Genomic DNA, 71,780 nt, shown 5'->3' with positions numbered 1-71,780 from the left:
AAAATTAATTAAAAGACAAAGAGAGGCTTTCAAGGATGCCAACCAGCCCCAGGGCTGCATGCCTCTCCACATGATCCACGGAAGGCCGCAGAGCCATGTTTTTACACCTTCTCCGAAGGCCAGGAATTATTACACCTTTAGACAGGCAATTGTCCTGACCGAGGCTTCCCCAAACTACGAAGCAGACTCCTTGTCCTGACAAAAAACCCTTTTTATTAAGTTACTGTGAATTCTGGTCATTCACATCCAGCAAAGTCTTTGAAGGGTGACTATACAGTCACAGACTTTATCTGGCTTGGAGAGCTGCCAGGCCAATATCTGCAAAATGTGGCAAAAAGCCTCGGAGAGTCACAGGCCAATTACTTGAACTAATTGCCTCCTGCAAACTCCACTCCCCTTTTGCTCCTCTTTTATTTCCTCTGGGAGGGGCCATTCATCGTCTACCTGTGGCCTTACTCCCAAGTCGACCCCTGTTCTTTAGCTGTTCCCTCCATCTGGCAACTCTGCGCATGTGCACGCTGGGAAGAGGCTCCAGTTGTTCGTCTGCCTCACTGATGTCTGATTCTGAAGGCAGCTGATAACTGGCATACGGCTTTGGCCCCCTCTCTGCCTCCAACACAGAGCCCTCATCAAAGCCCTCTCCAGACTCCAGGACTGGCCCATTTTCCTCCCCAACCTCCTCACTGTCCGAATCTGCTGCCAAACTAAGTGTGAAAAAAATGATAAAAAACCATCAGTTTTTTCAGTGCCTTTGTAACTTTGAATGGTCGCTAAATAAAATGTTGTAAGTTGAGGACTACTTGTATAATAAGATATAAGCATTCCTTATTCCATTATTTTCATATTTGATTGCTGCATTAGGCATTTGCGAGGTCACTTGATTGCCTGCTGATTGAGCAAATAATAGATACATTGCAAACAAAAACAGAACAGAACAGAACAGAACAGAATAGAATAGAATAGAATAGAATAGAATAGAATAGAATAGAATAGAATATAGAAGAGGAGAAAACAAAACAGAATAGAATAGTTGGAAGTCTTCTAGTCTTGGAGGTCTTCTAATCCAAACCCTTGCTTAGGCAGGAAACCCTATACTATTTCAGACAAATGGATATCCAACATCTTCTTTAAAACGTCCAGTGTTGGAGCATTCACAACTTCTGGAAGCAGGTTGTTTCACTGATTAATTGTTGTCAAGAAATTGCTTCTTGTCCTACCCTCAGGTGCTTTGGAGGATAGATTGACTCCCTCTTCTTGGTGGCAACCACTGAGATATTGGAACAGTGCTGTCATGTCACTCCTAGTCCTTCTTTTCATTAAACAAAACATACCCAATTCCTGCAACTGTTCTTTATATGTTTTAGCCTCCAGTCCCCTAATCATCTTTGTTGCTCTTCTCTGCACTCTTTCTAGAGTCTCAACATCTTTTTTACATTGTGGCAACATAAACTGGATGCAGTATTCCAAGTGTGGCCTTACCAAGGCCTTGTTTTTTTTATACTTGATAACCTTACATCCAAATGTTCACAGGTATTTGGATCTTTAAGGCATTTTCTCCTTTCAGTGGCAAATTAAGTCTTGATTCTTCCTCATCGCCCGCAAATTAAGCGACGGAAGCAGTTCCCTTTACGCTAATATTTCCCTTCAGATTACAGGAGAACGGCAGACAAAGAGTGCTTAGCAAATTCTGCCCATGGTGTGTTTGTCTCAATTTAAAGTCAGACAGAGTAATAACTATACCAGGCAATGATCCAGAACAAGCAGTGCTGGTAGTGACTATTGATCACTCTGTTGGAAAACAAGGAAGCCAGGAGCTTTCTGGAGAGACAGGACATGTTCAGATGCCAAAGGAAGCATGAGGTAAAAGGGCAAAGGACGTCTCTCTTTCCATTTCCACTGTTCAAGGCATGACGGTTTCCGTGTAGGTCACCTGAGTCAGGTGAGCTGAAACAAGAGCGAGGAAATGTCCAAAAATGTCTTCGCAGAAAAACAAGGAAGGGGTAAATTAGACAGGCTGTCAGGGTCCCAAGGAACTCACCAGAGGTGGGTTCCTACCAGTTCGCACCAGTTCGGTAGAACCGGTTCGTCAAATCTAACGAACCGGTTAGAAGGGGTTCCACCAGTGGACCCGGAAAGCAGGCCACACCTACAGAAGAGGTTCCAAAAAATTTTGAAACCCACCACTGACACACACACACACACACACACACAGACTCACACAGAGAGAGAAAGAGAAAGAAAGGAAGAAAGAAAAAAAGAAAAAAGAAAGAAAAAGTGAGAGAGAGATGAAAGAAAAAAAGGAAAAAGGGACAGAGAGACTAAAGGAAGGAGAGAGAGAGAGAGGAGAGAGAGGAGAGAGAGAGAGAACACGCACATTGCCGGTAAGCCACTCCCACCAGGTGACATGGCTGGCAAGCCACTCCCACAAAGGAGGCCACACTCACAGAGTAGGTTCGAAAAAATTTTGAAACCCACCACTGGAACTCACGCAACAAAAGAAGACTCTGAGGCTTGAATTTCCTCAAAGTTCCATTTTATTGGAGATGTCATAATGGCACATCTGGGAAAACCCAAATCTAAAAGTTTGCAGGTTTTCTCCATCCAAATGAATGAATGAAGTCCCTGCCCAGCACCCACCTGTCCATCACATGGTCCAATCAGGCACCATCCAAAACTGGAGATGCCTCCCAGTCAAACCATCGCAGCTTCAGGGCAAAGTGTCCTTGACTCTCTGAGAAAGGAATGTTATTTAGACTGTTGTGGCCCACCAGATTCGGACAGTGAGGAGGTTGGGGAGGAACCTGGGCCAATCCTGGAGTCTGGGGAAGGCTCTGATGAGGCTCTGTGTTGGAGGCAGAGAGGGGGACAGAGCCCTATGCCAGTTAACAGCTGCCTTCAGAGTCAGACATCAGTGAGGCAGACGAACAGCTGGGGCCTGTTCTCAGTCTGTGCATGCGCAGAGATGCTAGATAAAAGGAACAGTTAAAGAACCAAGGTCGAGTTGGGAGTAAGGCGACAGGTGGACAATGAATGGCCCCTCCCTGAGGAAATAAAAGAGGAGCGAAAGGGGAGTGGAGTTTGTGCTCTTGTGGAACTGTAGTCTTCATAGCCATTCCCTGGCGATTCTAGATTCCACTCCTCCCCTAAAACATCAGACATTGCAAATCCAAAGATTTCAGTGCCTTTCTTCACCCACTTAAAGAAAATATATTAAAAGGTCCAACGTTGGGCTCCAAACCCCATAAAACTCCAAACTTTCATCGAAGAAAATCATATTCCATTCGTCTCCTCTTCTGCAGAAAGTGGGTTTGTCAACACGATCGTAAATGCGCATGGCTGATTCGAGCAGGTTTTGGGATCATTACCCAGGGTTAATTTAAAACTTCATCACTGCAGTGCGGCACGGCGGAGACCCCGAGCAGAAGCGCACTGCCGTGAAAAGGCCAAGTGTTCCACAGTCCGCGCCTCGCTCGATTTGGCACCCGTGCGCGCGGCAGCCGCTGGTGGCTTTTGCAGAAAGGCTGGGAGAAGAGAAAAGATTTGTTGCAAGCAACTCCAATGCCATTTAAGTCACGACACTGAAAGCTCAGGAGCTGCTCACTGGGACATACCTTTCCAGGAGACAGCTGTGGGTGGGAAGGGAAGAAGGCAATAAAACTTGATATTTGAAATCATTTTGGTCCCTGAAATGGGTCTGGCTGAGATTATAGTCTTCTGGTTGACCACAAAACTCTAGCTCTTTTACTCCTCAGTTATTTTTACTAGGTATAAATACTGACTTTACAGTGGTAGAGACTAACTTGATTCTGCACCTAATAACGGCAGCAAGACTGTTGGTGGCGCAATACTGGAAGAAGGAAGACTTGCCTACAACTCAAGAATGGACATTGAAAGTTACAAATTTAGCCGAGATGGCTAAAATATCGGCGTATCTTAAAGATCATTCAAATGAGAGATATAAACGAGACTGGGAAAAATGGATTGACTATATACAAAACAAATATGGGACTAAGAAATTCCAGATAGCCTATGCTTAAGATCAGGAATGATTTAAATTGTTCAAAGTTAGCGTAGCAAGAAGAAGCTAAGATCAATGTAGAGATGTTATTAACCCTTTTTTTAATTTCTTTTTTCTCAATATATTTTAGACTGTGTTTGTTAAAAATCTATACCGTGTACGGGCTCTGGGAAGTCGGGGAGGTGGGAGGGAGGGATATATACTATACGATGTGTTAGATTTCAATGCAATGCAACTTCACATGTATACTGTTTTTCTTTAATTTCTCTGTAAAAATTGGATAAGTTAAGTACAAAAAAAAAAACCTCTAGCTTTAAATGCTGGAGATGTGATTGTCTCGATGCTACATACTATCATATATGGTGGACTTGTAAAAAGGTAAAAGCATTTTGGATAAAAAATATGGTGGATTATGCAAAATGTTCTTTTAAAAAGGATAAAGTTTACCCCTCAATTATTCTTGTTAGGTATAATTACTGATTGTACAGTTATAGAGACTAACTTGATTTTGCATTTAATAACCGCAGCATGACTCTTGGTGGCGCCATACTGGAAGAAGGAAGATTTGCCTATTATTCAAGAATGGACATTAAAAGTAACAAACCTAGCAGAGATGGCTAAAATATCAGCATATCTCAAAGATCACTCAAATGAGATATAAACTGGAGTGGAGAAGATGGATTGACTGTACTCAAAATAAATATGGGACTAAGAAATTCCAGATAGTTTATGATTGAAGAAACAAGGAATGATATAATCTGTTTAGAGTTAGCCTAACAAAAGAGGAGTTAAAGCTCAAATGAAAGATGATACTAACTTTTTTTTAAGTTTACTTTAGAATATCTTTGTTAAAGATTTATACCCTGTATTGGTTCTGGGAAGTCGGGGGGGGGGAGGTTGGGGGGGGGTTCGGGTTTGGGTGGGGAGGGGAGGGGGAGGGAGGTAAACATTTGTAAAAGTTTTTTTTTTTCAAAAATTTTCAATAAAAAAAAAAAACTCTAGCTGGGTGACCTTCAGATAGGATGGAGTTCAACTTCCACCTACAGTAGGGGCAGGGCAGTGGTAGGATTCAATTTTTTTACTACCGGTTCTGTGAGTGTGGCTTTGTGGGTGTGGAGTGCCTTTGTGGGCGTGGCTTTGTGGGCACGGCAGGGGAAGCAGGGGTGAAATCCAGCAGGTTGTGGAGAACCAGTAGCGGAAATTTTGAGTAATTCGGAGAACTGGCAAATGCCACCTCTGGCTGGCCCCAGAGTGAGGTGGGAATGGAGATTTTGCAGTATCCTTTCCCCTGCCATGCCCACCAAGCTACGCTCACCAAGTCACACCATGCCACCAAGCCACGCCCACAGAGTCGATAGTAAAAAACAATTGAATTTCACCACTGAGGGGAAGGATACTGCAAAACCCCTGTTCCCTCCCCGCTCCACTAATCTGCTTTCTAGCTCCGTTCTCCTGTTCAGGGCAACAAAAGAAGATCAGATGGGAGGCATCGGGGGCGGGGCCAGCCTATTTGCCGGTTCTCCGAACTACTCAAAATTTCTGCTAACAGAACCTGTCAGAACTGGCTGAATCCCACCTCTGGTGTGGGGATGATGGGGGGCTGAAAACCCAATACAGCTATATGGACGATGGTTAGCCTATGAGAAACGTTGAACAGAATGGCTGTGGGCCTTCTTAGACCATCCACACTGCACAGACAAGATAATAATCCGTGATAATAGGATTTCTTCAGTAGGCCAGGCAAGGGAAGAAGATAAATCTGGATTTTCTGGTTAAATAATCTGCGGTAGACTGGAAATTATTTCAGACTCCTAATTCTATAGAAATTGCAATAACAACATGATGCTTTTCTGCCGACCTTACTCCAGCCCATCCTCCACACACACAGACACAACTATAAATTATATGGTGTGGAAGTAACTACAGAAAAACTGCAAATAGCCTTGAAAACTAATTCCTAGGCTCAACATATTTCCATTCAAACCGTAGAGGTTTTTTTTGCAGCAGGCTGTAGTCTCAGAAGCACAAGTAGGGTGGGTGGGGGAGAGGTGGATTTCATAAGCTTGCCATCTGCTCACCTCCGCAGCAGAGTTATGAAAAGAACTAATCCTTATACAAGGTGTGCATAAACAGGGAAGGAGGAATGTGGGGGGGGGAGGAAGAGGAGCAGGAAGAAGAGGAGGGGAAGAAAGAAGAGGAGGAGGAAGAGGAAGAAGAGGAGGAAGGAGGAAGAGGAGGAGGAAGAATAGCAGGAGGAAGAGGAGGAGCAGGAGGAGGAAGAGTAGAAGAAGAAGAGGAGGAGGAGGAGGAGGAGGAGGAAGAAGAGTTAAGAGGAGGAAGAAGAGGAGCAGGAGGAGGAGCAGGAGGAAGTGGAGGAGGACGAAGAGGAAAGAGGAGGAAGAAGAGGAGGAAGAGAAGGAGGAGGAAGAGGAGGAAGAAGAGGGGGAGGAAGAAGAGGAAGAAGAGGAGGAAGAAGAGGAAGAGGAGGAGAAGGAGCAGGAGGAAGAGGAAGAGGAGGAGGAAGAGGAGCAGGAGCAGGAGGAAGAGGAGGAGGTGGATGAAGAGGAGGAAGAAGAGGAGGAGGAAGAAGAAGAGGAAGAAGAGGAGAAAGAAGAAGAGGAAGAGGAGAAGGAGGAGGAGACCCAAACAACAACAAAAAACAGGGCTTCAATTTTTCCACGGGATATTTTTAGGTCAATGGTGCGTCTGAACCTTAAACCCCTCCGTCCCTCAAGAGCAATCCACCAGCAGTGTTTAGCTTTCCTTGCAATTCATTTGACTTAATCATTAACTGAGATGCAGCCATAAGTGATTCCCACCGGTAAATCACTTAACACCTTTCATTCCCCCATAATTGGAGTCCAACGAAGTGGGTAATGCAAAGGGATCTAAAAGCAGATTTAAACTGTCCTTGCAACATGCATTATGCTTGCTATCCAGTGACTGGCCACGGGCAACCTCAACTTTCAATACGTGGCCCAAGAAACAGGATGCCAGGGATGCTATCCGTTTCGGGGGGGGGGGACACAGCTGAGGCATACTATGGACTTTCGCTTCTTTTTTCCTACACCAAAGCAATTTTGTTTAGGGATTAAGGTGGTGAGATATTCCTTCATTGAAGAGAGACTTAAACTGCTTGCCAGTCAAAAAGTCCTTGGCAGCTAGGTTGACATTTTGAACGTATTTGCCAGGTTCCAGTAGACCAGGAAGAGAAACATGCCAAAATTGATTAGGAGTGAGAATACCATCACTAAAAATCAGATGAAGGCCATTTCTGGACTTCTGGAACTTCCGGGAGACCCATTTTTCTCCCACCCCAGGCTCCGAGCAGGCCCTGCAGGTACCTGGCATGATGAGTGGGCCACGTGGAGACTCCTAGGAGGAGAGGGAAGGGGTGGGCAAGGCCAGCCAGTCTTTGCAAACTACTGGTTCAGCGAACCAGATATAAAATTAACATTTGGTTCACCCGAAACAGTCTGAACCGGCTGAATCCCACCCCTGCATGATAGCAATAGCACTTAGACTCATATACCACTCCGTAGTGCTTTACAGCCCTTAAGCGGTTTACAGAGTCAGCATGTTGCCCCCAACAATCTAGGTCATCGTTTTACCAACTTCAGAAGGATAGAAGGCTGAGTCAACCTTGAGCCAGTTAGGATCAAACTCCTGGCACTGAGCAGAGTCAGCCTGCAGTACTGCATTCTAACCACTGTGCCACCACAGATCTTAAGATGCGTATGTTTGGGTGACTACCAAGTTTTGGATGAATGTCCATGGAGATTCTCAATCATCCAGGTCATGGTTGTCCCAAAAAGTGCTTTTTCAAAAGGCAACTGGACTTTCTTGGTTCGAGGTGGCGCAGTGGTTCGAGGTGGCGCAGTGGTTAAATGCAGCACTGCAGGCTACTGCTAGATCAGCAGTTCAGCGGTTCAAATCTCACCGGCTCAGGGTTGACTCAGCCTTCCATCCTTCCGAGGTGGGTAAAATGAGGACCCAGATTGTTGGGAGCAATATGCTGACTCTCTGTAAACCGCTTAGAGAGGGCTGAAAGCCCTATGAAGCGGTATATAAGTCTACTGCTATTTTTCCCCCTTGAAAATGTTTTGCTTCTCATCCAAGAAGCTTCCTTGGTTCTGATTGAATGATGAGGGATACTTATATTCTTTTGAAAGAAAGAAAGTAAGTCCAGTTGCCTTTGGAAAAGCACCTTTGAGACAACTTTTGCATGACTTTGTTTACAAAGACTTCTTCCTAGACTCTGTCAAGTCCTGGAGCTGTCTTTGATTCTGATCCTTTTCTTTATGAAATTAAGTGATGTCAGAACAAAAATACATTGAACCAAATATTGTATGGAACTGGAACTAACCCCACCCTTTCAGAACTAGCCTCTAATTTATTAGTGGTTTTCTAATTTATTAAAGGTAAAGGTAAAAGTTCCCCTGGCACAGATGTGCTAGTCATTCCCAACTCTACGGGGTGGTGCTCATCTCCGTTTCAAAGCCAAAGAGCCAGCACTGTCTAAAGACATCTCTATGGTCATGTGGCCGGCATGACTAAATGTCAAAGGTACACAGAACGCTGTTACCTTCCCACCAAAGTTGGTCCCTATTTTTCTACTTGCATTTTTACGTGCTTTCGAACTGCTAGGTTGGCAGAAGCTGGGACAAGTAACGGGAGCTCACTCTGTTATGCGGCATTGGGGATTCGAACTGCCAAATGGCCAACCTTTCTGATCGACAAGCTCAGCATCTTAGCCACTGAGCCAACGCGTCTCTTTATTTATCTAATTTATTAGCCTATTTCTAATATATTCTCAGGAAAGAATAGAGCACCTGTGAAAATGTTAAGTTGAAGTTGCAAACACAGCTTTCAGATGTGTTAATTTAAACTTTTCAGAATTGAAATTGTGATTATTACCAAAATTTACAAGTGCTAATTACTGAATATGTGCATATTTATGAAACCTAGGGCGTTTTGAAAGAAATAGCCATTCAATGGACAATAGTTAGTTTGCTATACCAAGTTTCTTTTTGGCTAAGTTGAGGTGGCATTCTTGGAGTTATTAGGACTGAATTTTCCAGACTGGGGTAGGTATAAGTCACTCTCCAGATGTTATTGGGCAATAACTCCCATTGTTCTTTAGAGTCATGTTATGTGTAGCCATAGAGGAGTTAACTTCAACAACATCTGGAGTCATCTACAAGAGCCAACATACGCAGAAGAACTCTTGTATTTTCTTTGGTTTTATATATTCCAAAGCATTTATTGTTTGCACAATAGAAGCCCTTGTCTGGATTTGTAAAAAAAAATACCAAAATATAACTCTTATTAAAATCATTCTGTTAAATTGCTCTCTTCTTCCTCTGCACTGAACCTCAGAGTTGGCTAATATAATTCCCTTCTTTAATGAACGTACAGCATTGCAATATTAAATGCCATAATTTCAACTGATCTCTTTCTGCAGCCTATTTAGCTTCAATAATTAGAATGATTTATAAGGTCAACCCAAAGACTTTAGGGATTAAGTGAATCGCTTTGCTGCTCTTGAACTTGCAATAATATCAAGGGAGGGAGAAAAAGGAGAAATTGACATCCAATAATTGGTGAATAACTTAGCCCAGCCCAGAATCAAATGTTGCAATTATTGTTAGGAAAATTGCTTGATGTGCAATTCTTATTGTCATTGTTAGTAATAGTATTCCTCTTTGGCCTGGAGAAATTAATAATATCTTCTATTGGGGAAGCTCAGGTCCAATCTCTACACCAAGCACATGAGATGACTTTAGAATAGGAAAACTCTCTCAACCAGAATTGAATCTACTCCTCAGAATTACTATTTTGAGGTTAAAATCAAGTGATGTCTATCACTTGAACTTCCAAAAAGAAAGATACACTCGAAATGCTCTATATCTCCTATATTTATTTTATAAAATGTATGTGCCCCCCCCAAGTTCCACTAGTTGGATGGCCATATAAAACTGATAAGAGAGGCAGGCAGGCAGGCAGAGAAAGAGAGAGAGAGAGAAAAGAAAGAGAAAAACAGACATGTGGGAAGGAAGGAAGGAAATAAAAAGAAAGAGAAAAAGAAAGAAGGGAAAAGGAAAGAAAGAAAGAAAGAAGAAAGAAAGAGAAGGGAGGGAGGGAGGAAGAGAAAGAAGGGAGGGAGGAAGAAGGGAAAAGAAAGATAAAAGAATGAAAAAAGAAAGAGAAGGAAGGAAGGAAGAAAAAGAAGAAAGGAAAGAAAAAGAGAAAAGGAAGGAAGAAGGGAAAAAAAGAGAAGGAAGGAAGGAAGAAAGAAAGAAAGAAAGAAAGAAGAAAGAAAGAAAGAAAGAAAGAAAGAAAGAAAGAAAGAAAGAAAGAAAGAAAGAAAGAAAGAAAGGAGGGACATAATACATCACTTGGTTTGTTTGCTGCAGATAGTCGGACTTTTCAGAAAAAGTGTCAGGAAAAGCAAATGAACATGTTTCCTGAAATATATGTTGTAGAACAAGGAGACAAAGAAAAACAAGAAGAACGAGACACACGGACTGCCTTTTTGTCTCCCAATACTTCTATAAATACAAAAACATCTAGCAAAGCCCTTCCTTGTGAAAATACAGCTCCATTATAACAAGGGTTGTTCTTACTCAACCATTAAAAAAACCAAACTCATTGGAATCTCAAGAAAACAACACCACTAAAATTCTGAAATCTCATCCAGTACAGGAAAGTTTTTGAAGTTTGATATGTAGTAGGGACCATCCAAATTCTGTCTAACACTGGGGAAAAAACCTTGTCCGTGAAGAAATCTGAAATCCATTGGATTGTAAGTGGATATATAAAGATAAGAATATAAAGATTATAGCCTGCAGTCTTTGTCCAGACTGCTTTGAGTTTGTATCCATGACAGATGAGTCTGTAGTAGCTTACGCAGTTTCTAGGATCGTTACCAGATTAGAGGATTACCGTTGTAAAGGATTTATTAAAAGAAGGTGGAAATCTGTCTCACTCTGTGTTCAAGATACAGTAAGGTAGCTTAACCAACTCTGGGACGATTTGACGGAATGAATATCTAAATAGGAGGGTTGTCTTGGACATATTTTAACACTATTTTTATGCTTCTTTTAGGTCTGGTTTGTGGTTGTGGCTCTTTCAGCATAGATTATGGTGAAGTCCTAAGGAGCTTCTTAGTAACTACAATCAGACATGATTTGCACAGTTGAGGTTCTTTATTGAAACTCAGTAAATTTGAAATTTGTACAGTTGAGTTCCTATTATCATGTTTGATATTTTTTCTCTTCCCTTCTTCACCCATTTATCTCCTTCCCTTCTCTTTGCTCCCCTTCCCTAACTCTTCATCATCTTTTGAAGAGACATATAATAAAAGAATAAGCCAGCCTCAAACCATCTGAAAATTCTAAACAATTTAAGACATTGTTTCTCGCCTGTGGTTCGAAAATCATGAATTATGAAATACACGATACTAAAGTTCTGATTTTTTTTTTAATGGAAATTGTTATCAATCAGACTGCTTAGAAATGCATCAGCTTCAATCTTCAATGTGCTTTAAATCATATTTTCCTCTCCCACCTCCACCCCTTGGTGCCTGGATTTTTGCAGAAGTTTAAGTAACCTATAACCAATGCATTTCTGTTTGGGCGGTGTCCAATTATTTGTTCAACTTGCAAAACTTATCACACTCTGCCCTCTAGTGCAAAATCACAATGGCAGCACTGCAAATTAAAACCCAGGAACACTTTGCTTAAAGACAAATGAAAAATGAGAAACAGAAATACGCAGTGTTTTCAGAAAAAGAGGCAAAATGCCTATATAACACCTTTTTAGTCCAAATTACAATTCTAAAGGCAAGATTGTGGAAAAGTGACATCCTTAAAATGGCGAAACCATGCGTCCTTTTGTGGACTTTTATGTTGCATAGAATGTCTTTTGTAGACACATTTTTACCTGCATTGCTGTGACAAATTCAAAGTACGTAGCCCTAAACACTGATATTCAGCCTTGAATTAAAAATCAATAATTTAGAACCACTCCACCAAATCTATTTTCTTTTTCCATGAAGGCTTTGTATATAGTATTTGTAACAGATGCTAGATAAGGTCTGTGGTCATAACTTCACCTTTCAAAGACTATTTACCAGGCCTTGGCTGAATGTGAATGAGAGGAATGAACATTAGTTTAATAAAAGGGGTTTTGTCAGGACCAAGAATCTGCTTTGTGCTTTTTGGGGAAGCCTAGGTCAGAACAGGCATCCTCCATTCTTTTGAAGTGAAGACACTATGATGCTTTGCCACCCACCACTTCATCACTGCTTTCTGGCTACAGAGAGAACCATGCAACCACACCCTATGCTTGATCCTTTGTTTTAGTTTCCTTCTTTCCCAACATATAAAAGATGTTGATACTCTAGAAAGAGTGGACAGAGCAACAAAGATGAAGGGTAAAACATAGGAAGAATGGTTGCAGGACTTGGGTATCTTCTTAATGAAAAGAAGTACCAGGGGAGACATGATAGCAGTGTTCCAATATCTTAGGAGCTGCCACAAAGAACAGGGGGCCAACCTATTCTCCAAAACACCTGAAGGCAGGACAGGAAACTATGGATGGAAGCTAATCATAGACAGATCCAACCTAGAACTAAGGAGAAATTTCCTAACAGTGAGAACAATTGATCAGTAGAACAACTTGTCTCCAGAAGTTGTGAATGCTCAAACACTGGAAGTCTTTAAGAAGATGTTGGATAACCATTTGTCTGGAATGGTATAGGGTTTCCTGCTTGAGCAGGGGGGGGGGGGGTGGACTAGAAAACCTCCAAAGTCCCTTCCAACTCTTATTCTGTTATTCTCTCTCCTCAAAAAAAAAAAAAAAGCAAAACCCTTAAGAAAAACTCAACCGGAGCATCAGCTAACCTGTTTTTAGCACTCCCTCTTTTGACAATTCAAGGGATGGTGGCCACTTCTGAAGAAGTTAGGAATGAAGCCGGTAACTATGAGGATGTGGCCTACAGTATTTTTATACTCTTGTGTCCATCAAGAAATCAAGAATTTTCAAATGAGATTTTCTTGGCAGATACAAGCTATGGATTCCCCTACCGCTATCCAATATGTGATTGCTTGTGTGAGTGACAATAAAGACCTTGCATTTATTTCTGACTGTGCTTCATCTCTCGCGTGGAATAATCCTTCAGGGAGAAGAGAAGAGGACATTTAAGCATCCTTCATCCCATGATAAATTCTAGCTCATCTGGAAAAGAATGAAGATGTGAAATTGCTGGAAGAGATTGGCTTCCCCCAGGCACCAATTTAGTCTGGATCATTGGATTTACAGCCTGGTATTGCCAATACTGATTTGACTGCTAATGCCTTAAATGCTTCACAAATTATGACATAAATCCAATGAAGGAGCACTCATATGACTCCAAAGACCAATCTCACTTATCTTGATTTTCCATTCATGAAAAATGCTGCTGTTCTTCACGGAGGCAGCCATTCAAGGGGTTAGATCGAATTAAAAGGAAAGGGAATAGATAGATTGCGGCAGATTTTTGGGGTGGTGGCGAGTAGCAAAACGTGGCACAGAATCCAGAAAGAGATTTAAAAGGGAAGAGGGATGGATTGACCTCTCATCTTCTTTCTATCTATCTATCTATCTATCTATCTATCGATCGATCGATCGATCGATCGATCGATCGATCTAATATATATATATAGTTTGTAGGTCTCTAGTTGTTCGGGTTTTCTCCCGCGTAGAATTGGAGATGTCTTGGCGACATTTCGACGAAGTCACATTCGTCATCTTCAGGCTGCTGCTGACTACTTCAGGTTTGGTGTTTCCAGGAGTAGATTATATTATATTATATTATATTATATTATATTATATTATATTATATTATATTATATTATATTATATTATATTATATTATATTATATTATATTATATTATATTATATTATATTATATTTGTTATATATATAACATATATATATGTTAGATAGATAGATAGATAGATAGATAGATAGATAGATAGATAGATAGATAGATAGATAATTATATATATAATGGCTCTGTGTGTGTGTGTGTGTGTGTGTGTGTGTGTGTGTGTGTGTGTGTGTGTGTGTGTGTGTGTTCGACCATAACTCTAAAATGCCTCGAGCAATTTCAATCAAACTTAGTACACAGATGACTTACCCTCTGGAAACAAATAATGTGGGGTGGGCGTAAGACACCCCTAACACCCCTCAGGGTGTGTTTTTTGTTAAGATAGAGTCTGTTGTGCCTTAAAATGACTTCTCCCATACTGCCTTAAAATGGTTTCTACTGTACAGCATTGTGGAGTTGCCACAGCAACAGCTTCAAAATATTCTACAAGGGGACTCCCTCTGGTAAGGGGAAAAAATGTAACATTAGAAACTGTGGCGACGTTCATGGAAGAGAGTTGGGATAAATAAATAACCAGGCCGTGCTGGATTATCAGTTAGTATCACAATAAAACCTGGTCTTTTCCATGGGTTAGTTTGGAGAACATTAACCAATACTTCATTCTGGATTTAGAAGCAATCAGACAAAATGTACCCTTTTCTAGGAAGGTTGGAGAAGACAGATGGAATCAGTTCAGGTGCAGAATCTGACTATGATAAACTGGTTTGCTTGATTAAATATAAATCAATAGGTACTTTAATTGGAAACCTTTTATGGATTCTTTGCTGAAAATGATAAAAAGGAACTACAGGTACTCCTCAACTTATTATCACAATTGAGCCCAAAATTTATGTTGCTGAGTGAGAACTTTTTAAAGTAACTTTTGCCCCATTTTACGATTTTTCTTCCCACATTTGTTCAGTGAATCACTGCAGTTGTTAAATTAGTAACAGTTGTTAAGTGAATCTGGCTTCCCCATCGACTTTGCTTGTCTGAAGGTCGCAAAATGACCTTGGGGCACTGCAACCATCATAAATGTGAGTCAGTTGTCAAGCATCCAAATGTAAACTTCAAATGGTCACTAAGCAAGCTGTTGTAAGTCGAGGACTACCTGTAGTGATTTCTGGATCAATTAATTAAAAAGGGTTGAATATGGGAAGGAAAACAACTACATAATGTAATTTTAAAGAGAGAGAAATGATAAAAGCATGTTGGTATCTGGTCTTATGTTCAGATTTGTTTAGGTTTTTTTCCATATTTGTATCTAGCACTTTTTCTTTTTCTTTTTTTCATATATTATTTTTAGTATTTGTCTCTTTATATTTCATACTTTTTAACTGCCCAGCTCATAACTGGCTAGCTGGGTGACAGCCCATGCCAAAGTACTTCATATTGCAATATTTTGCTGCAGACAGTTTTCCTTAACACATAGAACCAACAGAAAGACTGCAAAAATCATGAAAACAAGCACTTCTGAGCATCTTCCCCCTTCTCAGTTCTTTGCATCCCTCCCCTGAACAGATACGCATGCGCCAATCATTTAAAAAGCTAGAGGTGCATCAGCAACAGAGAATCGCAATTGTTTTGTAGAGGGACAAATACCGCCGTGTTATTTTTGAATGTGTGTTTCCCAAGAACATAGGAAGGGAAAATTTAGGAGTGGCGCAGTGGCCTGCAGGTGACGCCCTCGCCTCATAATCAGGAGGCTGTGAGTTCAATCCTAGGTAGAGGCAGATATTTCTCGCTCTGGACACAATGAGAATATATCTGCTGAACAAAACTCTGCACTGGAAACAGGGAGGGCATCCAGCCAGTAAACATTCAGTTCCATTCAGTTGCCCAGACTCCACCCCACAAAGGATTATGTAGTCATTAAAAGAGGATGATGAGGATAAGGGAAAGTTTAGGATAGTATTTCTCAGCCTTGGCACCTTTTAAAACCTGAGGGTTTTGATTCCCAGAATTCCTCCGCCAGAATTCATGCTCAAGATCAATATGTTGTCACAATTATTCCATGCAAAGCTCCCTTTCTTTTCTTTTCTTTACATTTCGTTCCATTTTTCCATTTATACATGCAAGCCTTTTTGAACCACCGAATCGGTTTAAACATGCCCCATTCCCCAGATTCCTATGCAGAAATGCAAGGGAGATTTGCACACAAGATTTGCATATGATTGCATACAGATTAAAAGGCCACTGCCCAATCTCTGTCATGAAAAACCAGGGCTGCAGACAATCCTGTCCACTTTTAAGACGCCTGGACTTCATTTCCCAGAATTCCCCAGCTAGCCAACGTTGAGAAATACTCCCATGGGGCTTCTGAGGTAAAGCAGAGATGAGGAACGCTTGGCCCCTTCACTTGTGGACTTCAACTCCCAGAATTCCTGAGCCAGCACACTGGCACAGAGAGGGAGAGGTCTCGAATTCAGACTTTCGAAAGATTTACTCTCCATCTCCATCAAAATTTATCCTAAAAAGCCGCAATTAGGCTGAAGAGCGACTCCCACCTTCCCCTGTCCTCATCACGAAGTGAATGAAATGTGCGTGCGTCACGAAGGGAATGAAATGCGCGTGCGTGGCCTCCGCTCTCCCATAGGTTCAGAAGGAAGAGAGGCGGAGGCAAGAAAACCGCCACTAAGAATAAAGTGCGGCGCGAGGGAAGGCTAATTCCATTTACGCGTGCGCGTTTAGATCTTTGGAACACAGGTTGGGAAACCATGGCCCTTTTATGACTTTGAGGACTTCAACTCCCAGAATCCCTGAACCGGCATGGAAGTCCCACTTCCCACCTCTAACGTACTGTATGTCCCTCCCTCCGCCCTTCGTTCTTATTGGCGCTTTTGTTGCCTCCGCCTCTCTTTCTTCTAAGCCTATCGGAGAGCGGCGGCCACGCGTGCGCTTTTTATTTTACTTCGTGAAGCGGACAGGCGTGGTAGGCTCTTCAGCCGGGTGTTGATTGCGGCTTTTTTCGCGTTTTTAGGATAATTTTTTTTTTGCCGGAGACGGAGATGGAGAGTAAGTCTTTCGGGAGTCTGAATTCGTGGCCTGTTCCTTTCTGTGCTGGCGTGGGCAGAGGGGGAAAGTAGCGCTTAATCCGAAGTGACTCCGGTTTGGGTTTAAGAAACGTTTTTTTGGAGAAAAGGAGCCTCGTTTCTCGCAAGGGATGCAAAAATGGTCGTTTTATAGGGTTGAGCCATTGTCTTGGGTGGGGCTTTTCTCTTCTTTTGTCCCTTAGTTAGGGAGTCTTAATCCGATTTAATTGACATTGCAAATGTAATTTTTAGAAGCAGATTCTTTCCGTGGGCTAATTAAGTGGGAAGGGAAAATTAGGGAGAATTAGGATTAATGAATCCAGGCACGTGTTTGGTCTGGAAGAAGGCACTGCAGAATGAGATCTGCTAGCACAGGGATGGGGCACCACTTGGAAAGCCCAGAACTCTAAGCTGAATTCAGAAGAAAAAAGTGGCGACCCCATTTTTTTCTACTGGTTTTCTACAGGTAGTGCTCAGTTTACGACCACAACGGAGGCCAAAATGTCTTCTTGTTGTGTTGAGATCTTTTTGTTAAGGGAGTTTTGTCCCATTTTGTGACGTTATTTGCCACAGTTGTTAAGTGAATCACCGCAGTTGATAAATTACTAACCCGGTTGTTAAGTGAATCTGGCTTCCCCATTGACTTTGCGTGTCGGAAGGTCGCAAAATGGGATCACATGACTTTGGGACACAGCAACGGTCACAAATATGAACCAGTTGCCAGGCATCTTTGATCATGGGGTCGTGACTATGAAAAACGGTCATAAATCCCATTTTTCATTGTCGTTGATCAGTCACTAAAGAAACTGTTGTAAGTCGAGGACTACCTGTATTATGTGCACTTTGGGTATCTACATATAAGGAGGAGCCCAGCTTGGCTTGTAAAGAGTGAAGTGGTTTGCAATCTTGAATATAATCATTTTGTGCTACAAATTTGTGTTGCATCCTTCCAGTTTATTGTAACTGAGACATTTAGAGAGCTCAATTGATTTGAAATCCTCCAAAGAAAGAGGTAAATTTAAGCATAGCTGTAAGGCCAAGAAGTCAACTTGTAGGGGAGATAAGGCAACATAAAATGGAAGAAAAGGAAGGGAAGAAGGAAAGGAAGGAAAAGAGAGAGAGAAGGGAGGAAGAGAAAAAAGAATGAGGAAGGAAGAGAGAGAAAGAAGAAAGAAAAAGAGAGAAAGAGAAAAAGAATGAGGAAGGAAAGGAAAGAAAAAGAAAGAAAGAAAGAAAGAAAAGCTTTTAGGTGGAATGATGAGGCTATCGGAGATTACTGTGAATAAAACTGTCACCCCCTGAATGCTGGAAGACTTAAGTATAAAAAGAGAGAAGGTAGTAGGATATTAGCAATAGTCATTTCCTCAATTGAATTTCTTTTTTTGCTACAATTTTACAAGTTACATTTTCTGGTAACTTTTCAACTGAAACAATAAAGTTGCCTTTTTTGTTTGTTTGGCCTTTTTGAAGAAGTATTTGGTGTTTCATGTTGCAACCTACAGAAACAAAAATGCATATGTGGCAGGAAACATCTTTGTACCAAAACAATTAGCTTCTTAGGCTTGTAACAAAAATCATATTTTGAGTTAGCTTTGGCCTGCGTGCCTCATCTTGAAAAGTCCGGCATAGCTTGTTGGATGTCACTTATGCCATAGGAGCAAGCATCTCATGTTCCCTAACTGTTTTGTCTTTATAACAACATGGTTTAGGTTTGTGTTGTTTCATAATTTCAAACAACTTCTGGAGAAAATGGACATATCCCTGGAACAATATGCTTTGCTTTTTAGTTTAGTTTAGTTTAGTTTATTTGTCTTGTATGCTGCCCACTCCCGAAGGACTCCGGGCAGCTCACAATAGACAAGGGAAGGGGGATAAATAGACAAAGACAACATTTTAAAAACGCAACATTCACAATTTCCATGGGGCTGGATGTTTCACAAGCCCCCCGGCCTGCTGGACAGCCACAACTTGGTGACTTTATGGAAGGCTGGGAGGGTAGTAAGGGTCCGGATCTCCACGGGGAGGTCATTCCAGAGGGCTGGAGCTGCAACAGAGAAGGCTCTCCCCCGGGGAGTCGTCAGCCGACATTGGCTGGCAGATGGAATCCGGAGGAGACCTAACCTGTGAGATCTAATCGGTTTTAAAATAAACTATATTTTTATTTTCCAGAGGTGTTATACAAGCAGCTGCCCGAGTCGACAGCAAAACTCGTGAACCTTCAGGTATCTTTATTCTTACTTATTAATTCAATTTATAAAGTTGTCTGATCTCAATGCATGACCCTGGGCTCTGAAATAAACGTATTAGTGGATAAATACATGTGGTGTGTACTTTTCAGTGGAAAGTGGGACTTTGATTATGGTCATTATGAAAACAAAGCGAATCAACAGAAAGTCCACTCAAAATTAACTTTTCAGATTTCCTGGGATTTTAGAACCCTTTAAAGCACCAGTCATCAACTGGTGGTCTGCAAGAAAATTTTGGTGGTCCGCAGAAAAATTATATGCATTTTTTTTATATTGCGCTAAATCAGGGATCCTCAAACTACGGCCCTTGGGGCAGATACGTGCCATGAATGCTTGTGTTGCTGCAAAGAGTCTCCCACTTTGGGGTCTTTTTGTGCAGGTAGGAGGGGGGCAGAAATTCCAACTTGGGTCTGCTTCAGCCTCCTGGTGGGGGGCTTTGGGTGAAGGCTGGAGGGAAGCGGTGCTGGTGGCGAAGAGCCGGAGGGCCTTGTTCCACTGGGACGGCATCATGGCCTGGAACTGGCTGACCATCTCAGCTCGCTGAGCCTCCAGGTGCCTGTACCTGGCCTTGAACTCCTGCAGGTCTTCCCTCTGCTTGGAAAGCCTCTGCTGATAGAGAGGAGTTTCTGCTGAGCCTCCTTCTTGGTCAGATCCAATTTGAACTGAGCTGTTTTGCCAACTCTTTCTCTTGGTGGCTGCTTAGCTCCAGCAACTGCTTCCTGTTGGGGCCCTAAGGAGCCTGGGCGGGCAGGCAAGAAGTGGCGAGTAGAGGCTGGCAAGGCGCCCCTCAATGTGAGTGACATCAAGTTGGCCACCCCCACCCAGTCACATGACCACCTTCCCCCACCCACCCAGCCGGTCATTAGGCAGATCATATTAGTGGTCCGCGGGATTTAAAATTATGAATTCAGTGGACCCTGAGGTCTGAAAGATTGGTGACCCCTGGTTTAAACCACAAAATACATGGAGCGTCCATTAGGCTACACGTGATGTTCAGTACTCCTTGGTGGTGGCCCCTTTAAATCATGCCTTGAAGCACACAAAATGGTATTTCCCACTAATTCCTGGGGGAGGGGGGAAGACATTAATGTGTAGGCTGTTTGAAGAATGGCAGGGCTTATTGTAATACTTTGGAAGAAATTCTCGGTGGGATTTTAAGAACATTAGAATTTAGGAAAAGGCTCAAAACTTTCTGGAAGGCCTTCATTGGAGTTGACACTTCCTAGTCACTTCAGTAGCTGACTGCACTTATATTTTGGTCAATTATCCATGTATCCAAGGTGAAGCAATGCATATGTTTCACTAATCCAAAATAAATAAAATGTTAATTTGTCCTCATTTTGCTCCCTCGCCTAAAATCTCCTACAAATGTAGTGGTGAAGGACAACTGTGTGTAATTTCTACTGTGGACTCGGGTTAGGGTGCGTGGCACGACATAACCGCGAACGTCAAAAGCGCGCGGACAAAACTGCGGCGCTAAAACCGCGATGTCAAAAGCACGCTGACAACAGCACGCCAACAGAAGCGCGATTTAAGTTAAGGTTAGGTTTAGGGTTAGGGTTAGGTTTAGGGTTATTTTTAGGGTTATGTTACAGCCCGCTTCTGTCGGCGCGCTTCAGCACTCATTCATCTCCGCGGTTTTGACGGCGCAGTTTTGTCACCGCGGTTTAATCGCACGCGCTTTTGTCCTACGCGCATTTGTGGTGGAACCTTAGGGTGAATATAGAACCCCTGCTCGTTTGTAAACATTAGGGTTGCTTTGAGTCCAGGCAATCAATATGGTTTTAATATTGATTTAATATTGATAATATTGAACCTGAGCAGCACGGTGGCCTATTGGAGGAGCTCTAGCCTCACAATCAAGAGGCTGTGAGTTGTCTGCTGAGAACTCCACATAGGTGCCAGGAAGGGCAGCCAGCCAGCAAACGTTCAAGCTTCCTTCAGTCACCCTGACTCCGCCCCCGATGCAAGGGATTACAAAGTCGTTAATAGGGGGGAAAAAACATTGATAATATTGGACCTATTATTACCAGCATGGAGTCTTCTTGGAGTTAGCAGCCTTAACAAATTAATAAAATAAAATATTTTACATGGGAGTAAATAATAACCCCCCAAATTAGAACTTGAGCTTTTGCTCAAAGATGCTTCTTTCCTTTCTCTTTCTCAGCCACAAGGATCCATCAAGGCGGAGGCCTTTGTAAACGCCTTTCTGAAACGCAGCATGCCCAGGAAGCGCGAGGAGGACATCGAGAAACACTTCGACCGGAAAGCGGTGGTCCTTGAGCATCCCCAACCGAGGAGTAACAGGCAGCGGATCAAACGGAGGAAAGGATTGTCAGCCAAACAGAGGCGAGAAATGCGTCTCTTTGAGATTGCTCCAGAACAGCAGAGGTGAGAAAGGCAGGCTGGCTCTCCTGTGACTTTGAAAGCCTCCTAAAGGCTCTGCACGGCCATTTTGGTGAAGGCGGCGGGGTTTCGGGAAGCAAAAAATGCTGTATTCAGTGTGTAAGACGCACCCAGATTTTCAGCCTCTTTTTTGAGGGGAAAAGGTACGTCTTATACTCCGAAAAATACGGTATACGGTATACTATGAGCCGAGGTGGCGCAGTGATTAGGGTGCAGTACTGCAGGCCACTTCAGCTGACTGTTATCTGCAGTTCAGCGGTTCTAATCTCATCGGCTCAAGGTTGACTCAGCCTTCCATCCTTCCGAGGTGGGTGAAATGAGGACCCAGACTGTGGGGGCAATATGCTGACTCTGTAAACCGCTTAGAGGGGGCTGAAAGCCCTATGAAGTGGTATATAAGTCTAACTGCTAACTGCTATTGCTAGCTGTTACCTGGCATACCCCTGATCTGCGATGGCTCATTTTGAGGGTTATTTTCTGGAATGGTAGTTCACCACAAGAGGGCAGTAGGGGATACTTTAAAAAAAAAAATATTCTGTCTTTTAAAGCTGTGGCTGTTTTTGCTTTGTTTAAAAAGATTTGAAGAGGTCTGAAGTGCAGTTTAAGGGCCTGCACTTGGCTGAATTTAGAAAGGAGGAAGAGGCTGGAAGCCAATCAATTTGGATTGAGTTGTCCCTTCCCAACAGTCAACACTGCAGGGAGCAAGTGAAGTCCAGTAGAAAAAGAGTCCAGAAACAACATTAGCAGATAATTAGCTCAATTGCCATAGAGTTAGAATAGATCTAAGGCCATGATGGCAAGCCTATGGCACGGGTGCCACAGGTGGCACACACAGTCCTCTCTGCGGGCATGCACCCCATCGCCCCAATTCAGCTCTACTGCACAGGCGCACGTACCTCCCCGCCAGCCAGCTGATTTTCGGGTCCCTGCTGTGCATGCACAGGGAGGGCACATACGGGAGATATGCACGCAAGTGCGAGGGACGGGGGCTCACGTGCGCATGAGGGGGTGTCGTGTGCAAAAGCAGGGAATGTGCACACACACCCGAAGATTGGGGTGCAGGGGGGTGGCCCACACACATTGTATTATGGGTGCGCGGGGGGCTGTGGGGAGCCCAGGTGTTACGTGTGCATGCGCGGGAGGTGGAGCGCAGGGTGGAGTCACACGCTCATGCGCAGGGGCGGAGCACACATGGGGCGGCTGCGTGCATGCATGGGGGGGCGGGTTGTAAGGGGCACGAGCGGGCACTTTTCGGCACGCAATGACCAAAAGGTTAGCCGTCACTGGTCTTAAGGTGTCAAGCAGCCTAAATTTTCTTTTCTTTTTTTCGGGTTTATTAGCAGCCGAAATTTCCAAAGGAAAACTAAAAGCCAACATTAGCAACTGATTATGTTTATTAGTCATAAGTCACTTTCTGCAATGCCATTGCAACTCCGAAGTTCGCTTAAAGAATGGTTGTAAGTCAAGGATACCTCCAATAGACCGATTAGATCCCACAGATTAGGCCTCCTCCGAATTCCATCCGCCGGCCAATGCCGACTGGTGACTACCCGGAGGAGAGCCTTCTCTGTGGCTGCTCCGACCCTCTGGAACGAGCTCCCCGTGGAGATTCGAACCCTCACCACCCTCCAGGCCTTCCGCAAAGCCCTTAAAACCTGGCTGTTCCGACAGGCCTGGGGCTAAAGAGCTTTTGCCCCCCTCCTCGAATGGTATGGCTGTTGTGTGCTTTTAAATTGTGTATTGTTATGTTCGTCTTTTTTATCCCCTTTCCCTGACTTGAATTGTGAGCCGCCCTGAGTCCCCTTCGGGGAAAAGGGCGGCATATAAATGTAATAAATCCAAATCCAAGGACTACTTGTAGTTAAACCAGGAACAAATTCCGTTCCAATGAAATACATTACAGAAGCCCTGGGCAATCGTCCCATAGGGTTCCTTGCTTTTTTGCTTATTCTGCAGGTACGAGATATTCATCCCATTGCACAAGCTTTGGAAGCAGTATATTAAAGAACTCTGCAATGGATTGAAACCCGATGCGTAAGTTCACTTCTCTTCATTCATTCAATCTTTTTTTTTTTTTTTTTTGCAAACCGGTTGCATGTTTAATGGGAGGTGGGGGCCATCCCTGAGAAGGCTGGCGATTTTCTTTTGTGGTGGAAAAAAAACCTTTCAATAAGACCAAATTTAGTTTAGTTGACTTTATTGTCATTGCGCCTGGTACAACGAAATTAAATGCCATCTTCAGTGTGCATTAGACATAAAAAAAAATAAAACAAAAACACAATTCTATACAATTGAATTGAAATCACGGATATTGCATTAATATTCAGCCCTCTGGAATGAACTCCCCGCAGGGATTCGGACCCTCACCTCTCTCCAGGCCTTCCGAAAAGCCGTCAAAACCTGGCTTTGCCGACAGGCCTGGGGGTGATGAGTTCCCTCCCCTCTCGACATGTATGGTTGTGCGACTGTTGTTTACTTTTATTATTTGTATTTTGTTTTTTATGTTCCCCTTTTTTCCCCCCTTGAATTGTTCGCTGCTCTGAGTCCTCCCGGAGAAGGGCGGCATACAAATAATAAAATTCTATTCTATTCTATTCTATTCTATTGCACGATACCATAGAATTCAATATAGTCACTGCCCTGGGATAGAAGCTGTTTTTCAGCCTATTCGTCCTTGTTTTTATTATCCTGTACCGTCTGCCGGATGGTAATAGTTCAAAAAAAAAAATGGAGGGGGTGCCCAGGATGAGTTGGATCTTTAAGAAGGTTTTGAACTTTCTTAAGGCGGTGGGAGCTCTAAAGTTCTTCCAAAGAGGGGAGAGAGCAACTAATGATCCTCTGGGCAATGATGTTAACCCTTCGGAGCACTGTCCTATCTGCCACAGTGCAATTGGCAAACCATACACAGATGCAGTAAGTTAAAATACTCTCTATGGTGCAGCTGTAGAAAGTCACCAGCAGTTTTTCCTTCAGTTGTTGTTTCCTGAGAGGTCTCAGGTCGTATCATCTCTGCTGGGCCCTTTTAACCAGGCCTGCAATGTGAGCACCTCATTGGAATTGGCATTCTAGAATTGTTCCCTTTCAGAGCTTGAGAAAGGAAAAGTTTATAACGAGGTTTTCAATTTTTTTTTTCCAAACTTTGAAAATATGGCCATTGAACTTTTTTTTTTAAAGCACACACATACACACAAACACTCTTTCCTGGAGTCTCTACAGAACTGGCTGCATTTGAGCGAAGATCGTCTTGTGGGAACAAGACGATCTTTTTGCAAAACACATTTTTTTTAAAAAAAAACATGGTCTCTGTGAACACTTCCTTAAGTCAGATCTCGTTTATATGAAAACCTAGCTGACGGGGAAGTGTTGAATCGTAGGTTTGTGTGTATAACTATGTTATATAGAAGAATATTTAAACCTGGAACCTCTTAATTCAGAATCTGACCTCAAATAGTTTTGCTAAGCCAGGCACTGGAAGTTGGTTTATTTGGTTACTGGGTTGGGGTTATGCTCTGTATTCAATCTCTATTATAATCACTGCCCTATTTTCATGTGAAAATAGCATCTTGTTTAATTGTTGGCAGCGATCAGTGTGATGTAACTCCAAAATTACATCTTGTAATCTTAGTTAAACCTTTTGTTTAACTTCCTGGAAGAATTTTAATATATTTCTACATGCGGTTGCAGTAACTGGGTATGTCCAGTTTAATGAAAAGAAGGACTAGGGGTGACATGATAGCAGTGTTCCAATATCTCAGGGGCTGCCACAAAGAAGAGGGAGCCAAGCTATTCTCCAAACCACCTTTTCAGGCAGGACAAGAATCAATGGGTGGAAACTAATCAAGGAGAGAAGCAACTTAGAGCTAAGGAGAAATTTCCTGAGTTAGAACAATTAATCAGTGGAACTGCTTGCCTTCAGAAGTTTTTAAAAAGAGACTGGATAACCCTTTGTCTGAATTGGGTGTAGGGTTTCCTGCCTAAATGGGGTTGGACTAGAAGACCTCCAAGGTCCCTTCAAACTCTGTTATTCTATTCTATTTTGCAGACAGCCACAGATGATTCAAACCAAATTGCTTAAAGCAGATTTCCACGGAGCGCTCGTGACAGGTATTCCCCATGCCTTTTTTTTAAAATTGAAACTTGGACTACCCCCAAAAAATTAAATCGCGTTCTCCTCCCCTTAACATTTGGATTTTGTTTGAATTGACTGGCACTCCACATAAAGAAGTCTTTTTTCTTTCTTGAAAATTTAACAAGCTTTTACAAATTTTCCCTCCCCTCCCAAACCCTCTCCCCCTTCCCTCCCCCCTCCCCCCAACTTCCCAGAGCAAATACAGGGTATAAATCTTTAACAATCATATTCTAAAGTGAACTAAAAAAAACTTTAGCATCATCCTCATTTGTACTTTAACTCCTCTTTTGTTAAGCTAACTCTAAACAAGTTATGTCATTCCTTGCTTCTTCAGTCAAAAGCTATGTGGAGTTTCTTAGTCCCATATTTATTTTGAATATAATCAATCCATTTTCTCCATTCCAGCTTATATTTCTCATCTGAATTGTCCTTAGGATATGCTGATATTTTAGCCATCTCTGATAAGTTTGTTACTTTTAACGTCCATTCTTGAATAGTAGGCAAATCTCCCTTCTTCCGGTACTGCGCCACCAACAGTCTTGCTGCTGTTGTTAGGTGCAAAATCAAATTAGTCTCTATGACAGTACAATCAGTAGTTATACCTAACAAGAATAACTGAGGGGTAAACTTTATCCTCTTTTTAAAGATATTTTGCATAATCCACCGTATTTTTATCCAAAACGCTTTAACCTTTTTGCAAGTCCACCATATATGGTAATATGTAGCATTAACACAATCACATCTCCCAACATTTAGGTTGTAAATTCGGATACATGCAAGCCAATTTTTTAGGATCTAAGTGCCAACTATAAAACATCTTGTAAAAGTTCTCTCTCAGGTTTTGGGCTTGCGTGAATTTTACATTTCTTACCCATATCTTTTCCCATGTGTCCAGCATTATTGGTTCTTCAAAATTTTGTGCCCACCCGAAGAAGTATTTTTTCTTTTGGCCTGTATGTCAGCTTCATTGATGATCCCTAAGAGGAGTGAAAAGTTCTTACTGTTCATTTTTACTTTCTCTCTCTCTTCTCTTTTTTTCCAGTGACCAAATCCAAATGTCCTTCCTACGTTGGCATCACGGGCATCATCGTCCAGGAAACAAAGTACGTTTTCAAAATTGTCACCAAAGAAGACAGACTGAAAGGTAGGCAAACAGGAAGCCCGACTCCATCGGTAGAGGGTTCCATTGAACTGAAGAGTTGGGCCCTTAAAATTGTGTTTCTCGACTTTGTGAACTTTTAAGATATGTGGACTTCAGCTCCCAGAAGTCCTCAGCCAGCATGAGGAATTCTGGGAGTTGAAGTCCACACTTCTTAAAAGTTCACAAGATTGAGAAACCCTGCTTTAAAACATTTATAAAACAGGTTGGTATTTTAAGAATTTTAAAGCAAAAACACCTGGATCAGAGAGCCCTGATTTCCAGTAGTTGTGGCCAAGTGTGCAACATAACCAAGATAAAATTCTAGCAAAATTGAATTATATTTGAAATGTGTTAGAATATTAGTATTAATATATTAATTATATTAATATTAGAATTCTATTTTTCCTAAAAGCACATATCCACTGAAGCCGCTCCGTTTAAACCTGACCATAGAGTGTTGCTGCACTTTGCCCTTCTGCAGTTTTTCCTTTCTTTCTCTTTTTTTTCCTCCTCTTTTACATAGTCCTGCACTTCTGTGTTTTTGCTTCTGGAGTGGAAGGAGTTCTTGTAATATCAGCGGAATTCTATACATTCCAAGCTGCTTTTAGATACACGCTCGCAATCGGATGCTGGGTGAAATTATTTCATTAGAGTTTCAATTAAGACCCTTAAATCTCTCTTGAATACTAGACCCATCTCTGTTGTGGCCCGCCAGTGGCCAGCAGAGCTGGCAGCAGATTCAGACAGTGAGGAGGTTGGGGAGGAACATGGGCCAGTCCTGGAGTCTGGAGAAGGCTCTGATGAGGGCTCTTGTGTCAGAGGCAGAGAGGGGGCCAGAGCCATAGGCCAGTTATCAGCTGCCTTCAGAGTCAGACATCAGTGGGGCAGACGAACAGCTGGAGCCTGTTCCCAGTGTGCGCATGCGCAGAGTTGCCAGGCGAAGGGAACAGCTAAAGAACAGGGGTCGACTTCGGAGTAAGGCCACAGGTGGACAATGAATGGCCCCTCCCAGAGGAAACAAAAGAGGAGCGAAAGGGGAGTGGAGGAGACAATTAGTTCACTTAATTGGTTCGTGACTCTCTGAGACTCCTTGCCAAGTTTTGCAGATATCAGCCTGGCAACTCTCCAAGCCAGATAAGGTCTGTGACTGTAAATCCTCCCTTGAAAGACTTTGCTGGATGTGAATAAGCAGAATTCACAGTAAATTGTTTGTTGAGACAAGGAGTTTGCTTCATGCTCTTGGGAAGCCCAGGTCTGAACAGTCTCCAACTGGAATGTTAACAGTCTCTTCCTTGCTATATATCCTTTCTCTGTTGTTTTTTCCCCCAGACTTCATTTATATCTACTTCTTGCTTCTAACTTTTTGAGATAGAGAATTTCTCTGTTCGTTCCTTGTAAGATCTGTGCGCTGTGTTCAATCGTTTAACCAAAAAGGCATTTTTCTGGGCTTCTTTCAGTTATTCCAAAGCGGAACAATATCTTCAGCCTTGAAATGGATGGGTTTGTGTCCTACATCTATGGAAGCAGGATCCAGTTTCGAGCAAGTGAGCGTTCTGCGAAAAAGTTCAAGGGGCAAGGAACAATGGATCTCTGATTTGGGGAGGGGGGTTGGGGGGTCTGCAAAATTGGAAACTTTTGTTTCCAAGGGTTCAGAGAGTCCACAACCATCTTTTCTTCTAAGAAGAAAGTGAGCACAAGAAACAGCAGCAGCAGCAAGGATGATTACCTTGCTTATATCTTCCTGAACCCAAAGTGGGTTCTTGTTCGTATTGATTTTGGCTGGCAAAGAATGGCAATTTTGAGATTGCAATTCTCACATTTTAAGGAGTATAGTTCTAATTCTGTACTTATGCCACGTTGGATTTTGTATTATGTTATTTAAAATGGTCTCCTTTGTAATATGGAATGAAAAATCTTTTGACGTTTCTTTTTTAAAAAAATATCCAAAGCAGCAATGTGCTCAGAGTTGGCTATCTCTGGTTTATAATAAGCCTTGTCCAGATGGGTCACGTTTCAGTGGTAAGCATTACACAGGGCGGTCCGGTTTCTAGTTAGACCATACAACAGTTGTTAGACCGTACAACAGTGTACGGCATTCTCTTTATTTGCACAATTTTCCTAGGATAGTTCTATCATCTATCTAGAACATTTACATTGCTCTAGATAGATGATAGAGATAGATAGATAGATAGATAGATAGATAGATAGATAGATAGATAGATAGATAGATAGATAGATAGATAGATAGATAGATAGATAATGGAAATAGATGATGGGTGGAGATGATGATAGATAGATTAGATAGATAGATGATAGATAAATAAGATAGATAGATGATAGGTAGGTAGGTAGGTAGGTAGGTAGGTAGATAGATAGATAGATAGATAGATAGATAGATAGATAGATAGATAGATAGATAGATAGATAGATAGATAGATAATGGAAATAGATGATGGATGGAGATGATGATAGATTAGATAGATTTTATTTATTTTATTTATTTATTTATTTATTAGACTTATATACCGCTTCATAGGGCTTTCAGCCCTCTCTAAGCGGTTTACAAATTTTTTTAGCAAATTGAGTCAGCAACTTGCCCCCAACAATCTGGGTCCTCATTTCACCCACCTAGGAAGGATGGAAGGCTGAGTCGACCTTGAGCCGGTGAGATTTGAACCGCTGAGCTGCAGATCACAGTCAGCTAAAGTGGCCTGCAGTACTGCACCCTAACCACTGCACCACCTCGGCTCGGTAGATGATGGATAGATGATAGATGATAGATAGATAGATAGATAGATAGATAGATAGATAGATAGATAGATAGATAGATAGATAGATAGATAGATAGATAATGGAAATAGATGATGGATGGATGGATGGATGGATGGATGGATGGATGAGTAACCTTTGGCCAGTCTCTTTTCAGCTCTAGACAACCTCACAGGGTTGTTTTGGGGAGAATAGGAGAAGGAAGGCATATTAGGTATGTTCGCTGCCTTGTGTTATCTATAAAAATAATAAAGGCAGGAAATAAAAATAGATACATAACGGTTATAATATATATGTATAGCACCAACTTCCCCTTGAACAATGACTTGACTCTGATTTACTTCATTCCATGATGTAACATCTAATTAGGACATCTGTTAAATGCCTACCATATTAATTTAATAGGAAGGGCTAATAGAACTTTATTGGCAGAGTCCGGTTAATTAACATTATGGGCCTTTAATGGATGTCTTAAATCAACATCGTTAGGGAAGATGCTATCCAAATTAAAGTAAGGACTGTTTCATTGGACTGTGAAGGGCACACAAAGTGAGGTGTGGATATGCAACTTGATTTATGTCCGACATGCACACTCCGAAACTTATTCTTCAAGGATCTTATTTTACCAATAATTATGTATGCTACCAGATTTCACTAAACTTCTTAAAAATGATTTTACAGCGCCGAAATCCAAGCAAAACGTAACATACATCCTCACAGCAGAAAGAGGATATATTTCACAAGATTTTTCTCATCTTTTCCTGAGAAGGATTTAACTATTCATGGAGAAGGGCAGCTATAGTTGCAGGGGGGAGGTCAAATGAACATTAATGACCCTGGATCCAATCCAAACCATCCGAGCACCGTTGAGAGGAATATGGAAAGGGACGTTGGCACATCAAGGAAAAGGGAAACGGCATTCACGAAGAGCTACCAAATCAGGGCTGCAACATTCCCAACCACCACTAGGTTGCAGCAAAGATCTGAAAAGCTTTCTGTACCGTATCCGTATCTTTGCTGCCATCTATGAAGTGGTTCAGAGAAGACACGCCAGCAGGCAGTTCATCTGTGGACATGAGAGTGCAGGAGGTCACTGGAAGTCCGATGGCACTTAATTTTTTTTTCATCTGGCAGCCGTCTTTAGAACTGGTGGAGGATTTCCTAACACAGGGCTCATCAGCAGGTTCTTACTGCAGCCACAGTTTCTGGTTCCCTTGGCTGGATGTCACCATAGCATAAGGGTTTCTTGTGTAGCTATTGAGTCAGAGGTGGGGTCCTACCAGTTCGCACCAGTTCGGTAGAACCAGTTCATCAAATCTACCGAACTGGTTAGAAGAGGTTCCACCAGTGGACCCGGAAAGCAGGCCACACCTACAGAAGAGGTTCCAAAAAATTTTGAAACCCACCACTGACGTACACGCACAGAGACAAACTCACACAGAGAGAAAGAGAAAGAAAGGAAGAAAGAAAAAAAAGAAAAAAGTGAGAAATGAAAGAAAAAAAGGAAAAAGGGACAGAGAGACAAAAGGGAAGGAAAGAGAGAGGGAGAGAAAACACATGGCTGGCAAGCCACTCCCACCAGGTCACATGGCTAGCAAGCCACTCCCACAAAGAAGACCACACCCACAGAGTAGATTCGAAATTTTTTTGAAACCCACCACTGTATTGAGTGGATGATTTCACGGTCTCTTCCCAGTTCACCATATAGCAACTGGCAAGGCGTATGGCCATGATGGCAAACCCGTGGCACGCATGCCACCTGTGCAGAGCCCTCTCTGCAGGCACACGACCCATCATCCCAGGTCAGCTCCACTGTGCATGAGCGTGCTGCCACCGGCCAGCTGATTTTTGGTTCTCTTCAGCATATGCGGGAGACACGTGTGTATGTGCAAGGGGCGGGGGGCGCATCCATGCATGGGGGGAGCACAGGGTGGAAAAACGGGCCCATTGTTTGCAAAAAAACAGCATGCAGAGGCTTTGGGAGGCTTGTAGCGTGCTTCTGGGGGCTGGGGGGAAGCACAAATCAGCAAAAACCGGCCCGTTTTTCGCTCATTTTTGCCCACCCCGGCCCCCAGGAGCACTTCGCAGCCCCCCCCCCCCCAAACCCTCTGTACGTCCATTTTTGCAAAGCGGGTAGGGTTTCGGGAAGCCAAAAGTGTTGTATTCACTGTATAAGACGCACCCAGATTTTCACCCTCTTTTTTCGCGGGAAAGAGGTGCATCTTATACTCCAAAAAAATACGGTAATTCAGCCTCCCGGGCGACCACGGCAAGCGAACCACCATGTAAACCAGGAGGAAACAAGGGTCCTCTTTTTGTCGCTTCCTCGTTGCTTGCCTGGCTAACTACGTTGGCTGTCTACCGGCTTATTTCAAATAATGATGGCGTTGGAACATTCAAGCCGGAGAGCTGGAACCCCTTTGCAGAAGAATTCCGAGGCTCTCTCTGCTTTTCAACACTCCATTAGGTGCTTGCCTAATTAATGTAAATGATCATTACGCCTCTCTCACGGAGGATTATTTCCCTCAGAGGAGCCTCTACCCGTTGCCACAGTAGCCATCAGAGGGTTTTTTTTTTAAATAGGGGAGCTGGCATGGCGGTTACCCATTGAATAAAAGGTAAGGAGCCATCCCATATAATGCAGATGGAAGGTTTAACGGTCTCAGTAACATATTCCGCGGTATTTTATTCCAGGAATTAAGGAGTTTGATTGCAGCCCTGCGCTAATGAGGGGGAAGCCACTTTGGCAAATGGAAGCTTTCAGCGAGGCTGAAATCTGTGAGCAAAGCTCAGGCAGAATATTTCGACAGAGCAGCAAGAAGCGAAGCAGAGAGGAGAGGAACTCGGGAGACCCTTATAAATCAAAGAAAACAAAATCACACAGCCTGTAGACTTCCTCTCTTCTTGATATAGGTTGTACCAAGTTGGAAAGGTAGTGACAGATATTATTTTCCTGGGCTCCCAAGATCAGCACCTGGGGAGGAAAGCTATGGCAAATCTAGACATCCTACTAAAAAGCAGAGCCATCACCTTGCCAACAAAAGTGCCTATAGTCAAGACTATGGTTTTCCCAGTTGCAATGGATGGCTGTGAAAGTTGGACCATAAGGAAGGCTGAGCGCCAAAGAATGGAGGCCTTTGAACTCTTTCTCTTTGGAGAAGACTCCTGTGAGTCCCTTGGACTGCAAGGTGATCCAACCGAGCTTCAGCCCCATTAATAGCAATAGCAGTTAGACTTATATACCGCTTCATAGGGCTTTCAGCCCTCTCTAAGCGGTTTACAGAGTCAGCATATTGCCCCCAACAATCTGGGTCCTCATTTTACCCACCTCGGGTAAGGCTGAGTCAACCTTGAGCCGGTGAGATTTGAACCGCTGAACTGCAGATAACAGTCAGCTGAAGTAGCCTGCAGTGCTGCACTCTAACCACTGCGCCACCTCGGCTCTGCAACGAGTGCATGTTGTGTCTTTTAATTGGCTTTGTTTGTATTTTTAAATTCTTTTAATATTTTTTAAACTGTTTTTATGTAAGCCGCCCAGAGTCCTTCGGGATTGGGCGGCATACAAATCCATTCAAATTGAAATTGATCAAACCTGACTGCTCTTTGGAAGGTCAGATCCTGAAGATGAAACTCCAAATACTTTGGCCTCCTAATGAGAAGGAAGGACTCACTGGAGAAGAGCCTCATGCTGGGAACGATGGAGGGCAAAAGAAGAAGGGGACAACAGAGAATGAGGTGGCTGGATGGACAGACAGTGTGAGCTTAAAAGGACTCCAGGGGATGGTAGAGGACAGGAAGGCCTGGAGGAACGTTGTCCATGGGGTTGTGATGGGTCAGACACGACTTTGCAACTAACAACAACAAAAGTTAGGGAAAGAACTGGTATTTTGGCTTTGGTAAATCAACCGAAGGCAGAGTCACCAACACACATCCATTTATTTTATTTATTTATTTTTTTGTCACTAAGAATGTAGGAATTCTGAAAACCAAGCTGTTCCATCAGCCCCAGCAGGTAGAAGAAATCAGATCACATTAACCAAAGAAGAGAATATCTGCAGCTCAGGGTTGAACTGTGGGGCCTCTCCGAGCTTGGTGGTTTGCTTGCAGATGTTTCATTACCAAACTAGGCAACATCATCAGTGCTAGAAGGGAGTGAGGTTTGTTTATATACAGGCAGCTTGCCTTGTCAGTATTGGTGAGAGCGGACTTAATGGCTGTTTGAATCGGCTGTTGTTAACTATTCGCTTGTGTGGCTGAACTGCCAATCCAAGAACCATCAAGATCACTCCCAGCCCTGTGACTGTGGGACATTACAAACAGCCATAAATGCCGGCCAGTTGCTGAGTGCCTGAAATGCAGTCATGTGTCCGTCAGAACTTTGGAACTCGCACATATGTGCTAGTCATATGTGCACTCTAGGAGGTGATGCTCATCTCCGTTTCAAAGCCGAAGAGCCAGCGCTGTCTGAATACGTCTCTGTGGTCATGTGGCCGGCATGACTCAATGCCAATGGCGCACGGAACGCTGTTCCCTTCCCACCAAAGGTGGTTCCTATTTTTCTACTTGAATTTTTACGTGCTTTTGAACTGCTAGGTTGGCAGAAGCTGGGACAAGTAACGGGAGCTCACTCCGTTACGCAGTGCTAGGGATTTGAACCGCCAAACTGCCAATCTTTCTGATCGACAAGCTCAGCGTCTTAGTCACTGAGCCATTGCGTCCCAATTCCAATAATAGGAATCTATTATTACCAGTGTGCTTACCATCCCCGTCCTACTGTCCCCATTTATTTGTACTCATTTCCTTTGTTCATGTCCATGTTTATACTTATACCTGTTATCTTGAACATGTTTGAATGAATGAATGAATGAATGAATGAATGAATGAAACTTTCTCGAGATTTCCCTGTCTCCTGTCCAATCATTTTCTGAAAACCTGGGTGTTCCTATTCCTCCCACCAGGGGGCACATCATACTTTCAAAGTCACTTCCGTACATTCTCTAAAACTCATCTGCTTCCAAAACGATATTATAAGGCAATTTCACCTACAATTAAACAAGTCAGCCAAATAATCCTAGAAGAACCTGGAATGATTTTTTTAAAAAGAGAGAAATACATCTTTTCATTTGTCGCTGGCTGCGTCTCCTGGAATCTCTCAAAAAATAGGCCCTGTTTTCAGCTGCGACTGCCTCCTGCAACCCTCTGCCAGCAAAAGCAGAGGGCCACATGCACCCCTCCCGAGCACCGTTTTCACTAGCAGAGGCACTGCATGCTAGTCCTTTGCTGTTTCCCAGGCAGCACCGTAGGCCTGATCTAACCACCCTGTGGGTGGATCTGCCCCAGTTTTGGTCGCCACGATGTAAAAAAGATGTAGAGACTCCCGAAAAGGGTACAGTGAAGAGCAACAAAAATAATTAGGGAACTGGAGGCTAAAACATATGAAGAACGGTTGCAGGAACTGGGTATGTCTAGTTTAATGAAAGGAAGGACCAGGGGAGACATGATAGCCGTCTTCCAATATCTCAGAGGTTGTCACAAAGAAGAGGGAGCCAAGCTATTCTCCAAAGCACCTGAGTGTAGAACAAGAAGCAATGGGTGGAAACTAATCAAGGAGAGAAGCAACTTAGAACTAAGCAGAAATTTCCTGACAGTTAGAACAATTAATCAGTGGAACAACTTGCCTCCAGAAGTTGTGAATGCCCCAACACTGGAAGTTTTTAAGATGTTGGATATTCATTTGTCTGATGTTGTGTAGGGTTTCCTGCCTAAGCAGGGGGTTGGAATAGAAGACCTCCAAGGTTCCTTCCAACTGTGTTATTCTATTCTAATCTAAATGTTTGATACTAAGCGATGTCGTCATTGAGCAAGTTGTGCTTGATTTTTAATACCTCAAGTTGATTTTTGACTTTTTTTACCCCCAAGCTAAATAGGCAGCCATACAGCCCTGACTTTCCTCCTACTCGAAAGGAGAAAAGAAGTTGGAAGCTGTTCCTTTGATCCGTGCCAATTTCTCTCCCCTCCCAGCTTTTATTTTTTTAAAAATAAATACATTATTTCTTTAAAAATGGTGCCCTCGCGGAACCACGTTTCCACCTCTGCCCATAGCCTCAGCTACCGCTTTCCTTTTCCCTCGCCCCTCCGAGATCCTTCGCTTCGTGCCCTTCCTCCTTTCTCGCAATAAGACAAATTTAAGGCAAACCGTCTCCTCTGAGCTCCAGGGAGCCATCATCGTATCACAATCTGGGGGTGATTTGAAGCCGCTCATCGGAACCAAATGCCTTTCCTAACCTTCGCTAGGGGTGATTTTACTGCATGGCAGGGGTAGCCCATCAAGCCTGATGGCTTAATTAAAAACAAATTCTCCAGCAGTTTTTCTCCTCTTTTTTTTCTCCCAGGGTTCCATAAAACCATTGCCGCGTGGAGAGTGCCGGAATGCAAATATGCGGGAACCACAGGCCGAATTCTTTCTCTGCTTAGGGTTAAATGGGAAAGCTTTCCCCCATCACTTGCTCGCTGCTGTGAGACCCAGAGGATAGGAAAGAGGGAGGCATCGTTCAGTCACGGGGTTAGCTTGGGGGAGAATTGAGGATTTCAAGGATGACTCAGCCTTCCATCCTTCCGAGGTGGGTAAAATGAGGACCCAGATTGTTGGGGGCAAGAGGCTGACTGTAAACCGCTTAGACGGCGCTGTAAATCACTGTGAAGTGGTATATAAGTCTAAGTACTACTGCTGTTCCTTCCATCCATGGTGGTACAATGGTTAGAATGCAGTATTGCAGGCTGGCTCTGCCCACAGTCTGCAGTTCAATCCATTGATTCAACCTTCCATCCTTACGAGGTGTGTAAAATGAGGACCCAGATTGTTGGGGGCAAGAGGCCGAGTCTGTAAACCGCTTAGTCGGGGCTGTAAAGCACTGTGAAGCGGTATATAAGTCTAAGTGCTATTGCTATTCTTTCCATCCATGGTGGTACAATGGTTAGAATGCAGTATTGCAGGCTGGCTCTGCCCACAGTCTGGAGTTCAATCCATTGATTCATCTTTCCAACCTTCCAAGGTGGGTAAAATGAGGACCCAGATTGTTGGGGGCAATATGCTGACTCTGTAAACCGCTTAGTCGGGGCTGTAAAGCACTGTGAAGCGGTATATAAGTCTAAGTGCTATTGCTATTAATGAGAATACTTCCAATAATATTGGGCATAATTGTAAAAATTAGGGAGACCAAAAAAACCTACAATTTTGGAAGCTGTATTCCATCTGCAAGGTTTCAGGAAGGGAATAACAGTATTTGGTGCACTGTGCAACTTGGATAATATAAAACAACTGTTCATGCCATGTGATTTTGACAGTCTCTTAATCAAAAGTTCCTTTACCTTTTAATCAAGCCCATTTTTTTCCTACCTACTCCAGTGAAGATTTGTGCCTATCGTGGCGAACACCGTTACAACTTTTTAAATTAACTTATCATGATTGCAGGCTTGTTCCCGGCAATATTTTTTCTCCCCGTGCTAATATTTGAACTGGCTAATCTACCTAAGCTTTCGTGTTTGAAATATCTAATCATTTTGTCATGGTTTCCTTTGTACAAGAAAAAAAAAAAGAAAGAACCCAAGCAGGGCATAAAAGATGGCTTTTTAAATAAAACAGGTGCAAGAGAAGTTATAAGAATCCGAAAGAGGAATGTTCTCTTTTCTAGTAAGGCTAAAGTCAACAAACGCACAATAAGTGGCTCAGCTGAAGGAAAATGAAACCAGGTTGAAATATTACTTGCAAACAGCGAGGCTTGGAAATTGAGTTTGACACTATGACAACGTCAAAAGATTTACATTACAGGAATATATTTCAGGGAGGGTGAGAGCACAACGCTTTTGAAAGCTCTCAGCAAATGACATCCAACCATTCCTTGGCAGCCATTTGTCTGAAGTGGCGTAGGGTTTCCTGCCTAAGCAGGGGGTTGGACTAGAAGACCTCCAAGGTCCCCTTCCAATTCTGTTATTCTACCTTCATTTCTTGAAGCATTTATTTCCATCAAACGTCTCTTGGTCTTTCACCCTGCCTTTATTTTACCCTCAGAAGAAAAAACCCAGAAACTATTTGAAACCAATTTAATATCTTCCCTACCATTGACTTTTTTTGGGGGGGGGGGTATTTTCCCCCATTCTGTGTCATGTTCAATTTTGATTTTAAAACATTTGCAGGTTCACAGTTGGGAATGGAGAATAAGACTCAGATTGGAAGGGATCTTGTAGGTCATCTAGTCCAACCCCCACCCAAACATGAGACCCTACACCATTTCTGACAGATGGCAGTCCAGTCGCTTCTTGAAAGCTTCCAGTGATGAAGCTCCCACAACTTCCAAAGGCAACTTCTGTTCCATGGGTTGATTGTTCTCACTGTCAGAAAAATTCTCCTTATTTCCAAGTTGAATCTCTCCTTGATCAGCTTCCATCCATGATTCCTTGTCTGGCCTTCAGGTGCTTTGGAGAATAGCTTGACCCTCCTATTGGAGCACTGCTATTGTGTGGCCCCTGGTCCTTCTCTTCACGATAGCAGAGTTGGGGCCTTGGAAATCTTCTAGTCCAACCCCCTACTCAAGCAGGAAACCCTCGACTTGGCATCCTCAAACTATGGCCCGCCAATGCAAAGTATCCAGCCCGTGGAGTAGTAGGATGAAAAGCAGCTGCCAGCTTGTAAAGAAGTGCTTTAAAAGTCTTTAAAAACAGCCTTTCAGATGTTTTTCACAGCCATGTGATCCATTAAGTCTTTAAAAGACTTTTAAAAACAGACTTTCAGATGTTTTTCACAACCATGTGATCCATTAAGTCTTTAAAAACAGCCTTTCAGATTTTTTCACAGCCATGTGATCCATTAAAAGACTTTAAAAACAGCCTTTCAGATGTTTTTCACAGCTATGAGATCCATTAAGTCTTTAAAAGACTTTTAAAAACAGCCTTTCAGATGTTTTTCACAGCTATGAGATCCATTAAGTCTTTAAAAGACTTTTAAAAACAGCCTTTCAGATGTTTTTCACAGCCATGTGATCTATTAAAAATCTTTAAAAACAGCCTTTCAGATGTTTTTCATAGCTATGAGATCCATTAAAAGTCTTTAAAAAACAGTCTTTCAAATGTTTTTCACAGCCATGTGATCCAGAGCGGGTGGGTGAGTAGGGGGAGGGGCTGTTTTTAAAGTAGCACTTTAAAAGTGAGTGAGGGGGGGGCATGTCTCCATGTCTTCTATCTTTTTCAAAATCAGCTGAAGTTGGCTAACACTAATTCAAATGCAACCGCAGTACAATGCCTGAAGGAGAATCCACCCACTGCTTTGATTCTTCCCATATATAAAGTACAGCCACCAAATTGGTTGCTGGACAACTTTGGTAGATATTCATGTGTGTATATATACACATGCACAAGTGTGGCAAAAAGCAAATCAGTTTGTGAATTCTCCTCCAGGCTTAAAAGACCTTTAGCCCTGTAATCCCAAATAAGCAGTCCCACACTTCCCATTGAATTAGTGTATTTATGTTGCTTAAAATTGTTCTTCATTTTAAATATTGTATTATTTCATGGGGGGTTTTTTGCACTACAAATGAAGATATACAGTATTCTGAATATACTGCATTCAGTTTTGGTCGCCAGGATGTAGAAAAGATGTGGAGACTCTAGAAAGAGTGCAGAGAAGAGCAACAAAGATGATTAGGGGACTGGAGACTAAAACATATGAAGAATGGTTGCAGGAACTGGGTAGGTCTAGTCTAATGAAAAGAAGGCCTAGGGGAGACATGATAGCAATCTTCCAATATCTCAGGGGTTGCCAGAAAGAAGAGGGAGTCAAGCTATTCTCCAAAATACCTGAAGGCAAAACAAGAAGCAATGGGTGGAAACCAATCAAGGAGAGAAGCAACTTAGAACTAAGGAGACATTTCCTGACAGTTAGAACAATTAATCAGTGGAACAACTTGCCTCCAGAATTTGTGAATGCCCCAACACTGGAAGTCTTTAAGAAGATGTTGGATAGCCATTTGTCTGTTTCCTGCCTAGGCAGGGGGTTGGACTAGAAGACCTCCAAGGTCCCTTCCAACTCTGCTGTTGTATTGTATTGTATATGTGCAGTGCTCATAGAAATTATTTCATGTTTTTTTTCCAAACTATAGTCTGGCCCCAACAGTCTGAGGGACCATTATCCTTCCTTAATTCACCATTGGAGGCTGTGTCTGTGTGTGTTGATTCTCGCCTTCTTCCCCTTGCTTCCAATGTCTCTCAATGCCCATCTTGGGGTTTTTAGTTGCAGTCTTAATTGGCGCAGTTCTCGGTCTGGTTTATTGTGTAGTCATCTGAAAGATATGATCAGGAGTTATTTTGAAGGAAATCCTGTTTGTTTTATTCTTTTTTTAATGGCCTATTTTAAGAAGCCTGAATCTGCCGTTGTAATGAAGTTAGGCAAGTGGCAAGAAAGTTTGTGCTCTTTTTCCCTTTGGGGGGATGGGTGGTCTTAAGTAAATAGATTCCTTGGGTTGAGCAAGTAAAGCAAGGACAAAGGCAAAATGGACTGCTAAGTTGGCCATGCCCACCCAGTCACATGACCACCTAGCCACGCTCACCCAGCTGGTCCAGCCCCCCCCCCCCACAACAGTGTGAGGGACTGTGAACCGGCCCCTTGTTCAAAAACTTTGAGGACTCCTGCCCTAGACCATTTCAGACAAATAGAAGTCCAATCTCGTCTTTAGAAAACCCTCCAGTGTTAGAAATACCCACAACTTATGGAGGCGGGCGGTTCCACTGAGTAATTGTTCTGACTGTCAGGAAAAAGAGAAGAGGTGGAGAGGACACCACTTTCTGGTTCTTGGTCTATCTACTTGGTTCTTCCCCTCCCCCCTGTGAACGTTAATGATGACTTGAGGTTATCAAGAACATCTTCTCAATGCCGGTTGAGATCAGATGAAGGATATCCCTTCTTCTAAACACAGGACGGGACAACTCCAATCTCGGAAGTGACTCCAATTGTCTCTCCTTTTAAGAGACCCATTCAGGAAAAATCCACTCCCTTTTTTGCCACTTGATTTAAACTTCTGCTGGGTTTCTCTTCTCCCAGATTCGCTTCTCCCCCCCCCAAAAAAATATTTTCACCTCCCCACCACACCATTCATCTTTTTTCCTCCTCCCCCTCTCCTTTCCTCCTCCTCTTCTTCTCCCCCTCCTTCTCCTCTTCTTCTCCTCTCCTCCCTATTCTTCCTCCTCTCCTCTTCTTATTCTTCTTCTCCTCCCCTCCCTACTACTCCTCTTCTTGTTCTTGTTCTCCTCCTCCTCTTCTTCTTCTCCTCCTCCCCCTCCCCCTCCCTCCTCCTCCTCTTCTTGGTCTTCTTCTTGTTCTCCTCCTCCCCCTCCCTCCTCTCCTCCTCCTCCTCCTCTTCTTCTTCTCCTCCTCTTCCTCCTTCTTGCCTACCCCCTCTCCCCACCCCAAAAACAAATAAATAAATCACCAGGCTCCGATTGTGCCCTCTCTGATTCGTTTCCTGACGTTTTCTTCCTTTCACGATTGTCCTCGCCTGCTGGGGGTGGGGGGTGGGGGGCGTGGCTAAGCTTTGGAACGCTGAGACTTGAGCGTTCCAGAACCGGACGGTCTGGCTTCCCACTGGCGCCGCGCTGATTGGCTGGGACCCCGACATCAAGGGGAGGGCGTGGAATGTTGGAGAGTTCGTGCGTTCCAAAGATACTTTTTCCTCCGTGTAACTTTTTAGCCCTCGCCGCAGAGATCGCGAATCCGGAAGGAAAAGAAAGAAAGAAAAGGGAGGAAAAATAAAAGCAGGCATTTATTTGATCGTGCGTCTCTATTGGGATCTACTCTGAGCGCCGCACAGGATCTGGTTTCCAGCCGGATCCATTAAATCTCTTAGGGGAGATCCTAAATTGCGAGGGGGAACTTCGAGTCTCGGAGTTACAACGACCCGCCTAACTCTTTCAGCGGTTCCAGCAGATCGGAGAGAGAAGATCTTTGAACTGGCCCCTTGGGATCGCAGGGATCGAGAGAGAGCGGCCTCGGCCGCCTCGGTTTGGAGCGGAGCCAAGGAAGTCACAAGAAGGTAGGCTGGGAATTGGGTTTTACCTCGCCCGCGGATCTCCGCCCCGCGGTGGCTTTCAGAATGAAGACCGCGCGGGTGAAACGTACTTTGCACCACCGCTGGGTCCTTGGATTGGGGGAGGGGGGAGGGAGAAAAAGGGGATTTAAATACAATGCACTCCAGTCCCATCCTTTCCTCCCCCCCCCCCCCCCCATATCATATAGTTCCAACTTCAACAGAGATTCTTGAAAGAATGCAAAAAAGAGCAACAAAGATGACTAGGGGACTGGAAGCTAAAAGATGAAGAACGGTTACAGGAACTGGGTATGTCTAGTTTAATAGAAAGAAGGACTAGGGGAGACATGATAGCAGTCTTCCAATATCTCAGGGGCTGCCACAAAGAAGAGGGAGGGGAAATAGTTTATTTTCCAAAGCCCCTGAAAGCAGGACAAGAGGCAATGGGTGGAAACTAATCAAGGAGAGAAGCAATTTAGAACCGAGGAGAAATTTCCCGACAGTTAAAACAATTAATCAGTGGAACAGCTTCCCTCCAGAAGTTGTAAATGCTCCAACACTGGAAGTTTTTAAGAAGATGTTGGATAACCATTTGTCTGAAGTGGTGTAAGGTTTGCTGCCTAAGAAGGGAGGGGTTGAATAGAAGACCTCCAAGGTCCCTTCCAACTCTGTTATTCTAATATCGAATTCTTATGGGTAGCCACTGACCTGTTCCAACATTTCCCTTGTTTTTCCTTTGGAAAGTTACAAAAATAGCAGTAGACTTATATACCGCTTCATAGGGCTTTCAGCCCTCTCTAAGCGGTTTACAGAGAGTCAGCATATTGCCCCCAACAATCTGGGTCCTCATTTTACCCACCTCGGAAGGATGGAAGGCTGAGTCAACCCTGAGCCGGTGAGATTTGAACCGCTGAACTGCTGATCTAGCAGTAGCCTGCAGTGCTGCATTTAACCACTGCGCCACCTTGGCTCTTAATAACCAGGACGGGCAGACCTGAGGGGGGTAATGTGCATACATATATCCCCAAAAGGTGCGTTTTCGAAAGGCAGCGAGACTTTGTTTTTCCTTGAAGAGGTTTCGCTTCTCATCCGAGAAGCTTCTTCTGTTCTGACTGAATGGATGCTCCTCCAGCAGTCAGAACTGAAAGAAGCTTCTTGGATGAGAACCGAAACGTCTTCTAGGAAAAAATAATTTTTGAAAAAGCACCTTTGGGACCATCGTGATTTTTTGGTGATTGAGAATCTCCCTAGACATGGTGCACATGTATGTCCGTACAGATGTGATAGACATCTGTGAGGGATGAACAGTGCCCAAGAAATATTCTTTTGACTATGAAGAATCACAAAACGGCCATTCGGTATAGCAGTGTTTCTCAACCTTGGCAACTTGAAGATGTCCGGACTTCAACTCCCAGAATTCCCCAGCCAGCGAATGCTGGCTGGGGAACTCTGGGAGTTGAAGTCCGGACATCTTCAAGTTGCCAAGGTTGAGAAACACTGCGGTATAGGAATTCTGTACAGTGTAAATGCTTTCATCTGATTTTAAAGTACAGCTAGTCCTTGACTTTTGACCACAATGGACCCCCCCCGAATTTCTGTTGTTAAGTGAGACATTTGTTAAGAGAGCTTTGCCCCATTTTACGACTTTTCTTGCCACAGTTGTTAAGTGAATCACTGCAGTTGATCAGTCGCTAACCCGGTTGTTAAGTGAATCTGGCTTCCCCATTGACTTTGCTTGTCGGAAGGTCGCTAAAAGTGACCCCATGACCCTGGGACGCAGATATGAACCCATTGCAATAGCAATAGCAGTTAGACTTATATACCGCTTCATAGGGCTTTCATAGCCCTCTCTAAGCGGTTTACAGAGTCAGCATATTGCCCCCAACAACAGTCTGGGTCCTCATTTCACCCACCTCGGAAGGATGGAAGGCTGAGTCAACCTTGAGCCGGTGAGATTTGAACTGCTGAACTGCAGATAGCAGTCAGCTGAAGTGGCCTGCAGTACTGCACTCTAACCACTGCGCCACCTCGGCTCTTCTTAGAGATGCCAAGCGTCTCAATTTTGATCGCATGATTGTGGGGATGCTGCAAAGATTGTCCCTCTGAAAAACGGCCCCGAGTCATTTTTTGCAGTGCTGCTGAACTGTTGTAAAGTCAAGGACCCTCTGTGTTATAGAGTAAGCCTTGCTTGGTGACTGGGGAATTCTGGGAGTGGATGTGCACGCATTTTAAACTTACAGAGGCTGAGCAATGGTGTCTTAAAAACAAGCATTGGAGCCCAGCTGTACATTAGAGAAAAGTTAAAATTGGCCATTCAGTTAGAGAAGGAAATTTTTATTTTATTTTATCAATTTCATATATACATTCACAATTATATGATCTCATAACTGTTATTAATAATATGTATTTATAACAATTTTTTCCCTACAGTTGACAATATACTTGAAGATTGCTTTCTTACCATCCCATAGATCCATCTTATCTTACAACGGTCCTACTTCTTCTTCCCTCCCTCCCTCCCTCTTTCCTTCCCTCGTTTCTTCTCTCCTTCCTTCCCTCCCTCCTTCTCTCCTTCCCTCCTTCCTTCCTTCCCTCCTTTCTTCTCTCCTTCTCTCCTTCCTTTCCCCCTTCCTTTCCTCCTTCCTTCCCCCCTTCCTTCCCTCCTTCCTTCCCTCCTTCCTTCCTTCCCTCCTTCCTTCCTTCCCTCCTTTCTTCTCTCCTTCTCTCCTTCCTTTCCCCCTTCCTTTCCTCCTTCCTTCCCCCCTTCCTTTCCTCCTTCCTTCCCCCTTCCTTCTCTCCTACATTCCCTCCTTCCTTCCCTCCTTTCTTCTCTCCTTCCTTCCCTCCTTCCTTCCCTCCTTCCTTCCCTCCTTTCTTCTCTCCTTCCTTCCCTCCTTCCTTCCCTCCTTGCTTCCCTCCCTCCTTCCCTCCCTCCTTCCTACCCCCCTTTCTTCTCTTTCTTCCCTCCGAAAAAGGAAATTTGATTGCATATAGAGTCTGGGTGTGACAGTACAGAATAGTCTTAATAGTTTGTTTCACGTTTAGCAAGAAAGCCGCCTGTCCTTTCCAAGGGAATTTGGAAGTTGGGGTGCTGTTATTAAAAGGCTTTTGGAATGTATTTCTCCCCACACACACACCTAGCTTCTCATTAGTACGCGGTGGCTCAGTGGCTAAAATGCTGAGCTTGTTGATCAGAAAGATCAGCAGTTCGGCGGTTCGAATCCCTAGCGCCGCGTAACGGGGTGAGCTCCCATTACTTGTCCCAACTTCTGCCAACCTAGCAGTTCGAAAGCATGTAAAAAATGCAAGTAGAAAAATAGGAACCACCTTTGGTGGGAAGGTAACAGCACTCTGTGTGCCTTCGGCGTTTCGTCATGCCAGCCACATGACCCCGGAGATGTCTTCGGACAGCGCTGGCTCTTTGGCTTTGGAACGGAGATGAGCACCGCCCCCTAGAGTCGGGAACAAGTAGCACCTATGTGCGAGGGGAACCTTTACCTTTAGCTTCTCATTGTACTGGGGAAAATCCCACTTATGGAAAAGTTTAATAGGTTATAGTGTGAGCATTTAGATATCTTGTTCAAATAATGGAAGATGGCTTTTCTCATCCTGAGGCCTCTCTAGTTTTTACTTCTTTAATGAAAGAGTTCCGGCTAGGAACTGTAGTTTGGAGAATACCAGGTTGAAAATGACAGTTTTGGAGATTCTAAAATCTAAAATATTGGTAGACCCAAAGGAAAAACTTGGGGTGCATCCAGTGTCTTCTAAGAAATCAGTGACTTTGATCTCAAAGGATGAAAGTCCCTCTTCCTGTCATGGAAAGAGATTTAAACTTAATCTCAATTGCAGAGCCAACTTTTTTACCCAGCTGAACTTCTCTGCCTTTCACAAACCATGAGTCACCTAAATACTCAGACCTTCCCTTCCCCAAGTGCCCAATTAAAGAGCATCACCAGCAAAATAGGAAGAAACATAACAAGTCATAAAGGTTTCAGCCTTTTTTTTCAGCCACTCTGTTGAGGGTTAATTTAATGGGTTCTAGACAATGTGGAGGGACACAGTGGCTAAGACACCGAGCTTGTCGATCAGAAAGGTCAGTAGTTTGAATCCCTAGCGCTGCGTAACGGGGCGAGCTCCCGTTACTTGTCCCAACTTCTGCCAACCTAGCAGTTCGAAAGCACGTAAAAATGCAAGTAGAAAAATAGGGACCACCTTTGGTGGGAAGGTAACAGTGTTCCGTGCGCCTTTGGCATTTAGTCATGCCGGCCACATGACCATGGAGACATTTTCAGACAGCGCTGGCTCTTCGGCTTTGAAACAGAGATGAGCATCACACTCTAGAGTCAGGAACGACTAGCACATATGTAACCTTTACCTTTGCCTTAGACAACCTGTGACCCATTGGGTCATTGCTTCAGAGAGAGATATTTCCCTAAACAGAGAAACAAAATTAACACAGCTGAGCAAAAAAAGCAGTGGCAACAGACTGACATCCGACTTTCTGTTGGCTTCCCCAGTGACATTCCTTGTAGGAAACTGGCAGGGAACATTGGAAATGATGTCCAGCTGAGCACAGCAGTACAGCAGCATTAAGTGGCCAAATTTGAATCCCATGGGTTGTGGTCTTTGGATGCATTCTTTAGGTTAGTTCATTTGAGGTATATCGATTCAAAAATGATTGCCTTAAGATGCATCATTTCAACCAGTTGAAGGTTACCAGCAACCAAACAGAGGCGAGGTAGTTAGTAGTACATAGATATTGTGAAGTAGAGAGCTTGCTTTGTAAGGCGCATTCTTCTGTTGGCAGAGAGACGCCAGCAACAAGAGAGTGGGATGAGGATGGCATACAATGGTTGAATTGACTATGAAATGAAAAAAAGTGTCAGCTGGTGGAACATGGATAGAATAATGGGTTTTTCATAATCAGAGGGTTAAAATCCATCGCCCTGCAAATCTGAGGAATGAGAAGTAGAATCCCTACTTTTTCTGCCCAATTTAGAGTTAAAGGTAAAGATTCCCCTTGCATATATGTGCTAGTCGTTCCCGACTCTAGGGGGCAGTGCTCATCTCCTTTTCAAAGCCAAAGAGCCAGTGCTGTCCGAAGACGTCTCCGTCGTCATGTGGCCAGCATGGCTAAATGTCAAAGGCGGACAGAACGCTGTTGCCTTCCCACCAAAGGTGGTTCCTATTTTTTCTACTTGGCCTTTTACATGCTTTCAAACTGCTAGGTTGGCAGAAGCTGGGACAAGTAATGGGAACTCACTCCATTACGTGGCGCTAGGGATTCGAACCACCGAACTGCCGATCTTTCGATCGACAAGCTCAGCATCTTAGGCACTGAGCCACCGCATCCCCCTAATTTAGAGTTACAAACTTCTATTTTTTTTCCCTTTAACTTTTTCCTATCATTTTGAAATAATGGCAGAATTTGGCACAAATAGATAGAAAGGAGTTGGGACCACTCAAAACAGAAGGATTTGCAAGCATTCTCTTTCTTTGCAGTTTTATCTCTGATGAGTCACAAATTACAGTAATCTATAGAGGTTAACCTTTGGCAGATAACCCAGAAGCTCCCATCGATTGGAGCAGAATGTTCTGGAGAACTAAGTGGCCTTTTAAAGTTAGTTCTAGACCAGGGGTGTCAAACTCAAGGCCAGGGAGGTAGAGCCGACTCTTAGATCTGACCCATGGGGCCACCCTGGAAACAGTAAAGGACCAGCCCATGATGCCTCTGCCAGCAAAAACAGAGCTCGGGAGGGCTGTGTGCCGCGCTCCTGAGCTCCGTTTTCACTGGCAGACGGTTGCAGGAGGCTGTCACAGCTGAAAACGGAGCTTAAGAGGCCCACGGGCAACATTCCCAATTGCATTTTCATTGGTTGCAGGAGGCCGTTGCAGCAGGAAACGGAGCTCGGGAGCCTGTTTTCACTGGCAGAATGATCAGGCTGCCACGGGGATGTCAAGCTTGCCACACCCACCCTAGCCATGCCCCCCCCCCCAGCCCCTCCCCAAGGTCATACCCAAACCCAGATGTGGCCCTCAATGAAATTGAGTTTGACACCCCCTACTCTACACCTTTATTCTAATGATTCCATCTCAGTCGCGCTTGGCTCATGACGTTTATTCAGAAGCTGGTAGAATTGCAGAGCAGAGAGAAAGGGATTTCCCCCACCACCACACCTCCCCAGGGAAGGTGGGGAGTGATAGATACTCTTAGTCATTCTGCCCAAGTGACATGCAGGGAAGGCCGGGCTTTGTTTCTTGACTCATGCTCTGATTTCTCGGCTAATAGCAACCACCCTTTTCTACGAAATTACTGTATTTTTCGGGCTATAAGATGCAATTTTTTGTCTCCCAAAAGGAATGAAAATGACTGGGCGTCTTATAGAATGAATATTGCCGAAGCTTCACCCACCTGACGGCCATTTTTTTTGGCTTCCACATTCCCCATTTTTTTAGCCTTTTTCAGGCCTTTTTTCAGCCCATTTTCAAGGCTTTTTTGGCCTGTTTTTTAGGCTTTTTAGAGGCTTTTTTCGGTCCATTTTTGAGCCTTTTTTTTAACCCGTTTTTGAGGCTTTTCTTGGCTCGTTTTCGAGGCTTTTCTTGGCCCGTTCAAAAAAAGATGGACCAAAAAAAAGCCTCAAAAACAGGCCAAAGAAAACCTCGAAAATGGGTAGGAAAAAAAGGCTGGGAATGGGCCGAAAAAAAAGGCCTCAAAAAAGGGCCAAAAATGAGGCACACAGAGGCCATTTTCCTCTTCTAAATTTAGATGCGTCTTATAGTCAGTTGCGTCTTATAATCCAAAAAATACGGTGATTCAATGATATTTAAGTTAGGCAAAGCAATTTAAGGATTTGTTCTACCCTTCGTTTCTGAGTTGGTTTCACGCTAGGGTTTCCAAGTCAGCCGAGAAGAGTCCTCCGGTTGTTCTCCTGGGGCTCCCTTAGGACCATGAGACAATTCCTCCCAGAGGCATTCAAACAATTTGTTACTGTGTGCCGTGCATAAAACTCAGGCCTCTTTGGAGTCTTTGAGGTTTATTTCCTTTTTACAGCAAGTTTCCGGATTTTTATGAAGCAAAGACAACATGGACAGTTTGGGAGCAAACCAGAAGCTAAAAACAAAGATTATGATTGTGGGAATTGGCATAGATGGAGTTCTTTGAATTGCAGTGTCCCAAGGTCCTGTGATCACCTGTTGAGGTCAATGGGCTAAGCCAGATTCACTTTTAAAAACCGTGTTACTAATTTAACAAGGGCAGTGATTCACAACAACTGGGTCAAGAAAGGTGGGGCAAAACTCGCTTAACAACTTTCTTACTTAGCAACACAAAGATATGGAGACTCTAGAAAGAGTGCAGAAAAGAGCAACAAAGAGGATTAGGGGACTGGAGGCTAAAACATATGAAGAACGGTTGCAGGAACTGGGGATGTCTAGTTTAATGAAAAGAAGGACCACGGGAGACATGATAGCGGTCTTCCAATATCTCAGGGGTTGCCACAAAGAAGAGGGAGTCAAACTATCCTCCAAAGAACCTGAGGGTAGGACAAGAAGCAATGGGTGGAAACTAATCCAGGAGAGAAGCAACTTAGAACCCAGGAGAAATTTCTTGACAGTGAGAACAATTAATTAATGGAAGAACTTGCCTCCAGAAGTTGTGAATGCTCCAACACTGGAAGTTTTTGAGATGATGTTGGATAACTATTTCCCTGAATTGGTGTAGGGTTTCCTGCCTAAGCAGGGAGGGTTTGGACTAGAAGACCTCCAAGGTCCCTTCCAACTCTGTTTATTCTATTCTATTCTATTCTAATAAGTTTCTCAGCAACATAAATTTTGGGTGCAATTGTGGTTGTGAGGACTACCTGTAAAATAATCTGAGATAAGAAGTCAGTTTATCTTAGTAGAGAAGGCTACTATTTATGCGTATCTACTCTTCCTTCCAAAATATGTCTGCATACAATTCTTTGAAATGAAGTGGCCCTTTTAAGCAGCCGTAAGATAAATACAATTTGGATTTTATTTGTTTGGTGTAGAGATATGGTCACCATTTCACCTAGCTATCGCTCCCTTTGGATAAGGAGCTACAAGATATATATATTTTTCCCTTTCTGTTCATATCTTCTGAGATTGGGAGGCTTATATGCTGATAAGGAGTTGCAAGTTTGCAACTCCCAGTGGAACAAGATAATAACCCAAGCCCCATTTACACAAAACCATCCTTTACAATTCCATTTGAGGACACTAGGTTCATTCATTCAAAGGTCAGCCTGTGAATGAAACCTGAAAGAATACATAATATTCAAACAAAGGGGAAATTGCACATTCAAATTCCAGTGGCTTGCCTAGCTATCATTAAGAGTCAAACTAGATTTTTATGTAATAAGCTTGAATAAATCTTCTGAGCTGCAATTTAACAAAGAGTCTCGATCCTTTGGTGGCTCAGTGGCTAAGACGCTGAGCTTGTCAATCAGAAAGACCGGCAGTTTGGCAGTTTGAATCCCTAGAACCGCGTAACAGAGTGAGCTCCCGTTACTTGTCCCAGTTTCTGCCAATCTAGCAGTTCAAAAGGACATAAAAATGCAGGTAGAAAAATATGAACCACCTTTGGTGGGAAGGTAACAGCGTTCCGTGCACCTTCGGCGTTGAGCCATGCCAGCCACATGACCATGGAGATGTCTTCGGACGGCGCTGGCTCTTCGGCTTTGAAACGGAGATGAGCACCGCCCTCTAGAGTCAGGAATGATTAGCACGTATGTGCGAGGGGAACCTTTACATTTACCTTTTATTGGAATCTGAGATTTGGGGAGAGTATAAGTCAACCGATGCCTAGATCAGTGCTAAGTGCTGTACGCTACATAAACCTGGATCCATTCTTATTCCTAATAATGTAGAGGTGTTTAAAATTAATAACATTTTAAAAAGGGTTTTTTTGTCGGGATACGGAGTTTGCTTCATGCTCTCGGGAAGTCTCGGTCAGAACAGTAACTTTGAACAGTGACTCCGTTATAGGTTGAGGACCGTGGCACAACAAAACCCCGCCCGTCAAAATAGCGGTGATAAAATCGCGTTGCTAAAGCCGCGACGTCATCACTGTGCGTCATCACCGCCGCGGCAACAGAAGGCCGCTTTAAAACAGCACCGCGGCAGAAAGCCGATTTCAATTAAGGTAAGGGTTAGGATTAGGTTTAGGGGTTTGTTTTAGGGTTAGGGTTAGGGTTAGGTTTAGGGTTAAGTTTAGGGTACTGAGTGCTTGGGAATGCGTGGATTTGCCCTCCGTGATTATGTCATCGCGGTAGGGTCGCGTTTTTCCTTAGCGCTTCGAACGGCGCAAATTAGTCTTCGCGCTTATGTCTCCGCGGATAAGGGCTTCGCGGATTTGTGGTGGAATCGTTGAGGACTACCTATACTGCATGACGATGATATCCTTTAACTCTGGTTTGTTGAATAAGCCGCAAAGGCTGGGATCTTCTAACACGCTACCCAGTCTTTCTCAGCTCGAAATATGCATAGTTCGTCTGCTGTAACTCTTAGCCATCTTCATGCTGGATGGGAGGAAGGCATGGAAGTTGAAATTAACAGAGACAAAGGATGTGTACAGTGGGGAAAAGCTGTGCTAAGCCACGGCCTTATAAACCACAATGCAAGTTGTGTGCAAACGTGTGACTTCGTTTTTGTTTCCTGCAAAAAAAAAAAAATATTCTCCTCTTTAACTTTCAAAGCATTCAGTTTTGAAGGAGCTGTGGGTTTTAAGTTGTTGGGGGTGGGTTTTTGGCTTTCCAACTCAAAGAGACTAGTTATATTGCAAAAGAAAAGCTTTCTTACAAAACGTTTCAACCCAGGCTTCGGATTGGCTAAAGCGATCACAATAAGCGTCCTTGAATTTTGCCCAAGTGATCCGTATAACGAAAGACGCCAATTCTGCAGCCTCTGGGAAGGAAGCCCAGCTGAAACGGGAAGCCTTATTTCTAAGAAGGAACATGCAGGACTCTGCTGTGAAAGAGCCTCTTTTAGCCCTTCAAGATCTCTGCCGCTTTTCAAGCCAAAGAACTGGCGCTCTCTTGTTTTAAAGAGATAAACTTTCCAGAAATTTAAACAAAGTCTTTAAAGCACTGTTTGGGGAGGAGAATAATTGCCTGCCTATAATTGAAGAACTGGAACGTTTTAAGTCAGTTCCTACAAATGATTTCCAGAAGGTGAATAAAATAGTTACCTAAATATTTTTTACAAAATTTCCTTCCTTTGTTCCTTCCTTCATCTCTCCCTCCCTCTACTTCCTCACTCCCTCTATTCTCTTCCCTCCCTCCTCCCTCTATTCTCCTCCCTTCTTCTCTCCCTCCCTCCCTCCCTCCCTCTATTCTCCTTTCTTCCTCCCTCCCTTTATTCTCCTCCCTCTCTCTCTCTCTCTATTCTCTTTCCTTCCTCCCTCCCTTTGAAGAGAAAGAAGAGGGAGGGAGGAGGAAAGGAAGGAAGAAAGAGGGAGGAAGAAATGAAGAAAGAAAGAAAGAAAGAAAGAAAGGGAGGAAGGAAGGAAGATGGAGGGAGGGAGGAAGAAATGAAGAAAGAGGAAGGAAGATGGCATTGATGTTTACAGAATAGAATATAGAACATTAGGATTGGAAGGTCTTCTAGAGCTAAATTCTGTTGAATGCCAAATCTTTTGCAACTCAAGACTTATCACTGCAGATACATTTCTATCCTCCATGACAAAAGGAATAGCAGGCTGGCACATATGTTTGTGAGCCGGATATAACAAACCACAAGATTGAGGTTGTGTGCTGTAGTCGTTTCCTTGGTTAGAACCTTATTGTTGTGTTTCTTACTTTCTTAAGATGATGGTATCCCTATTACACTCTGTATTCTTACCACTTAGGGATGTAACATTCTCAAAAGTCTCTTTTCTTTTTAAAAAAATGCTTATTTGTACACTCTTCCCAGATAAGAAACCTGCCCGATAGGACCTTCATATTTGTTGGCCAACGACCCGTTATATTAGCAGTTGTGTTTGTCTCTGGAAGAGAAATAAGGGAACGTTCTCTGTGAACTTCAGTTTACCTTTGTTCATGAGGAAATGACTCATATTTCCCACTGCCATATTTCAGAGTGTTTTGCTTGAGACCAGCGCTGTTAAGCTTCGTTTAAACAAACAAAATGTGACATCTAAGTCCCTGGAGCTTGCATCTCGGGCTGCCTATGATGTTTGCTTAGGATCTTATGGATTCTTGCATGGAAAAATACTTCGGAGATGATCCTGTTTTAGAAATCTTATATCAGGGAGGGACAATCTGTTGAATGAGAATCCCTTTTTTTAAAAAAAAACAAGGAACTCTCACATACCCGAAGAAAAGTAGAACAATGTCTCTTTACTATCCTCTTTCCCTGAAAATAAGACCTCCCCAGATAATAAGCCCAATCGGGCTTTTGAGCGCATGCGCTAAAATAACCCACCCACCCACCCCGAAAATATTTAAACACAGCAGCAGCCATGAGGTGACCACACTCACCGCCTCCTGCACCTCTAAAATAATAAGACCTCCCCGAAAATAAGGCCAAGTGCTTAATTCGGGGGTCCCCCCGCACCCTGTTTTGGCTGGCAGAATGTTGCAGGAGGCTGTCCAGGCCGAAAACAGAGCTTGCGGACTCATTTTCTCTGGCAGAATGCTTAGGGCCGCTACAGGTGCCCCAAAACATGAGTGACGTTGAGCTAGCCATGCCCCCCCCCTGGCCCCCCAAGTTCCAACACAAGCCTGATTCGGCTCTCAATGAAATTGAGTTTGACACCCCGGCTCTAATGTAAGCAGTTTTGTCAGGTAATGAGGATTTAATAGCTGCCAGCTGATGAAAGGTTGTAAGCTGTAATCTGTAAGCTGATGCAATGTAATTGTAAGGCTGGTGCATTGAGGCTGATTCATTGCATCTATGGTATCGCCTCTTTAAGACTCTGATGGGAGGTCCACACAAGTTTATATATGGGTGGCTATTAGAAGCTGTTCCTTGGAAGGACAGATACTGAAGATGAAGCTCAGATATAGAATAGAATAGAATAGAATAGAATAGAATAGAATAGAATAGAATAGAATAGAATAACAGTTAAAAGGGACCTTGGAGGTCCTCAAGTCCAACCCCCTGCCTAGACAGGAAACCCTACACTAGTTCAGACAAATGGTTATCCAACATCTTCTTAAAAACTTCCAATGTTGGAGCATGCCCCATTTTGGCTGCTAGAGGCACCATGGGCTGATCCATTGCTATTTCCATGCCAGCCCCACGGGCCAGATTTAAGGCACCCCACAGGCCTGTGGGTTTTGAGTTTGACACCCCTGGTGTAGAACAAATCGTACATGATCTTGTCATTTAATCTTTGGGGTTTTTTTGCAGGTGACTTCTCAACATGGTAGACTACCTGGCTAATACGGAGATCAACAGTCAACGGATTGCCGCAGTGGAAAACTGCTTTGGGACCTCCGGCCAGCCCTTAGCCGTGCCAGAAAGGGTCCTTCTGGGCGAAGGGATTTTGACCAAAGAATGCCGTAAGAAAGCCAAGCCCCGAATTTTCTTCCTTTTCAATGACATCCTGGTGTACGGCAGCATTGTGATCAACAAACGGAAGTACAGCTGCCAGCACATCATCCCGCTGGATGAGATCACTCTGGAGATCCTGCCAGACACCTTGCAAATGAAGAACAGATGGATGATCAAGACCTCCAAGAAGTCCTTTGTGGTTTCGGCTGCCTCGCTGACCGAGCGCAAAGAGTGGGTCAGTCACCTGGAAGAATGCATTCGGCACCTTTTGTCCAAAACGGGGCAGCAGCCCCCGACGGAATACGCCGCCCCTTGGATTCCGGATAAGGCAACGGATATCTGCATGCGTTGCACCCACACCAAGTTCTCGGCACTCATCCGAAGGCACCACTGTCGAAAGTGTGGCTTCGTGGTATGCGGCGACTGTTCGCGCCAGCGTTTCCTCATGCCTCGGCTCTCCTCCAAACCGTTGAGGGTTTGCAATCTTTGCTACAAGCAGCTGATAGCCAAAAAGAAGGAATGTGGAGATGTGGCAAAACCAGTTCCTTCTCCACTGCCTGGCTATGAGGTTTCTAGCGGGGATGAAAGCGACAAATCTGACGAAGACAAACTGGAACAGTGGCCAGCCGAGACAGAATTTTACACGTCGGATATGACCTGGTCATCTTTCCACAGTTGATTGCTCCATGGAGTTATCCTTTTAAAGGCTGTCGCACTTTTGAAAATGACCAAGAAGACTGGTTCATTCATGGACTGGCAAGAGAGCTAAACTCATGCTCCACTCCACCTATTTTTTGTTTTAGAAATAACCGAGAACTATCCTCAAGCCAATTTTGACTGGGTCCTCTAAGACTGAGTCATTCCTCTTGAAGCTCCAAATTGGATTAAAATGATATTGTGTATTTTCGGAAAATGTTGGTCCTCTGTATTTAATTTTGAAGATAGTCAGCATCTGTACTCATCAAATGTTGAGGTTTCCATCCTGGGGAACTCAACAGGACTGTATGTAAAAATATCCCCAAGTTGTGTCTCTTGAAGAAATTGTTTTTTTATAAAACCAAAACTTGAATTCTGGCAATCCAGAAATCAAAATAATTTCCAGAAGATCACTTAGCCTTGAAAATTGAGGGTACTTTGTGGGAAGCACTAAATATGGAAGTTATTTGATGAAATTTACAATAGTATTACATTTCAGAAACTGAACTGTTTATTTAATTTTTTTAATCAACTTGAGATCAAGAAGAATTAAAAACTGACATTGCTTTGACTGCTTTCTTTTGAGAAAAAAAGTTTGGGGAACTGGGTTTAGATATTTGGGGTCCTTTTCTAGCTTATGTTGATACAATCCACGATACTCTGGTTTGTTGAATGAGTTTTTTACTTGGAGTGTTGCTGAATTTAACCAGTAAATCAAAGTTTAGTGCAATTTAGGATTACAACTATTGACTTGTTTGTGATGAGCAGAGAATTTTGATAATTAATGATCCTTTATCATGCGAAGCAGATGTCTTAGAACACTCAAAAAAAAAAAGAAGTTGGATGAACAGAAAACTGAGTTGTAGGCAGTATTGAATTATATTTATGAGAAAGAGCCAATTATTTTTAATAAGCCGAGTGTATTTAAATTATGCTTTTAACATATGCTACTTCATGATAGAATAGTACCTCTCTTAATAGAGTTATCGTTTAAAAAAAAAAATACACTCTACATGCCAGATATGGACTTTGGTGTTAAGAGATTATTATTGTATGAGTTTGCTTGCAAAGACCTTAATTTTGCTGATCAACTGAAAGCACTTTCATCTTTCCAAATTGCATAGAAATATCAGATGCAGATAGTCAAAGCAAAAAAGTAGCTTTGACCATCTAGAGCAGGGGTGTCAAACTCAAGTCGTCACAGCGGCATCACGTGACGTATCAGGACTTTTTCCCCCTTCGCTAATCCGGGCATGAGCATGGCCAGAGCATGACACATCCAGCCTGTGGGCTGGGGAACTATGGCATCTGTATGACCTGTGGACTTCAACTCCCAAAATTCCTGACTCATCCATGTTCAGGAATCGGATGGACGGACAGACGGACGGACAGACGGACAGATAGATAGATAGATAATAGGTAGGTAGGTAGGTAGGTAGGTAGGTAGGTAGATAGATAGATAGATAGATAGATAGATAGATAGATAGATAGATAGCAATAGCAATAGCAATAGCAATAGCAGTTAGACTTATAAACCACTTCATAGGGCTTTCAGCCCTCTCTAAGCGGTTTACAGAGTCAGCATATTGCCCCCAACAATCCAGGTCCTCATCTGATGATAGATAGATAGATAGATAGATAGATAGATAGATAGATAGATAGATAGATAGATAGATAGATAGATAGATAGATAGATGATAGATAGATAGATAGATAGATAGATAGATAGATTGATAGATGATAGACAGACAGATAGATAGATAGATAGATGATGGAGATAGATAATTTCATTTCATTTTTCATTTATACTTTATTTGTATGCCGCCCTTTTCCCTGAGGGGACTCAGGGCGGCTCACAGTTGAAGGCGGGGGGAGACAGACAAGTTACAAACATAGAGTCATACACCGTTAAAAAACACAACAGTCACACCATTCGAGTGGGGTTACAAGTCGTTAGCCCCAGACCTGTTGGAACAGCCAGCTTTTAAGGGCTATGCGGAAGGTCTGGAGGGTGGATGATGGCGAAATGATAGAGAGATTGGATGGATGGATGGATGGATAGATAGATGGATGAGATAGATAGACAGACAAACAAACAAACAGAGGAGTTAAAGTTCACAGGTCATAAAGGCGAGCAAAAAAAAAATCAATTTTCTCATAGCTGGTCCTTGCATGTTCCAACCCTCCAAAGCAGCCTTTCCATCTAGATATCCTTCAAATATCTTGGTCTTCCATCCCATAATTGTCATCTTGCTCTACCCACTGCCTCCTTGAACTGCGGGGAAGTGTTCTCAATCGTAAGCCAAGAATCTTAAAGATAAATTAAAAACAGACCATCCTTCCTTTTTCTGATGTGGAAATGTTTTTTTCCAATTCAGTCCATAAAAAAAAAAAACCAATGAAATTTTAACGAGGAAGAGAACATCCTGTTCCAATTGCAACAGTATTGGACCAACGACACCAATGAATTTAACAACATTTGGTGTTTTTTTTACTTATTTACCTCCCACCCAGAAGTGAAGAAGATTCTTGGATGAGAAGTGAAACATTTCCAAAGGGGGGAAGGAGTTCAGTTGCCTTTTGGGGGAAAACACCTTTGGGATGTTCCTAGGATGACAGAGGACAAATGATGAAACTTGGCCAATGCATCCCTTTTGCAAAATCAGGCATTGTCTTATTTAATGCAAGATACCATTGTAGTGGGACGCCGTGGCTCAGTAGCTAAGATGCTGAGCTTGTTGATGAGAAAAGTCAGTAGTTCAAACCCCTCATGCCACGTAACGGAGTGAGCTCCCATTATTTGTCCCAGCTTCTGCCAACTTAGCAGTTCGAAAGTACGTAAAAAATGTAAGTAGAAAAATAGGAACCACCTTTGGTGGGAAGGTAACAGAGTTCTGTGTGCCTTCAGCATTTAGTCATTCCAGCCACATGACCATGGAGACATCTTCGGACAGAGCTGGCTCTTTGGCTTTGAAACGGAGATGAGCACTGCCCCCTAGAGTTGGGAACGACTAGCATGCATGTGCAGGGGAACCTTTACCTTACCGTTGTATCTCCTGGAAACCCATTCAAGCAGCCTTGTATTGTGCAATGCTGCTTTTTTATGTGCCACCCCGTGGCAAACCATGGTGGTCAAAAGGCTTCCCACAGGGTGGCATGTCCTGTGGCTATCTCTTGCCCGTGTCAAAAGACAAATGCATTGAGGATCCATCCTCTATTCACACTCAATCAAATCATAGAAAAACAGCAGCACAATTAAGATGAGCATCGGCCAAAAGAAAAAAAGAAGAACTTCTCGCAGGTGATTGTTGGGCAGAAAACGTGGCTTGTGCGGAACAAAAAGGAAACGGAAAAAAAAATCGGAAATCAGCTCTTGAGTTTAAAGGCTGAAGCTACTGATGAAGTGAATACAACTTATCAGTAATCAGATCAGCTAGCAGCACTGTGCACAGCACGCTAAGATCGAAAGGAAAACAGTTTTCTTTTGCGTAGTTTTGAGACTCTTTGGGTTTACACCGTTTGGATCTATTCTGCAAAACTGAAAATGAATCACCGTATTTTTCGGAGTATAAGACTCACCATTTCCCCCAAAAATAGAGTGAAAATCTGGGTGCGTCTTATACACTGAATCCTACCCCCTTCACAAAAATGGATGTTTCCCCCATTGGGAAATCACTTCCACTCATCTTTAACCCCATTGCTGAATTACTGTATTTTTTGGAGTATAAGATGCACCAAGATTTTGGAGAGGTAAATTAAAAAAAAAAGTTTTTGCACTCTGCAGACCTCCCAAATGCTCTGCACACCTTATTTTTTTGTGAAAAACGGGGCATGCAGAGGGTTTGGGAGGCCTGCAAAGTGCTCCTGGAGGCTGGGGAGGGCTGTTTTTGCTCCATTTTGCCCCTCCCAGCCCCCACAAGAAGTTTGCAGGCCTCTCAAACTCTCTGCATGCCCCGTTTTTCACAAAAAAATAAGGTGTGCAGAGCATTTGGGAGGTCTGCAGAGTGCAAAAGCTTTTTTTTAAATTTACCTCTCCAAAATCTTGGTGTGTCTTATACTCCAAAAAATACAGTAATTCAGCAATGGGGTTAAAGATGAGTGGAAGTGATTTCACGATGGGGGAAAGATAACAGGTAACTGACTTTTTTAGAAATATATCTTTTTTTTAAATTAATGATGGTTAATGATTAATTTAAGGCAGAGTGACAGAGCTGCCCCATCCTCAAAGAGTTTGTCATCTGGACTGTTTCTCCACCATTCTTCTGTCTTTCGAAAAAGGTAGATTTGATCTTATGGACTATGCAGAACTTCAGCTTTTGAGATGTCAAACGGAATCATGGTTTGGAATTTCTTGTGCTAATTAAGCTATTTTACAAGGGGGGATGTGACTTTTAGGCTTTGGTGCATTTTTCACAAAATGCACCATAGTTAAAATAATTGTAAGTCAACTTAAAATAGTTCACTTAGTGACTGAAGTTCCAATGGCACTGAAAAAAGTGACTTATGGCCATTTTCAACATTTATGGCCATTGCAGCTTCCCCATGGTTTTGTGTCAAATATGACAACTGGATCATATTTATGACGGTTGCAGTGTCCTGGAGTGATGTGATCCCCTTTTGCGACCTTCTGACAAGAAATGAGAAAGTGAGATTCACTTAACAAAGGAATTGCTAATTTAAGAACTGCAGAGATTCATGTGACAAACGTGGCGAGAAAAGTCATAAAATGGGACAAAACTCACATGTCTCACTTAGCAGTGAGCCGAGGTGGTGCAGAGGTTAGGGTGCAGTACTGCAGGCCACTTCAGCTGACTGTTATCTGCAGTTCAGTGGTTCTAATCTCACCGGCTCAAGGTTGACTCAGCCTTCCATCCTTCCGAGGTGGGTAAAATGAGGACCCAGACTGTGGGGATGATACGCTGACTCTGTAAACCGCTTAGAGAGGGCTGAAAGCCCTAAGAAGCGGTATATAAGTCTAACTGCTATTGCTGTTACTATTAGCAACCTAAATTATGGACTCAATAGTGGTTATAAGTCAAGGACTACCTATATAAGATATGTCGTCCTCAACTTACTACCATTAGCTGAGCGACTGCTTGAAGTTACAACAGTGCTGAAAAATGTGACTTACAAGAGGTCCTCGCTTTTATGACCATCACAGCATCCCTGCAGTCATATGATCATGATTCAGGGCTTGGCACCCGGCACATACATATACATATACATATACATATACATATACATATACACATACACACACACACACACACACACACACACACACACACACACACACACATATATATACTTAAAGTCACAACCCCTGGTATGCCCAAGTATGGGAGGAAGGTCACACTTCCACTCTCTGTCATTAGGCTCGTCACAAGAGACCATCCAGACAGAAACCCAATATTTTTTTATTGTTGCCTTTTTGTTACATTTGTTATATTTATGCTGATAAATAAATAAAGGGAGACTAGTATAGATCTATTTCAAGCTATTTAGCTCTCATCAGCTAGCCATACCCATGTTTGGGAATCGAACCTGTGCTCCATTGCCTCCCAGGCAGGGAGTTAACCAAGATGGTCTCTTGTGACGAGCCGAAGACAGAGAGTGGAAGTGTGACCTTCCTCCCATATTTGGGCATACCAGGGGTTGTGACTTTAAATATATACCTCTCACCCTGGCTGGCTGATAAGGAGTCGAGCCTTGTAGCTCAATGGTTAACACATCTGCCTAAGAGGCAATAGAGCACAGTTTGAATTCCCAATAAGGGTGTGGCTAGCTGATGAGAGCTAAATAGCTTGAAATAGATCTATACTAGTCTCCCTTTATTTATTTATCAGCATAAATATAACAAATATATATATATACATATATATACATATATATACACATATATACATACACATATATACACATATATACACATATATACACATATATACACACACACACACACACACACACACACACACACACACACACACACACACACACACACACACACACACACACACATATATATATATATATATATATATATATATATATATATATATATATATATATATTTAAAGTCACAACCCCTGGTATGCCCAAATATGGGAGGAAGGTCACATTTCCATTCTCTGTCCTTCGGCTCATCACATATATTATATATATATAATATAACAAATGTAACAAAAGGCAACAGTAAAAAAATATTGGGTTTCTGTCTGGATGGTCTCTTGTGACGAACATATATATGATGTTTGCAGCATCCCATGATCAAACAATTGGCACTTATGACTTTCCCAGCTAGTTTCTGGCAAGCAAAGTCAACGGAGAAAGCTGGATTGTTGGCATTTGTTGAAGGACTGACCAAAAAGGCCATAAAATCAGGTATGACTCACTTAACAACCACCTTGCTTGACAAGAAGAGTTCTGGTCCCAACTGTGGTTGTAAGTCAAGGAGATTCCTATCCACAAAAGATCTGGGTGAGAAAAGTAGTGATGGTACCTAGATTGGGTCTTGGCCAGAAGATGTTGGTTGCTTATCTCTTGCCTTAAAAGTTTGTCCTGCATCTCAAAGTCTTTTAAGTTTCCTTAAGTTCATCATCAGTGACTTACATATCTTGGCCGAATAGCTGTAGTTGTTAACAAATTCAGCTTAAAAGAGCCCTCTTGTGCCTCTTCTTAACCATTACACTTAAGTTCAATCCAATGAGCTTCCTGCCCATCACTCTACCTATTTGGGATGTCTGAAAGCTTCTTCTTCTTGTGCCATTTCTGTCATCGGACATTGGCGATCATGTTGGCAATCCTATTTTGTCAACAGCCACATGAAAAAAAGCTGCTGAGTTTTGTCCAAACCAGTCAAACCTTTGGTTGTGAAGCCATGACGTTCTTCTTCTGCCTGGACCTCGTTTGCCTTCAGTCTTTCCCTGGAGGATTAAGTGAAGGATGACTTATGACCATTTTTCACACTTATGGCCATTTGTAGCTTCCCCATGGTTATGTGTCAAATATGACAACTGGATCATATTTATGACGGTTGTAGTGTCCTGGAGTGATGTGATCCCCTTTTGCAACCTTCTGACAAGCAATGAGAAAGCGAGATTCGCTTAACAAAGGAATTGCTAATTTAACAACTGCAGAGATTCATTTGACAAACGTGGCAAGAAAAGTCATAAAATGGGACAAAACTCACATGTCTCACTTAGCAGTGAGCCGAGGTGGTGCAGTGGTTAGGGTGCAGTACTGCAGGCCACTTCAGCTGACTGTTCTAATCTCACCGGCTCAAGGTTGACTCAGCCTTCCATCCTTCTGAGGTGGGTGAAATGGGGACCCAGACTGTGGGAGCGATATGCTGACTCTGTAAACTGCTTAGAGAGGGCTGAAAGCCCTATGAAGCGGTATATAAGTCTAACTCCTATTGCTATTGCTATTAGCAACCTAAATTATGGGCTCAATGGTGGTTAAAAGTCAAGGACTACCTGTATAAGATACGTCGTCCTCAACTTACTATCATTAGCTGAGTGACTGCTTGAAGTTACAACAGTGCTGAAAACGTGACTTGCAACTGGTCCTCGCATTATGACCATCTCAACATCCCTGCAGTCATATGACCATGATTCAGGGATTGGCAGCTGGCATACATTTATGATGGTTGCAGCATCCCATGGTCACACAATTGCCTTTCCCAGCTAGCTTCTGGCAAGCAAAGTCAACGGAGAAAGCTGGATTGTTGGCATTTGTTGAAGGACTGACCAAAAAGGCCATAAAATCAGGTGAGACTCACTTAACAACCACCTTGCTTGACAAGAAGAGTTCTGGTCCCAACTGTGATTGTAAGTCAAGGACATTCCTATCCACAAAAGATCTGAGTGAGAAAAACAGTGATAGTCCATAGATTGGGTCTTGGCCAGAAGAGGTTGTTGGTTGCATACCACTTGCCTTGAAAGTTTGTCCTGCATCTCAAAGTCTTTTAAGTTTCCTTAAAGTCATTGGTGACTTACATATCTTGGCCGAATAGCTGTGGTTGTTAACAAATTCAGCTTAAAAGAGCCCTCTTGTGCCTCTTCTTAACCATTACACTTAAGTTCAATCCAATGAGCTTCCTGCCCATCACTCCACCTACTTGGGATGTCTGAAAGCTTCTTCTTCTTGTGCCATTTTTGTCATCGGATGTTGGCGATCATGTTGGCAATCCTATTTTTGTCAACAGCCACATGAAAAAAAGCTGCTGAGTTTTGTCCAAACCAGTCAAACCTTTGGTTTTGAAGCCATGACGCTCTTCTTCTGCCTGGACCTCGTTTGCCTTCAGTCTTTCCCTGGAGGATTAAGTGAAGGATGTCGTATTTTTCTGGGTGTCTCATCACACGTCCAAAATATTCTAACTTTCCCTTTTTAATGGTTTTGAAGATTTCCCTTGGCTTTCCCAGGCGGCTTATCACCTCCTCATTTGCGATTTTGTCAACCCAGCTTCTATGTAACAGCTGTCTGTAAATCCACATTTCAAATGCTTCTAGTTTCTTCAAGAGAAGGATAGAAAAGATATAACAACTGACAAGCCTGATTTTCACACTTAAGCTTATGTCATGACTGCAGAAGACCTTTTTCATTTTGAAGAATTCTGTTTGAGTTTTCCCTATCCTTGTCTTTACTTCACTGATCCTATCCCAGCTTTCCAAATTAAAACCGAGGTACGTGATCCTTTCAACTTGTTCTAGTGGTATCCCTTCCAAATTTATCAGTGGTAAATTAATGGGTTGTTTGCTTGATCTTGGTTTTCGAGGTGTTAAGCTTCAAGATACATTTTTCATATATTTCTGAGACTCTGTTGATGAGGAGCTGAAGGTCTTCATGCTTACTGGCAAGCAGAACTGTATCATCAGCATATCTTAAATTGTTGATCTGAACACCATTTACTTTGAGGCCAGCATCAATGTTTTCCAGTGCTTCGTTGAAAAGCTACAATCCAACTAATCTTTGGAAGATGCCAAGCTGGGGAACAGATGATACTCATTCATAAACTAAGTAGCCAAATCAATAAATGTTGAGAACAAATATCTTGGTGTGTACTGAGGCATCAAATGAAGCCTACGAAAGCATCCCCCATCTGCCAAGGAAAGCTTCGGCTTCCCTGTGTCCCACCCAAAGCTCCAGATTCCTGGCTGTTGCTAGAATAGATGGAGAGCTGAATCAAATGTGTTTCTTTCTCTCTGCTCAGTTGGCTAAAACTGCAAGCACGGCATTGCTGGGCCAGCACCTCTGTTCCTGGTGCTGATACAGCACATCTGATAGGAAACCCAAGGTGCTTTTTTCAGGAGGCAACTGGACTTTCTTGTTTTTCATTGAAGACGTTTTGCTTCTCATCCAAGAGGCTTCTTCAGCTCTGACAGGATAGTGTGGAATGGAAGGATTTATATCCCTTGCAGACAGCTGGTCATTTGCATCCTTTTAGAGGGTCCTTGAAGCACTTGGAGATTTATCTGTGTCCTCAGGGTCACCTGAGTAGTGCAAATGGTTCCGGTTGTCTGCAATTTTTAATCCATTTAATGCAATCCATTCCTACTCCCACACCATTCCAAGGGTGTTCATCCCAAATTGTATAGGTAAAAGTCTGTAGAGATTCTCAGTCATCCAGGTGATGGTTGTCCCAAAGGTGCTTTTTTTCAGGAGGCAACTCGACTTCTGAAGCTGAGCTGAAGAAGCTTCTTGGAGGAGAAGCAAAACATCTTCAAAGGAAAAACAATAAAGTCCAATTTTCATTTTCTTTTGGACTTCTGGACTCTCTCTTTCGAATGGTATGCAGTTGTTGTTTCAGTCTGTGTGCCTATTGATCACTGATGTCCTCAGAGTGCCAGGATTTCAGGAATTCTCCAGCACTTTTGGACTTGGCTTGGTCTAAGATGCTCACAGATTCCCAGTTGAAACTATGTTTGGACCTATCCATGTGTGGTGCAATTAAGGACCCTTCATCGTGTTTTTGGCTGCTAGTTAGTGTTCATGGATAGTTTTGCTGGTCTTCTAAATGTTTGTCAGATATAGGAGGCTGTTAAAGTCCTTGTATGTGTAGATGACTTCAGTTTTTTTCTTCTTCTGCAGTTGTGGAGTCTTTGGGTTTCCTAAGGATGCTTTGCAGGGATTTAGCTGGTTTGTGTATTACGGTGATGCCAAAAGACCCAGTTTAAAAGTTTTAATAAAAATGATATAGAGACACACATAGGTAAGAAAACCAGTGAACATGCCATGGCAGGATTCTGCATCAAGTAGCACATTGCATGTGAAGAAGGTTAGCGCCCACCCCTCTTGGAGAAATGAACTATTTTGGGAAGCACTAGGGAAGCAGAGTGTTGTATTTCCCTGGATGAGAGATTGAGAAACATTCTCTTGGAGGCAGGAACTCAGCTCCCTGCCCCCAGCAGATGTTTTGGTGCCAGCTTCTCTACAGGACAGAAGACCTTCACCCTCAGGACATAATAGGATTAGCCCTCTACCCATCTAGCAGCAGAGCTCACCACGTTTCACCTGGGGGATATGACATCACCCAGCACAGTTCAACCAGACTTATCTCAAACTAGGATGTGCACATGACCTTCTACTGCAACCAATGGAGTGCCTGGCCTTGTTGCGAGAGCGTGGAGGGGCTCAGGTTCGGGTGTGAATGATGCTGACTCTCCACTCCAGGTGTTCAGTGCACCAGGACCATGTGCTTAATGGTCCTGCTCCATTAAACCATCTTTCCAAGCAGCCACCATGTTTCCAGTGTCTTTCTGCTAGTGGTGGGTTGCAGGAGGTACGCCCTGGCACAGGCGTACCAAAGGCTCCCCTGAGCACTGGGTACCACTCCAGTATGGTGCTCCGGAGGGTCACCCCCCCTGCCAGCACTCCTTACTGGTCTTTAAAGTCTTTGGTGCTTCCGTGCATGTGCATGGTGCATACAGTGCCTGGGCAATGCTCCACCGAGCAGCTGGAATGTCATGGAGGCGTTGCTGGATGCAAGATGCATGCGCACACTGCACGCGTCCATGTGGACGACATGGGGCCCATTCCAACCATACCAGTTGGAATGGGATCCAGAACCCACCACTGTTTTCTGCCCACTTGGAACTGAACCCAGGACATTTCTTCCCCAATTGAAGATCCAAATGTAATTTACTCAATAACCCAAAATGAAATAGATTAGATCTTACTGTGATCTATACACCCCCAGCCTTTATATTTCGTATGAACCAATGTGGTTTTTTTGGGAGGGATTAACGCCTATCTCATATCCACCCACATTTTTAGGAAGGTAATACTGGCCACCTTGAGTTGCCTCTGAGAAAGATGGGAGGCATACAAATTTAATACATAAATAAATACTACTGAAACATAGAAAAAAATTTCATTAGAATTCAAAATCAATTTATTGGAAGAGCTGCTAATGAAAGCACAAATACTACTTTTTCATTGGCTTATTTAGAGATAGTCACAGACACTACATAGGTAATTTTAACAATGCAATTGGGAGTGGCAACTGTCAGTAAGCAGGGCAGTTGTTAAGTGAGATATCATGTGATTGCAAAATATTTCATATCAATAACCATGAGTTTATTCGTTGGCTTCCTCACTGATTTTCCTTGTCTCAACCATCTGAGAAGTGGCAAATAGTGAGTCTCCCGAGCCAGCACATTGCTAAGTTTGAGGATTGGTTATAAAGCTAATGTCAGGGCTGGTTCCCTCAGTAACCAAGAAAGAAACCACTCAACTCCATTTTGCAGAATTAAGAGTACTTTTACTGGTCATGAGTAGATAGTAGCTAGGCAAAGCAAGATCTGAGGCAAAAGCACGCGTAAGCATAGGTATCAATATGTGACCCAACCCCCTCCCCTTGGTAACCCCATCCCATAGTCCAATCCAAGCACCCCACAGGTGTCATGTGGGAGACATCTTCAAAAAGCATCATCAGGTTGGTATGCCAGACAGTTAGCCTTGGCGGCAACTCCTCTCTCTGCAGCATGCGCAGTAGATGGTGAGAACAACTCCCTTTTCACAGCCACTCCTGCACCGAACAATTCCCCCACCCAAATACCATGCCCCCCCTCCCCGTTTCAATGGCAGCCGAAAGCAAGCAGCAAAACAGAGGCTGACAGCTCCTTTTTCGACACTGTCATAAGTCTGAACAGTAACTCAGTAGGGCAATCCATAACTAAGAGTTACCTGCATTATCATATTTCACAGTAAACTTTGAAAGAAATCTATGGTGAAACCTTATGTAAAAGCTTGAATCTGTCAGTAAAGCTATGAATCTCACATAGATATTATTTTATGATTGGCTTATTTATGATTACAAACAGATTATCATCATATTTCACAGTAAACTTTGAAAGAAATCTATGGTGAAACCTTATCTAAAAGCTTGAAAATGTCAATAAAGCTATGAATCTCACATAGATATTATTTTATGATTGGCTTATTTATGATTACAAACAGATTATCATCATGTTTCAGAGTCAACTTTGAAAACTTTGGTGAAACCTTATCTAAAAGCTTGAATCTATCTGTATTCCCTTTCAGAAACGTAAAGCCAAATCCTGCACAATAGACCTTTAATCATGTATGATTTCTAACTGGGAAGGAATCTCTAAAGGAAGGGGAATAGTAGCAGTTCACATTAAAATTCAGTTCAATTTGCATTTCTCTTCAGGAAAACTTTCTAAGATGAATCATCTGCTACATAGCCAACAATGATCAGATTTATATCAGAGGATCAAGAATGTATCTGGACGGGACAACTGGTCATAAATCCAAAATTTCTAACAGGCCAGGAAAGGGTGACTGCATCTGTTCAGCCTACCTTTATTCAGCTAGCATGATGCACATCAACTACAGGGCAGCAAACAGTGATGTCATCCTAGTGCAAATGTAGGCACTTCTATCCTTGCACCTTGATGACATCACCACTTGCTCCCATCCTAACAGAGATGTATCATTCTAACGTAATAATGGTTCACTGAACATACTGTATCAAATATAAGTCACTCAGCCTAGACTAACTTTCCCTTTGAGGTAACAATGAAGTCTGTCAATACTTTCTCAAATTCCTTTTCAAAGTCTCTGTTTTCCTTGACTTTGCGTTCGAATTCGTCCATGTTCCTGCAGCCCAGATTCTGCATATAGGTAACAAAACGTTCGTGAAACCGCTCGACCTCCTCAGGACACAATTTCATGAGAAGCTCATGAAGAGGCTGGAACATTAGAGAGTGTATGCTGGCATCAGCAGCACCATTTCCTAGAAAATATGAAGAGACAGTCCATCTTTCAATTCTCTGGCAAATCATCCTTGGAGAATAGAATCACTCTACTATTTGCAAATTCCAGCAGCATCTTTTCTAGTGCAGATAAAAATCCAATGTTGCAGCCCTTGGCTCTGGGATATTTTAAAGCTACATTGTCCTCTTTTACATCTATTTAGTTTACCAATGTACATTTATATGCAGTTCCCTTTAGTTTCCCACTTTTTCTCTGCCTTCTGTCCTCTACTGTGGATTCAGAAAGTGTTCAGACCCACTTGGCTTTTTCAGTTCTGCTATGCTGCAGCCTGAACCTACAATTTTGGAAAATCATATATTTCCCTCATTAATCTACACTTAATGCCCTATCATGACAAAGTGAACACTCATTTTTAGAAATGTCTATGAATTTATTAAAAAGAAAAAAACTGAAACATCACATTGGCATAAATATTTAGACCAGGTTTTTTTTTAAAAAAAGGGGGCCAATTAACGGTCCCTCAGACTGGGTGGGTGGGTGTGGCTATGTGATCATGTGACTGGGTGGGTGTGGCCACTTTAGCAGTCCATTTTGCCTTTGTCCTTGCTATATTTGCCCTCCCCCTACTCACCCACCTGCCCTGGAACACATGGCTGTGAAAAACATCCTGAGAGGCTCTTGACTGACCTGGAGAGGATTTCAAAGGATGACTGGCGGAAACCTTAATTTAATTTGCAGAAGGTTCCACGAGGGATGGTGGCCTTTCTCCCAGAGGGTCTCCGTTCGTGAAACAATTATAAGAGAACCTCAATGCAGATCTTGTTCTTCCCCTCATAGACAGAGTTTACAGAAAATTGTCTTACAGTTATCTCATACAAGAACAGTAATATACACACACAGACACACACACACACACACACACACACACACACACAGACAAACATCTAAACAGTGAGATGTTGGACTCAAACTGGATTTGTGGTACGTTTGGGCAACTGATCCGCCAGCGAGGCATATTCTTCTTCCATTTTAAACTCCTACCTTTCATCATATTCTTAGTATGCAGAGACATTGGGACCTTCCCTCCTTCCTTCCTTCCTTCCTCCCTCCCTCCTTCTCCCTTTGTCTTTCTCTTCCCAGAATATTCTGCCTTTTTCTACCACAGCAGAGCTTGGAATCTGGAGTCAAGAGTTGACAGAGAAATATATATATCTAGCACCCTAAACACCCAAGATAAGGGACCTGGTCCTCTGGTCAAACTGAGCAATCAGGGGATGAATACCTTAGCATGAGGGGGGACCAAGAACCTGAGGGTCACTCTGACTAGCTCCAGAGACCCCGTGTGGAGATGGGACAGAGTTCCAGAAGAACAACCGTCTCTGTAGCTCTCCACTGAACTAGGCTTTATGGCAGCATGGATGGACGGGAGCCTCTCCTCAGTGCAAAAGGCATGAAGGCCTGCTGGGAGTTAGCAAAAAGGCCCCTGGAGGACCCTCAGACGGCCAAGAAGGAGATTCTCTGGTCCAATGAAACCACAGTTGAACTCCTTGGCCTCATGCTGAACATTATGTCTGGGGGAAACCAGGCACCACTCACAATCTGAACCAACACCGTCCCAGCAATGAAGCATGGCAGCATCATGCTGTGGGGGTGTTTTTCAGCAGCAGGGACTGGGAGACTGGTCAGGATTCAGGGAAAGCTGAACGGATGAAAGAATAGGAATATCCACAATGGAAACCTCTTCCACAGCGCTCAAGGCCTCAGGCTGGGCTGACGGTTCACTTTCCAACATGGCAACGATTCTAAGCACACAGCCAAGGCAACACAGGAGAGGCTGAGGGACAACTCTGTGAATGTCCTAGAGTGGCCCAGCCACAGCCCTGACGTTAACCCTATTGGGCATCTCTGGAGGGTCCTGAAAAAGGCTGTCCACCATGGTCACCATCCAACCTGACTGACCTGGAGAGGATTTCAAAGGTTGATTGGCAGAAACATTATTTTCATTTGCAGAAGGTTCTTTGACGGACGCTGGCATTTTTTTCGGAGGATCTCCGTTCCTGAAACAATTGTAAAAGAGCTTCAATGCAGATCTTGTTCTTCCTCACATAGACAGAGTTTACAGCAACTTGCCTTATTGTTATCTCATAGAGGAACAGTAATACACACACATACACACACACACACACACAAACACACACATCTAAACAGTGAGATGTTGGACTCAAAGTGGATTTGTGGGGAGTTTGCACAACTCATCCACCAGCGAGGCACATTCTTCTTCCGTTTTCAACTCCTACCCTTCATCATTTTCTTAGTATGCAGAGACAGTTGGACCTTCCCTCCCTCCCTCCCTCCTTCTCCCTTTGTCTTTCGCTTCCCAGAATATTCTGTCTTTTTCTACCACAGCAGGACTTGGAATCTGGAGTCAAGAGTTGACAGAGAAATATATATTTCTAGCACCCTAAACAATAAGGTGACGAGATTTTCAGATTGGTAAAGAGGGACACCATTGACCGGGGGGCGGGGGGGCTTGATTAAAATTTTTATATTTTGTCAAAAGGTCACACAAGGTGATTACATGACCCCAGTACACTGAAACCATCATAAATACGCATCTGTTGCCAAACATCAAAATTTTGATCACGTGACCATGAGGATGCTGCAATGGTCGCTAAGTGTGAAAAATGGTCATCAGTCACTTTTTTCAATGCCATTGTAACTTTGATCACTAAATGAACTGTTTGAAAGCTAAAGCTAGTTTGCATTATAATGCCTTATGCTAGCATACATTTTCAAGAGAGAGAAGCTAAACTTATTAGAATTGAAATAGAAATGTGTAGAGTAGAGTAGAGTAGAGTAGAGTAGAATAGTTCATTAGCCAAGTGTGATTGGACACACAAGAAATTTGTCTTTGGTGAATATGCTCTCAGTGTACAGAAAGAAAAATAAAATAGAATACATTCATCAAGAATCATAAGCTACAACACTTAGTGATAGTCTCTCTCTCTCTCTCTCTCACACACACACACACACACACACAAACACACACACACACACACACACACACACACACACACACACCTCCTCTGGATTCATTGGGACGTTTATAAAATTCCCCTCCTGTGCACACACTCCTTCAACCGCTCTCTCTCTCTCTCTCTCTCTCTCTCTCTCTTTCTCTATCTCTCTCTCTCTCCCCCCTCCTCTGAATTCACTGGGACATTTATAAAATTCTCCGCCTGTGTACACACTACTTCAGCCTCTCTCTCTCTCTCTCTCTCTCTCCTCCTCCTCCTCTGGATTCACTGGGAGGTTTATAAAATTCCCTCTCCTGTGCACACACTCCTTCAGCCTCTCTCTCTCTCTCTCCCCTCCTCTGGATTCACTGGGACGTTTATAAAATTCCCCTCCTATGCACACACTCCTTCAGCCTCTCTCTCTCTCTCTTCTCTCTCTCTCTCTCTCCTCCTCTGGATTCACTGGGACATTTATAAAATTCCCCCTCCTGTGCACACACTCCTTCAGCCTCTCTCTCTCTCTCTCCTCCTCCTCCTCCTCTGGATTCACTGGGACGTTTATAAAATTCCCCTCTTGTGCATA

At 43.1% G+C, this 71,780-nt stretch overlaps 2 protein-coding genes across 3 annotated transcripts; both read left to right on the top strand.

Moving 5' to 3' along the window:
* The first annotated feature begins 16,838 nt into the window (after positions 1-16,838).
* POP4 (POP4 ribonuclease P/MRP subunit) lies at positions 16,839-28,841 on the top strand. Its single transcript, XM_087728531.1, has 7 exons — positions 16,839-16,947; positions 19,134-19,186; positions 21,378-21,601; positions 23,573-23,650; positions 25,659-25,720; positions 26,788-26,889; positions 28,344-28,841. Exons 1-7 carry the CDS (start codon positions 16,941-16,943, stop codon positions 28,478-28,480), a joined length of 663 nt encoding a protein of 220 aa, XP_087584657.1. The 5' UTR covers positions 16,839-16,940; the 3' UTR covers positions 28,481-28,841.
* Positions 28,842-41,282: 12,441 nt separating this feature from the next.
* On the top strand, positions 41,283-55,498 carry PLEKHF1 (pleckstrin homology and FYVE domain containing 1). 2 transcript variants are annotated; one of them, XM_087728820.1, is made up of 3 exons: positions 41,283-41,732; positions 41,936-42,035; positions 54,099-55,498. In XM_087728820.1, exon 3 carries the CDS (start codon positions 54,112-54,114, stop codon positions 54,919-54,921), a length of 810 nt encoding a protein of 269 aa, XP_087584946.1. In that variant the 5' UTR covers positions 41,283-41,732; positions 41,936-42,035; positions 54,099-54,111; the 3' UTR covers positions 54,922-55,498. The 2 variants fall into 2 exon arrangements, with proteins under 2 accessions (XP_087584946.1, XP_013929662.2); XM_014074187.2 differs by lacking the exon at positions 41,936-42,035 and having other exon boundaries at positions 41,285-41,732.
* The last annotated feature ends 16,282 nt before the right edge of the window (positions 55,499-71,780 follow it).

Source organism: Thamnophis sirtalis, unplaced genomic scaffold (genome assembly GCF_051295495.1).
Source record: "Thamnophis sirtalis isolate CommonGarterSnake01/CBP01778 unplaced genomic scaffold, rThaSir2_p1.2 scaffold_14, whole genome shotgun sequence".
In the NCBI taxonomy this organism is placed as follows: Eukaryota; Metazoa; Chordata; class Lepidosauria; order Squamata; family Natricidae; genus Thamnophis; species Thamnophis sirtalis.
Note: the sequence above shows the minus strand (reverse complement) of the source record. Positions and strands in the feature narration are given on the sequence as shown.

Excerpts from the sequence above, each read along its gene's own strand:
- POP4 (XM_087728531.1), top strand. Across the intron at positions 19,187-21,377 it reads CAAAACTCGTGAACCTTCAG|CCACAAGGATCCATCAAGGC; the intron begins GTATCTTTATTC and ends TCTCTTTCTCAG. Across the intron at positions 25,721-26,787 it reads CCACGGAGCGCTCGTGACAG|TGACCAAATCCAAATGTCCT; the intron begins GTATTCCCCATG and ends CTTTTTTTCCAG.
- PLEKHF1 (XM_087728820.1), top strand. The coding sequence starts at position 54,112 with ATGGTAGACTACCTGGCTAATACGGAGATCAACAGTCAACGGATTGCC.